Source organism: Amblyomma mixtum, chromosome 3 (genome assembly GCF_055824585.1).
Source record: "Amblyomma mixtum isolate Tamu chromosome 3, ASM5582458v1, whole genome shotgun sequence".
Taxonomy (NCBI): domain Eukaryota; kingdom Metazoa; phylum Arthropoda; class Arachnida; order Ixodida; family Ixodidae; genus Amblyomma; species Amblyomma mixtum.
The window spans coordinates 58,710,213-58,770,387 of record NC_143014.1 but is presented as its reverse complement, the minus strand read 5'-3'; the positions used below and the strand labels follow the sequence as shown (position 1 = coordinate 58,770,387).

Here is a 60,175-nt window from a genome sequence, read left to right as displayed (position 1 = left end):
ACAGCCGTGTGGCTAACGTTGTCAAAGGCCCCTTTGATGTCGAGGGCCATAACCACGTTCTCGCCTACGCTCGCCACGTTCTCGCCTACGCCTACGTTCAAAAGAAAAAAAAAAAACTACGAAAATTTTGGTGTCACTACGCCTTTAAGGTTGTAGTTATCGCGTGCCTTCTGCCATACTTTTCACATTGCATTACGGGTTGCAGGATTCCGGAAGTCAGCTTCTCTGCAAAGCGATCAATGATTTCTCTACACAACCCCAAGGAGGAGTACACACCCGCTTGTTTCTCTGACGGCACCCCATTAAAGGAGCTGTGAAAAAGGGCCCCAACAAAGATGTGATATGCCTAGGATGCTAAAGGACGCAGCGTCACAAATATCCTCCAGCAAAATTTTTTTTTATGCGTTTTGTGGAAGCTGAGTTATTTGTAATCAAAATTTGAATATCCGCGTCTTCGCGTCCTCTCGTCACTTTTTGCGCGCTGAAACGCCGGTCCGCCGGCTCCACGCACTCGGCCCCTCTGCCGGCCGCCGACACGTGCGGGAATTCCCCAGGGGGCGGAGCCAGCGCCTCCTAAACTGGTTTGGAGTTGACGAAGCTGGCACGGCGAACCAATGCTAGCAGTCCGCTGCTGACGTAACGACGCGCGGATTCGGGCGAAAGCTCGGCACCGCTGGCCGCCCCGAGGCGCGGAAGCGGGAGTTCTTGAAATTGTATTGCAAATTATCGGCTCGCTTTTGAGGTCTTGTACGCAGCATGAACGCTCGGTGGCCTGTACTCCACATAATGCAAGCATTTTATAGCCAACTTCAAACGCCCTTTTCAGGGACCCTTTAATTCGCAACGATTTTTTTTAAATTTCTGTCATCGTTGTCAATTGCTAGTCCTACGCGACGCATCAAGGACACAAAAAATTAAAAATGACTACCGCCTCTCCTCATTACCCCCCCCCCCCCTTCCGGAAATTTAGACACTGCCCTTAATTTCAATTCCTATGGAAACCCCTGATATCACAAACTCCACCGTGGCGGCACGGCTCGTCCGGCAGGCCCATCCTCTGGCCGCTTCTTGTCGCCCACATCCGGCACATCGAGGGGACACGTGGCTCTTTCACCGTCAGCAGCTACATCGTGGCCTTCAAAAGGGCGCCGGAAAAGTAGAACTAATAGAGACTTTTAGAAGAGGGTGATTCTATCGGTTAGGGGCACAGTTGAATAGCGGGGGGCCTGTGCGTGGGCTCTTCCCTCCATTTATTGTCCTGCTCATGCGCACTGGCCCCCCGCTAATCCCCTATGCCCCCAACCTATAGCGTCATCTTATTACGTAAGCTGAAAAATAAAGTTCGTTCTTTCTCTCTCTTTATTGCAAGCCTTATGCCCTGCATGCCCATGACGAGCAGCAGCTGGCACAGCTGAGCATCTCCCCTCTCGACTGGCATGCGCAACGTGTTCCACCTGCCAAGCAGTAACTCGGCAGAGCCAAAGTCCGCTGTATTATGCAGGATTCACACGAGGGAGAAATCCACCCCTCTCGAACGAGTTGTGTACACGTCACCAAAACCTGACGCCTTCGGGTGCCGGCGCGGGTGCGCCAGGCTGCACCGCCTTAGCGGATGTGAGGTGCTTTGCTGCCGGAAAAGTAGAACTAACAGAGGCCTTTAGAAGAGGGTGATTCCATCGGTTAGGGGCACAGTTGAATAGCGGGGGGCCTGTGTGTGGGCTCTTCCCTCCATTTATTGTCCTGCTCATGCGCACTGGCCCCCCGCTAATCCCCTATGCCCCCAACCTATAGCGTCATCCTATTCTAAAAGTCCCTAATGGATCAGATGGTCTGTAAACAGGACCACGAAGCCATAAACGCGAAAACTAGACTGCAAAGTAGGAGAGCGGCACACGTGCTCATTCATTCATTCATTCATTCATTCATTCATTCATTCATTCATCGACCTTTATTGAAAAGGATGGCCCAAGACCTAAGGAGCCAGCCTAAGTACTCCGAAATGAAGTCCGGCAGGGCACTGAGCTTGCGCTTGGCGTCGCCTCTGGGGTGCCGTGGGCCGCCCAGTGGCTCGCCATGCCGAGGTAGCTTCAGATGAGGTGACGGAAACTGGCGTTGCAGTCAGCAAGGCAAATTGGGGCAGCCGGTCCTGGTTCGCCGCCATCGACTAGGGATGTCCGGTGTGCACGCTATACCGGCTCTCGCCTTGTGGGCGAGTACCTGGGCCGAGCGAGGGAGGTCAGAAGGGATAGGAAGTGTAAATTCGGGGACAGGGCCTCGCAACAGATCCCTCCGCTCGTTTAATGCTGAGGTGGGAAAGCGGCCGCTGAAGCGCAGCTGGCGGAAGACCGCCGGCGCTGCTTTGACGTGAGCCCTTCCAACTCGGCACTTGCGATCCCCCTTCCACCAACGTTACTAGACTGTCATGTGGGCGCTGCCGAGAGATGGCGCCACGGTATGTCCTCGCGCCGCATGCGCAGAGTGGCTGCTTGGAAAAGTGCTCACCGTGGCTGGGATTAGTTTCATACATGCGCCGATTAACGCAGGATTTTAATCTGGGTGTGTTGGCCGAGGATACCATTGCAAGGGAAGACATATCCAGGGTCTTCAGAGGCTCGAGTGGTGCGTGACGAGGAATCAGCGGTTGGCAGCGATTATGTTTGGTTTGGATTATGGGGTTTAAAGGGCCTGTGACCACCCCCTTGTCGCAAACACTCTCTACCTCTCTTTCAGCGAGCCTCCTCTCCTTCCATTCCCTCCTCGAAATTTTTCTCTCCCGCTCCTCGTCGAGTAGGCTCGGCAAGGCAAAATCACCCCTTCGTTCTCCGATGTAAGCGGGAGGCGTAGTGTCTGTGGAGTGCGTCACATATCTACGTCATGGCCCCGCCTTCAATAGAATTCTTTTCTTGGTTTTTGCTGCTGGGTTTGTTGGAGGGGGGGGGGGGCGCTGCGGGTTTCCTAACACCCTCTCTGTTTTGCTCTTTGGGTCTCCTCGCGGTGTTTCGCCGCGTTTTTTTTTATTTGTCCTTCCTCTCCCCAGTCGCTGTTTTTTTTCTGTTTGAAGCTTTTTTTTTCACCTTCGCCACTCCATTCCCTGCCCTTCCTAGTTGGGGGTGCAACAAAACTGCTCGACCCCTGTTACCGGCCTGTATTCGTCCCTCGCTAGACTTGTTAGCGAGCGCATCCTTTCATACATCTGTTTGTCATTCCCAGTTAGCGAGCCACGTTTTCATTTTTTTAGGCCTTGCCACCGTTTCACGAGCGGAGGGGCGGAAGTCGGTTGTGTTCGAAACACACGGCGAAGTGCGGACCCGGCAACCGCCCGTTTGCTTTTCTTCATGTGTGTTTGTGTTGTGTGTGTTTGTGTCTTTTCTCCGTTCCGAAGCCCATGTCGTTCATTGGAGTCGAGGCGTACGCAAGATGCATGAAGGATAAGCGGTGTGTGTGCGGAGCGGTCAAGTGGGCGAGCGAGGGAAAGGCTCTGCTGCACTAGTAATTAAAACCTTGTTCTGGGGGGCTTGCATAGAAGAAAAAAAACTGAGAAGGGAGCGCGCACGCAGAGCGTCTCGTGACGTGATCACGGCGGGGGGAGGGGGGGGGCGAACCAACTCCCTCAGTTTTACTATTTTTTACTTTTTATGGCTAGGGTTCAAGGCTGTCGCCGCACGCTCCCTCCGCAGTTTCTTTTTTCTTTTGTTTCTTCATGCGGGTTTGTAGGCATGAGCCAGAACAGAAGGCGCTGCGGAAAGCGTTGTGCAGACGACGCGACGCCAAGGCTACGCCCAACCTTCTCCCGTCAGTCAGAACGATGCACCAATGGAGTGCCTTTAACGAAAGTAACCCCCCATGACGTCAACGGGGTTCAGAGTAGTGGGCCGGGCCCGTTTTTGAAGGAAGGAAAGAACGAGCGGGCTTTGATTTGAATTTTCGCAGCTTTTCGGGGCGCGCATGGCTCTAGTATTTTGCAGAGGTTATCTTCGATGCCTCATCTATGCAGGGGGCTTGTTTTTCAAAAATGTCCGGACCCTGGTCAGTGGCCCTTTAAAGGGCCCGTGCCCACCCCAGCGCAGCAGACACTCTCTACCTCTCTTTGAGCGAGCCTCCTCTCCTTCCATTCCCTCCTCGAAATTCTTCTCTCCCGCTCCTCGTCGAGTAGGCTCGGCAAGGCAAAATCACCCCTTCCTTCTCCGGTGTAAGCCGGAGGCGTGGTGTCTGTGGAGTGCGTCAAAGGGCGACGTCATGGCCCGCCTTCAATAGAATTCTTTTCTTGGTTTTTGCATTTTCTCCGCACACTGAACGATCGAGAGGCGCGATCGGCTCGACCACCTAGACTTGTTAGCGAGCGCATCCTTTCATACATCTGTTTGTCATTCCCAGTTAACGAGCCACCTTTTCATATTCTTTTAGGCCTCCCCACCGTTTCACGAGCGGAGGGGCGGAAGTCGGTTGTGTTCGAAACACACGGCGAAGCGCGGACCCGGCAACCGCCCGTTTGCTTTTCTCCATGCGTGTTTGTGTCTTTTCTCCGCTCCAAAGCATATGTCATTCATTGGAGTCAAGGCGTACGCAGGATGCACGAAAGATAAGCGGTGTGTGTGCGGAGCGGTCAAGTGGGCGAGCGAGGGAAAGGCTCTGCTGCACTAGTAATTAAAACCTTGTTTTGGGGGGCTTGCATAGAAGAAAAAAATCTGAGAAGGGAGCGCGTACGCAGAGCGTCTCGTGAGGTGATCACGGCGGGGGGAGGGGGGGGGCGAACCAACTCCCAACTCCCTCAGTTTTACTATTTTTTACTTTTTATGGCAAGGGTTCAAGGCTGTCGCCGCACGCTCCCTCCGCAGTTTTTTTTTTTTGTTCCTTCATGCGGGTTTGTAGGCATGAGCCAGAACAGAAGGCGCTGCGGAAAGCGTTGTGCAGACGACGCGACGCCAAGGCTACGCCCAACCTTCTCCCGTCAGTCAGAACGATGCACCAATGGAGTGCCTTTAGCGAAAGTAGCCCCCCTTGACGTCAGCGGGGTTCAGAGTAGTGGGCCGGGCCCGTTTTTGTTGAAGGAAAGAACGAGCGGGCTTTGATTTGAATTTTCGCAGCTTTTCGGGGCGCGCATGGCTCTAGTATTTTGCAGAGGTTATCTTCGATGCCTCATCTATGCAGTGGGCTTGTTTTTCAAAAATGTCCGGACCCTGGGCAGTAAGGTACGCCGTAGTGGAAGGCTCCGGATATTTTCGACGGGACTCAACCATTTCGCCTCCATAAAAACTCGAAACGCGACCGCCGCGGTCACGATTGAACCCGCGTCTTTCGGGTCAGTAACCAAGCACCATAACCACTGAGCCACCGCGGTGGCTGGTCTGGTGTCATTATGACGCTGGACTATACTGGAAAGTGAGCGGTGCACCGCGTCGAAGTTACAGGCTGTGGACCGTGCGTCTAGTGACTCTGCGGCCTTGAATCGCACATGCTTGCGGTCAGCTGTGCACGCGATTAACCCTGTAATACGCAGGAAATGCAAACACCGTACAAAAGTTGAGCTTCCAGAATTGCATCGTTAAGGGGCTTCTACATGACAGAATTACCTGTAAGAAAAATCAGGGACATTTATTAACAAAAGCGTGATAACCACACAATTAAAATGAGCAAACTTCTGAATGTTTAGAGAGTAAAATTGCGCGCACGCACTCAAACACGTGCAGTACATAAATTTGGAAAAATCACAATAAAATTTCGGTTTAAGGGTTATAATGAACTTATAACAGGCTTCCTACATCTCTCGTAGTCGTCACAAAATTTTATATGGTAAATACTGTGAATATCTTGCAGCATAACTTAAGAGCATGAGCGAAAACTATAGTTATATTATAGTCTGGACGTGATACGCCAGTCATTACAGGGTTATAACTCCACTCTGCCCGTATATTGAGTGCACCATTTTACAACTTCGCGAAAGCACACGCGCAGTACGCTTTGGGTATTGGCGGAAACTGAAAACGTTTGCGTTTCGCTTGGGGAAAAAGAATTTATTGACCAGAAGACAAGAGTGGCTGGAGCTTCAGTGGCGGACACCAATGGGAGTAACGGCGCTTTCCCCAGCGCGCGTGGCCGGGCTCGGCGTGGTGTGGCTCAGCGGGCGCCGCCCCTGCGGATGAGCGTGCGCACGGCGTTGATCTGGTCGGCCGAGAGGCCCAGCCGGCCGCTCTCGGCGTCGAAGGCAGCCAGGGTGCCGAAGCCGCCCACGTAGCCGTTGAGTCTCGTCGCCACGTGGCTCCGAGCCACGTCCTTCATGCCCGACTGGACCAGGCTCGTGTACAGCGCCGTCTTACGCTGCAGCCGGAACTTCTGGTGGGACCTGCGCGCAGCACGCGGTCCGCTGCACTTGCTGACCGACGACATTGCACATTGCCCCTACTACGGAAGTCGCCGTTCGAGGCGACCGAACAACACGGTGCTCGCACACTGCACAGCACCATGGCGCAGAATTGATTGTGAAACCCTTCGGAATGGGTACTTGTGACTTTTGTATCCATAAGAAGCCTCGTACAATCGCACTACGCCGTACATCCGCGGCCTGTTACGAATGTGCTGGACAGGACCCAGCCATACCGGCCGTATTGTCAGAAGTGCAGTATGCGCGAGCACAGGTAACCAATCCCTGCAGGAAAAAGGCGGTATCTTCAAGTATGTTGCCGAGATTGCGGGTGCATTTCAGTACTCTGAATAAGCAGATTCCATAAGGAACGTGAACTGTTGAAAGTATACTCTATTAGAGTCCGGGTTGCACCTACGAGTTATTTGCTTTTTATAATTATGCAGATCCGGAGCACTGTATGCAAGCGCCTGGACACCCTGCACACGTCATCTGCATGCAGTATAGGGTGTTCTTGGGGACTGTGTTTTTAACAAAATTTTGGCTGTGTTCGCGCGCCTATCCCTTCCGTTCTCTTCTACATCCCATACATTTTCTTTTTCGCTGGTTCCGGCCATCCAAGCTAATGTGCCTTCCCTCTCCCTGCTGTTTGCCTCCATGCGAAGGCCGGAACCGAAGGCCGGACTCCGGCCATCTTCTCAAGAGGTGTGCAAGTCGTTCTGACGATTTCCATCAAATGCGTATACCGAGACCAAACCAGGGCGCTGAGCCTCCTGTATTACCGTCCCCACGAATGGGAATTTAAATCTCTCATTCCTTCGCCTCAGTCGTATCGTCGCTGCATTTCTGGGCGCCTTTTGGTGTCAAGAACCTGCAGCCTGTCAATTTTACGACGAAGCGAGCGAACAAGCTTTGGCCCGAGCGCATCCTCGCCACATTCCGAATGCGCGGCGTCGTAAAAATAACAGGCGGTAGATTCTTGACATCAGAAGACGCTTTGGAATGTTGCGAGGCAAGAAAGGAGAGAGCCTTCTAGGCGCTGCGCAAGGACGCTAATATAGAGGCTCTACGCCGTGCATTGCTCGCACGTTTGATAAAAATTCTTGAAAGAGGCAGCCGCAAGTTCGCAGCTGTTGCCGGCTTTAGCAGGGTTCTCAGCTAAGAATCGTGCTTGAGCTGTGCGAGAATCTGCGACGTTTTGTGTCTGAGGGCCCCAGGAGTCAAGCGTGCGCAGCGGGAGCAGTGGCGAACACTCGTGCACGCTAGAGACACGGCAGCGGTCCGACTTACTCTTCAGCTGTATAGAACTGCTCCAGCTTGAGGATTTTGGTGACGATGGGATTTCGGAAGTTCTTGCGGTGCTCCTCGAGTGAATGCTTCGCCTCAGTTTCCTGAACATCGTCGTGGCAGAAAATGGCTGACATGTACTCCTTGGTGCCTCGCTGCCTGGTCGGATCGTGGTTTGCCCAGAACAGTTTGAGCAGCTCCTTGAAGTTGGTCTCCCGAGGATCGTACTCGACGCGCGTCACCTCGGTGTGATCACCCCTGCGAATGACACACAAGCGTAGGCGGAATTTCGTATATTCATATTTGGCTCGAATAGCGAATATTTCGGCCCTTTTGTTGCTTTTATTTTTTCGAGAACTCGGGGGGGGGGGTTATAATCGGGCGATAATTTTCTAGTTCAAAGGCGGGTTAAAATCGGGCTACTGAGGAAAATTTCTATCACCCAGGTTTTTATGGGTCCTTTCGGCCATAAAGGCAATTTGCAAAAAGTCTCGTTTTTTTTCGGGACACAGAATTCTCAATTTTTAAAATCAATATTTCACAATAAATATGGAAACGGCATGTTGCGCTGAGTAACTTGTTACCAAATCCATTTTTTCTCTTCATCTTGTACAGTTATTTCGTCGCGTACACAAGCAATCTTCTACGCAGAACTTCCGCGTGCTTCCAAGACTTGCCCGCCTTGTACATACGAAAACAGTCATTCAGCGTCACAGCCACATTTTTAAGCGCGCAGGAGCCATGGAACAGGACGTCGATCGTTAGCCTGGATAGCGCTTGATACAATGACGCCGAACTTGTGTTCTGGCATTTCACTTCTATAAATTTACAGACGAACTTGTCATCAAATTAAGCCACCAACAGGCGTTAAAATAGGTTTAAGGTCAAAAGATCAACGAAAAAATTGTCCTGGAATAAGCACAGGATATCCGTTAAATTTCGTCCGGTGTCTTCAGCTTTTTCACTGAAAAATACGTTCGCTGGAAGGCGGACGGATTTTCGGGTGGAAATCGGGCTCAACCTGACCTTGAAGAAATCTGTCGTTGTGCAATAATTAGGTAAAATCGGGTTTAACCAGAAAACGAAGGGCCCTACGTAATTTTAACTGATCTAGACAGGCATCAGTCGCGTTCTGCACCCTCTCCCCATTCTGGCATCTTTGTCTGCACACACGATTCCGACGTAAGAGGGAGGTCACTGGTTCGACCCCCCGTCAAGTTTTATGCATGGCGTCCACGTAACGAGAGCCAAGAGTTTAAAAAAATCGATACGTGTGTTGCGAAAATTAAACTGAACTCTAAGAGTACTGCTCACAGTCGTCTCGAGCAAGCGGTAGTAGTTTTACTTCATACTGCTTTAATTATTACAATTTTAACCCGCAGGGGATACGGGAAAAGTTTCTATTGAAAAGTTTTAGACCTAAAAAAAACCTCGATCAATTTGTTTTCTGAAAAGGTTGCTTTCTTTTGAACGTTGCTCATTTCCAGATTTCAGTGAAACGCGCGGAACTCCAGAGGCGCAAGCCCTACGTAATTCCAACCGATCCAAACAGGCATCAGTCACGTTCTTTAATGTGGCATCATGCATTCGACAACTCGCGCGGAACTCCAGAGGCGCAAGCCCTACGTAATTCCAACCGATCCAAACAGGCATCAGTCACGTTCTTTAATGTGGCATCATGCATTCGACAACTCGCGCGGAACTCCAGAGGCGCAAGCCCTACGTAATTCCAACCGATCCAAACAGGCATCAGTCACGTTCTTTAATGTGGCATCATGCATTCGACAACTCGCGCGGAACTCCAGAGGCGCAAGCCCTACGTAATTCCAACCGATCCAAACAGGCATCAGTCACGTTCTTTAATGTGGCATCATGCAATTCCCGCAAGAGTTTTTTTTTCCTCCATGCCTGAAACCCCCACCCCTCTCACCCCAATCCCCTCCTTCCGGAGTGATAGGCGAGGAGGCCCGGCATCCTCTCCATACGAACCAGCTCGTGGCGCATCGTGCGTGCTAAGGGCACATAAAAAGAGCGTTTCAAGGCGAAGGCTCTTCTGAAGGCATGCTCCTTCTACAGACATTCTAAATACCACGAGCTCAGCGAAGAGCACTTTCGCGACGTAGCTACCATTATCACTCTACGCCCACTTTGTGCGTGCCTGTGTGCGCGTGTGCGCACGCACGTGTGTTTTGCGGGTGCATTACAACTGTCTCGTTGGAAGTTTTTCGCGTATTTGTAGGCGTACAAAGGTAGATTAAGTTTAACAGATCAACTAGGTGATTAAGTAAAAATGCTCTTCCTTGCTCTTGGAAACCGCCAACGATGATGATTGTTTCATTTGTATTTTTTTTTATTCCTCGCTCACGTTTCGTGGGTCTCTGTGTATCGATGCGCTAAACGTGAAATGAGACAGCGCCATTGTATAGCCATCAGGCCATTGTATCACACTGCTTCGTCCATAGCCTGCAGCTGCTATCGTGCGTACAATCCCAGAATGGTGGCTACAGATCGGATATCCCTGAGTGAAGTAGTACGTCCGGTGATGAATGATAGTGCGGTCATTGCCTGCATGCAGCGCAGAAAGACTGATGATTACAAAGGTTTCGAGTATTTGCGCGGCAATTTCCCCCAGGTTCAACCATGCAGATGAAATATGAACCCCTTTGTACTGCTGTATGATTTTCAAAAAAAAAAAAAAATCTCTCTGCGTCCCAATGCAGAACTCACGCGCGCGAGGCATGAAGGAAGCAGCGCGATCGTTCTGCGAGTTTGCAGCACTCCATGGTGTTCCACATGACGACGACGCGCATGGCATTCTTAGAAATACCCGGAGAAGTCAGAAGGGGTTCCTGGCACATCTGCGTGGTCCAGACCAAGTAAATGATGATGATGATTTGATTTTAATGGCGCGAGGGAAGCGGGGCCAAAGAGCGCAGTGTCTGACATGTTTTTTAGCCGGCAAGATGTTGGGTCAAAAACCTCACTTTCCCAAGCATATCACCCGAGCTCAAGCCGAGCACCAAGCCAGGGGAAAGCTTGTACCCATTCGACAACCGGTGGGTACCCGACGGCACTGGAGATCGAACCCTGCACCTTCCGCATACGAGGCGTGAAGTTGTCACACAGGTGTTTGAAACCAGCGTGCTTGCAACATTCCAAACAGCCCATGTTTTTTGTTCCATGCGTGCACAATAGGATGGCTATCGCTGCCACTGTAAGTATTGTATGCCTATTAACGTCTTTCAGGACCAATGCCAGACTTCTTGGGCGTGTGTTGTACGCATACAGCTAGATGCTCACAGCACATTAAGGATCACTGCCGATGTTTATTCCTCTGCGGGCGAAACAGCACGGGGGTAGAGCGAACCTCGCTGTAAGCGTTTGGTTTGAACCTGCGAGCTCAGGTTGGTCAGCCAGGCGCTCTTTATTATTCTGAACACAGAGCAGAGTGCGAGCGAAACCTCCGTGAAAACTACTGAGTATTTCCCCAGGTGTGAAATAACCTTTCGATGCGTTTAGTACGTGTCGGCAGGGCTCTAAAATAAGTCAGTTTGTTACTCGGCCTGCCCAAACACATGCACGCACGCGCGCGGGTCAACAGAAACCCGTAAGTGCCGTGACGAACACATAGTACATACATCCGTGTACGAAAAGGCACTCAATTTACGAAAGCTATTTGGTTTTTCACGGTGGCCGTGAGGTGGAAACACTTTTATCACTTTCACTTTTAGCGAAGCATGTTGGTTTAAATGCCGTTAGAGCAGAATAAAGTTTGCATACCGAAAATGCCTCGAAAAAGCTGAATTTTCTCGGAGCACAGGCGTGCACCCCACAATTGGGAGCTGCAGTCAGAACCTGCGTCGGCGACCACTTAAGTTCCCCTTTTAGCTGCCGGTGGCATATGTCTAAATGTGAGAGAAAATCCACTCCTACAACGACTGCTATATGAGGTACTTTTCCAGGGAATAATGGCTGTGCATAACAGAAAACGAAAACTCTGTGACGAAGCCGAGTGGTATTATGGTGATTACCCGCCATAGTGGCAGAGACAGGGAAATGGTTTATCGAGGACGCGGCCAAAATTGTGAAGAAATCGGCGTATACGTCGACTTAGAAAGCTAGACAGAGGTGACTGACACTTTGTCTTTGAGACAAACACCGATGGCGCAGTGGCAAAGGGTACCTCGCTTCTGGTTTTCAGAACCGTGGGCTCGATTCCTGAGACCGATTACAGCATTTCAACTGGATGAAGACATTCTGAAGTATCGCATAGCCTCCTAAAGGTTCAGAATCTCTCCGCGTACGAAACTGTAAAACGCCGTGCCAGGAAAAAAAAAATCTGCATGAACGCTTACTCGTCCTCCTCTTCTTCCGCGGGGGTCCTGCATTGTGGCAGACAACAGAGAAACACATTACCGGTCTCAGTAATACCACGACAGCACTAGCCACATATTACTACGCCGCAGCCACATGTTCAGAGAAGAAGAGGAGGACTAAAGTAGCTGTGCCTCGTGTAGCACATCAAGCAAGGTGGCTGTTGGTAAATGCAGCGCAGTTACTGGCTGGTACGGTTGAGATTTATACCGCAGCTTGTCTCAAACACGCAAACACAGCAGCAGCTTGGCACAGTCGAAAGGTTTCACTTGCTAGCTATATCTCACTAGCTTTCTCGAGTGACCGCCTCTTTATCAGCTGCGAACGCAAATATGTAGGCCTACTTCAAATTGCTTCGTATTTAACTAAAGAAAGCCCCTCCAGAATTGTGTGCGACATCTGTGTGCATAATGGACGTTCCTGACGAATGGAGTGAATAGACTAAGTTTTTGTATAAAAACTTAGCCTACATTCATTCACGCTTCGTGTGACGCATGAGGTATGACACCATCCAGGGTTTCTCCAGAAATTGAAATTAGGGGGGTCTAAATATCTAAGAGGGGGGGTAGGAGAGAGGGAGTGTAGAGGAGGAGCGATAGTCATGCATTTTTAATTTTTCATTTGTGTCATTGCTGTCTCAGTTAGGACTAGCAACGTTTATGACTCCAACACAGGTGAAATTGCGAGCAATTACGCCACTTTAGACACGGACTGAAGTCGTATTTATGAACGGGCAAAACTAAATAACAAGAACTACATAAAACGTGTCGAGAAACTACGCTGCAGTTCAGGTTATAAGCGTTTTAATGAAACCTAGCTGTTCAACCCCACTCGAGTAACGCAGACATAGAAAAAGCTGTAAAACACGCGCACCTGTGGACTAGGCATAACAGATCAACTCAATAATTAAACAAACTTCAGGAAGTCGAACCCATGCTCAGCACTGTACACATGAGCAGTAGGTGTATAACGAAGCTTTGATATCAGCCTCGACGATTCGCATGACACTGACATATCTAGATATTAATTTACGGCGGCTACAGACAACAAATTGTTACACAGATACAGGTACTTTGCGCATCCGGACCATTCACTCAACAACTAAACTAGTAAAAGAAATATAAACCAAGACGCCAGCATCTATGTACTTCGTATACTAATAAAAAAAATTACACCGCCACAAATATACGTGCGCATTCTCAGCCACATTCCGAACAGTTACATCCGCCATGGAGTTGCATGGGAAAAGATTGTTACGAACTAAGGGAGCGCCTTCAGAAAACAAGAAGGCGTGTACACCCCCCTCCCCCCCCCCCCATCACTAATTTGCTGCATGGTGCCTATATGACCACGCGCAGGTCGCTTTCCTCGTCATATTGTCACCGGTGGCGGACATCGGAAGATAGCTATGTCTTGTTAACTAGCAAGTTGGCTATCTAAAACGTAATAGTTAAATTTTTAGCTATTAGGTTTAGGCGCCTGACTGTACACAGACTTCTAGCTCGTTGTTAGAAATAGTCGTATCAGTTAAATAAAACTTGTTGCTGGTCTATACGGTCATACTTCAATAGGCAGTAGCGCCTTGTCCCGTGTTCCTTCCTTGCGCTCGTCTTGTGTTGCTTGAACTTATCACCTAGCAGTGTTAGTTTTTATAATTCCGAAAATGCAATCCTCGTAAGAGCATGCAGAGCAGGAAATTCTCGCTCTTCGAACGACAACGTCCCTGCAAAAAAAAAAAAAAGCGCGGAACACGCGCGCTGCCGGGTGATGTGCCCTTGTAGGAGTGGCTGCGTGTGCTTTTGCCAGCCGGCTGTGGTTTTCCACGCCCGGAGGGCCAACAGTCCTCACGATGAAGCGCCAACGATGATCGCAGTTTCGAAAATCGTAAAATTATGGTTACTGTAATGACGCGCTACAAAATCTCCAATTACAGTGAAGCGCCCCACTGTAATAGCCCGAAAGGTATACTATTAGATCTTAGTTAACCAGCTAATCGTCTCCGCTATTCCTGACGTCCTTCACCGATGACAATACGCGATGCCCACAGAAACGCTTTTTCAAATAATAATAATAATAATAATAATAATAATAATAATAATAATAATAATACATTTTCATTATTACTAACAGCTTTCAGTCAAACATCCTGTATAATGTTCTCTCCCATGAAGGGTTCCCAAGGTAACGGATTTGCTTGTTGTTCCTATTGTATCCTCGCAGCCATAGATTCCTCGCGGGCGAGGGGAAATTAGTTCTCACTAAAGCCCCTCAAACGAGGGGCTTTAGTTGTCACTTCTTCGAAGGTGCCAGGGAGTGCAAAGAGAGTCTGAATGCAGCGAACTCGTTGGCCTGGGAACTCTTAAGGGCGGTACATGCCACCTAGGCGTTGGGCACAGAGCAGAACACACGAGCCCACTCACAGTGAGCGGTAGGTGGTGGACTCTTTCTTGGAGGCTGAGGCGAACCCGACGGTAGTCCGCAGCACCCCCTTGGCGGCGCCGAACATCGCCTCGGGTGCCCAGAAGCAGCCCATGCCGAATGTGGCCTTCTCGAACGGCACATCGGGCTCGTACAGACGCTTCGACGATGGTTGAATCTGCGGCAGCGGACGTCGCAGTCGAGAAGTAAACGAGTTGGACAACATTTGTTTGATCGTCAGTTTTTAAAGACAGCACCCCACACAGGCATCCTGTAAATCACTGAACAGGCTTATCTGTAGTCATTGAAAACGAACTAGAGAAATGAATTTTAAGCGCCCAGAAGGCGATAAGGTTGAATTACCTACCAAATCCAGCTACCTGAAGTTCAGGCCATTGGCAGTTTACGTAAATAGCTTTACACGCATGCCGTTATTTGCAGTAAGTTAAAGGACGATCAATGGGAATGGAATAACTGCTCGAGTAATCTTGTGTGCAAAGAAATTATGACGTCACTGCGTTCAATACAGAGATAGAGACACACTGATGAGCGATAAACTGGGCGTTTTCGCACAGTTACATCAAACTGAAGTATTTTTCGTGGGAGTTGACGAGGAGGAGCTGTGGGAGGGTTAGGCTATTAGTGACACAGCGGTCGACTCGGTTATTAGCACAAGCTTCCATGGCATACCCGTCGCCAGTCGGTGCACCGTCGCGTGTTACGCCCAAATAGCCGTTAGCAAATGTAAAGCCCCTCTACAACCAGCCCCACTTCCGGCAACCACATTAAGGTGCACTTGTGTATGAACAATCTTGCTGACTGTTTATTCTTCACGAGGTAATCTACCTCCTAAATATGACAAACAGCAAACAACACGAACAACGTTTTCATGCAGGCTATAAATGCAGTTCAAAACGGAAGAAAGGGTGTTTAGCTTACGGGTGCGCAGTAATTATTTATGCCATTGGTACCACTTGATTGTTTTAGTGCATAGAATAGCTGCCGATGAAAAACCGAGCCACCTTTCGTCAAAGATGGCGTTTGTTTCTGGGCGTCTTTTTCCTGCCTACGTGTCGCCGGTATTTTTTCCTTTTGTAAACATTGCTACAGCTCAAGAACGCAGTGGCAGGTGCCCCTCGAAGGAGGCTCTCCGGCCAATGACGCTGGCGTCTACTCCCTTGCACCTGCCACGACCGCTAGCAGGCGCAAAGCGACTGACCGGGACGGCATGACGATAGGCCTCCTCTGAGCGGCATTTGCTGCTGCGTACGGGAAAGGGCAGGGGCAGTACGTACCGTTGCAGCAAGCAGATCGCTCCCGACATTCAGCACAGTAATTGATACGTTGTCAACTATTAAGCTGCATCATTTTTGTCTTTCTCGCGATCTGTTCGTGAACGCCTTATCGGTTCATATCGTCAAGCGGTAGCGTTTTATTTTCATTAATGCAACATATAGAAGACGTCCGTTGTACCTAGCGGTTATTAAAGGGCGTGCTCGTGTACATGCTCCGGAGAGCGAAGTAATTTCGTCTATAATTCACCGGTCATTAATATTGATCGCATAGGAGCTACAGCGTCGTTAACAGCAACAACAAAAATTGCTGCTTTAATTGAAACGCCGTACGTATTTTGTACAAATCGCATGATACTCCAGAGTTTACACCCTGCATGCCCAGCTTTCTTGGACATCAGGAACTAATGTCATCGGTTGGCCACCAATAGCGAACACCGCGCACCTCAATGGTGATATTTTAAACGTGACATTTTTAGAAAACTAGGGAGTCTGGGGAGTTTCTGCTCGAACATGACGATTATAATGGCTGGCCCTCCTCCTCGCTGCGAAATGTGGCCCATAAAATGCTTCCTGCGATCACACAAAATGTTCCCTACTGCCATAGAAAATCATTGGGATGTGCCGAAAATTATAAATTCCTGCGGTGATTTTGAGTTCAGAGCCATTTTGAGCGTAGTGGCAGCCGTGCAAGCTAGAAGCGTTTGTACAGAGTTTTGTTTTCACGTTATCAAGCAATAGACCGCTCGGAACGGTGCTCTGTAAGATGCAGGTCGAAGCTCATAAGTTTAGTACGAAATTTTACAATCTGATCAGGCTTTGCGCTAAGTGACACTAACAAGTCGTTAGCTGAAGTTGATTTCATTAAATCCACAAAAAATAAAGAGAAACTGCGGTCTGCGTGCATCATGTACTTGCTATTGTTCTGACGTCCCTATATACTGCGGTCTGCACGAAATGGAAGTAATTATTAAAATTAAGTTTGACTAAGTTTTGCGGCAGCTGTTAAATCAGAACAATTTTTAGGCGCTAAAATATGCGTGAAATGCGACTGCCGTGCCGTGACAAGAAGGAACTAAATCACTGCGCCTCTAGGAAACAAAAACAAACTGATATATCTTAGGGAAGTCGCTAAAGATGGTAACCGGTATTACTTACTGCCCCCGAGCCGCTCCCCATTTTCGGTACCGCGGAAATCGCCGCTCAGATTATGACATCACCGATCAGATCACTTGTTGCTTCCGTGACAAGGCGTCGTAATGTTACCTGCATGCTAAAACATTTTTTTTTGCGTAAGTACTCGTTACCAGTAAGCACATCTAACAGCAATCTATACGAAAAGTTGATCTGCTTCGGCTTTTGTTTTCCAATGCATGAGAAAGCATTACAAGTCCCATTACGAGAAAAGCCGCGCACGCGCGCGTGCGTGGGTGCGTGCGTGTATGTGTGCGTGTGTGTAGATGGTACAGAGAATCAATCCAAGCGATGTCAAGAAAAATATGGTTACGTCATCAAGCGGCCGTATGACGCACGCTGAAAGCCGAGCACCGCCACTTTAGACAATCCTGTACTATCAGGAAGAAATGAAACGCGAACAAGACAACACAGCCACGAAGAGCAAAGTGAGGAGCTTTTATCCACGGAAAGTTCAATACTTACCGATGGCAATTTCACTTCGAAAGCGCAAGGTCCCTTTTTCGGAAGTGCTATCAACCTTGCCTGCAAATACTCCCTAGGAGCTAATATGCTGCTGTTTTTGTGTTGCCACCTCAGATTTCTTGTTCGCGTTTCATTCGTTGCTGGTAGTACATGTCCTACCTCCATGTGCATGGCGCCAGTTGTCCGAACATTCGTATCGAAACTGTGATGCAACCGTTCGTCGTACAGCATTTCGAGTGGTGTCATATGCGCGTGGACACCACCCGGAAAGCTGTACGACTCTGTGGTTTTCATAAATTCGTAAAAAATAACTTTAATGCATGTGCAATTATTACGCGTAAACAATGCACCCAGAGACGACAATGCTTTCGCATATCCACACGTAAGCAGCCTTAAGTGTCTCTGCCGAATTTTGTATGCCTTCTCCTTCTAGGTTCTGCGCCCGGGTGCGTTAGCGCTATATTTTGTGCGTCTGCAATGTCGGCGCAAACTTTTTCATACAGGCTCATGTAATGTTAACTTTCTCACGTGGGCCATGTGGGCTAAGCTTTATTTTCAAATTCTATCCTACCATAGAGCATAAATAAGAGAGGCAGGCTGGGTCGGCTCCATATTTCCTTGTAGCGTGAGTGCGTGCCTCGACGAAGGACTATCCAGCCATAGCATCTATCTAGGCATCCATTTTTATGGCTAAGTAGAACACAAGCTCCCCTCTTGGGAGGTATGTGGAAAAAGCTAGCGATGTGGACGAGGGCAGGCGATGCTGATTGGAACCCGGGGTCGTTTCAGATATGCCACACCTCTTGCATCTGTTGCAACTATTATTCTGAATAATTATTATTCTGCCTTAAGCACCCTGCCTAAAAATGTTTGCTTTGAGGTGACCCTTTTTTATGCGTTAATTCTGTGTCTTTGAATGAGAAAAAAAATTTCTGGCACCCGCAAAAAACTTTCCCTGGCTCAAAACTATAGTTTTGTAACGTCGGCCGTCATTTCATCATCATTGTTTTCCCCAAAACTCACATATTTTACCGGCTAGTGTTTTGCGGAAGCTTCATATTGTCCTATTGTCTATTCAATTGGCCAGGTATGTTCTGTCATACCTTTCCCTCTCTCTCTGATAGAGATACGGTTCGCATCGGTTTTTGCGATAATAATCGGTGGGAAGTTGTGTGTGCACCCAGCGTCGGTGTCAATCGATGCAGTGTCCTTTTGTTGTTGCAAAAATGTTTTATCACACGCAGGTTCGGGGCCGTACTGGTTAAACAAGGGAAAACAGCGCAAATACACAGGCGCGGGTTTCGTGACGGGAACGTAGAGCTCGGTATCGTACACAAAAGAAATTGTGGAAGTCATAACGTAATTACTTGGGGTTTTTCATTTGATCGTTTGTTTGGCTGGGCGATGACCCGAGTCGCTGAGCACGCTTGGTATTGCCACCTCCGGTGTTTTATACTCCATTGTGTTAGGGGAGGATGAAAGGAGAGAGGGGAGCGCCACGCACACGCCGTCGCTCCCTCTGCTTGGTATTCAAAGCGCGCTATCAACACGTCACCGTTTAAAGTCACCGAGGAGGCATTGTTCCCGGGAGAGAAGCCGAACAAAAGCCAATACAGCTGCGATATTCTGCGTCCGACGCCCGCGCAAAACGGAACAGCTTGGCCGCGCGGCTATCTTCCTCAGCTGGGGGCCGCGCGCATTCGGCGTATAATCAGTGCTGGTCGCGATCGCGCTGAGGGGGCCAGCGAGATTAGATCAGCCCCCATCAGCAACCACGTTTCTTTTGTTCGCGATGCGGACGACGCGGGGCTTTTCGCGCGCGTTGCGTTGGGCAAAGCAGACGCGAAGGTGACAGCTCGAGTGCTCTGCTCGCAAACAGCTGCATGCCGACGACTCGAGAGCAGAAGGTCAGAAGGTGCGTACACATGCAACTCTGTCTCCCGGCGCGTGGCACCAGGCAGTATACGGGCGGCCAACTGCTAGGCTGCTGAATGCGCGCCTTCCCGCGACAGTCCACGTTGAACGTGCGTTACACTGAGCGTAGAAACGCCGTACATGCAGGGACGAGCCAGCGTCGCGAATATTCGGCGACCCGCCCAGTGCCGCTCAGTAGCCGGCTCTGACATCAGTTGTTTTGACTTCGAATCGACGTGGAAGTGTTGTCTAGAGATCATATGTATGTACCGTAGCGGAAAACAATTAACCCCGAGAGCACCAGGTGCAGGTCAAGGAATTACGAAATACTCGTCCGTATGCTGCTATCCTCGGCCACAGAGACTGCCGAAGAGTGTCTAAGAACAGTTACCTCGGCAGTTCTTGCCGCCTGTTTGCTGAACGCTGTATTCTTCCCGCAGTCAGAGCCAACAGCATGGATGAGCTCAAAACTAAACTGTGTATTGAAACCCCCGAGAGGGGTCATTAAGCTATACTCATCCAAACAGCAGTTTGCTTATTATTGAACCTGACAGATTATGACGCTGCACTTATAAGTTCAAAAGTTCAAACTGAATGCAGCCACAGGTTTAGTTCCTTGACTAAATGAGTGGAGAAAAACGAAAGTATAGACAGAAGCGTTCATTTCCTGCGCACGTTCTACCGTCATGTGCAAGTCCTTCGCTTTACTTCAGCCCCCTTGCGCTATACGGCTGTCATTAGAGCGTTAAGAAATCTCTCCTTGCATATGAGGTGTGCCCGTCTGCAGTCAGCCATTCAATGACATAGCAACTATAAAAAGTCGTACAGTAAGCGGGGAAGACACCTTAATTCTCTTCATATCTTACTCATTCAAGCCTCTCACCCAATGTTGTGGAATTTTAGTCGATGGTGCCGTGCTGCATCCTACTAAAAATATAGCTGAGCACAGAGTCCTTGAGGTGTGGTATGCTCAGAGCCCTTCGTTTTCGGGTGCAAGCCGGTTTTACCGTATTCTTGTACCCAGGAGAGATGCGTCTTCGTTTTCTAGCGAATGCATCTTCTAGAGAACGTAGTTTTCCGATGTACAAAGGTAAAGTTAAGAAAATTAGCGGATATCTAGCGCTTATTCAAGAGGCGTGTTTTCAGTTAACTGATCATTTAAACCTCTTTTGCAGCTTAATATTTATGACGCGGCCTAATTTGAGAATAAGTTCAAAAAGCACGTTTTAGAAACGAGACGTCAGGACACTGGTAATGACCAGACGTTTTACTGGTATCATTGTATCAAGCTTTGCCCGCGCTGACGACTACCTGCCTGCTCAGTGATTCCATTGCATTTAAAATGGCCGCTTTGTAGTAATCAGCCTTTTGCTTCGAAAAAAAAGTTATCCGAAAAGAAACCGAGTTATGGAAGCTTTTGCTGAATAATCTATTTGAGCCCGATTTTTGCCCCCTCCGAATCGTGGAAAAAAAAAAAAAACATTAGAAAAACACTTTCCACTCTGCATCACGTCAGTGATCTTTCGTAAGAGTCATCGTAACCAGCTGAGTTAAAGGGGAGGAGAAATGTTTCATACTGAGCGTTTCTTGTGTATCTTGCGTCACACGCATCGCCCCGAGGAAACGCGACACAAAACAAGAGACATAAATGCCTTCGTTTTGTTCCATTAACACGTTCACTGCGACAGCGATTTTCGCGACCGTAATCCCTGTGCTTCGTGGCCACCGTTGGGCCACTCTTAAATTTTCAGGGGTGCGACGTGACCCACCAATGAGCCTCCGGCGAAGTCAACTTTCCAAGAGATGGCAATAGCAACCTGCTATGTGTGTTTTTCGCTGGCTCTTTGAAAAATCTGAGCTCTCCCACGGTTTCATAGCGCCACTCAGTATTCGTGCCGTACAGCAGGAATACACGGCGTGACCCACGACGCAGTGAGCGTGTTAAAGTTCGCCAGACAACCTAAGCATCTGCAGCGGCGCTGATGTCAGACGCTAACGGTAGTAATCCGCTTCGGGTGCACGGGAAGCCTGGCGCTGCTAATGCACGCAAAAGGCGCTCTCTCATGCTTTCCTCGGTATCCGTACACTGACGCACTTTTCGGCGTCATCGAACTCGCGTGCTGCATGACGGCCATCGACGTCCGGGAGGCACGAATCGCTGCACGGTTGAGCGACTGGGAGAAATTTCGTTTTAGAGCGAAAGCTATGCTCTTCGCACAGCTCCCAAGGTCAAGTTTGGTGCGCGTTTGACCTTGAGCCGGCGGAGCGGAGGTGTGGCAAGTGACGTCATACCACATGATTCGATATGGAGAGGCGCCACAGCTGCGCTCGCTCCGAGCATCGCCGGTCGCTCAGTCTTGTCATGGATGAGGCGCGCGCCGGACTGACTCAAGCGCCAAACCATGCTTACCAGAGCTTTCGCTCGTATCACTAGGTTTAACAAGCACTAACCCTCAATAGTTTTTTTACGATAAGGCCTCAAAACGCAAGGTTGACGCGGTAACGGTGCGGCAGGAGTCCCTACTTATCTCTTTATAGCTCCAATGTTTTAGGGGAATCCCCCAAGGTGTAGTATCGGCTTTATTTGACAAGCTTTTCCGCGGCTCTATTGAGAAAAGAAGAGGAACGATAAAGCCTCAAAGCGCAAGGTCGACGCGGTAACAGTGCGGCAGGAGTCCCTACTTATCTCTTTATAGCTCCAATGTTTTAGGGGAATCCCCCAAGGTGTAGTATCGGCTTTATTTGACAAGCTTTTCCGCGGCTCTATTGAGAAAAGAAGAGGAACGATAAAGCCTCAAAGCGCAAGGTCGACGCGGTAACAGTGCGGCAGGAGTCCCTACTTATCTCTTTATAGCTCCAATGTTTTAGGGGAATCCCCCAAGGTGTAGTATCGGCTTTATTTGACAAGCTTTTCCGCGGCTCTATTGAGAAAAGAAGAGGAACGATAAAGCCTCAAAGCGCAAGGTCGACGCGGTAACAGTGCGGCAGGAGTCCCTACTTATCTCTTTATAGCTCCAATGTTTTAGGGGAATCCCCCAAGGTGTAGTATCGGCTTTATTTGACAAGCTTTTCCGCGGCTCTATTGAGAAAAGAAGAGGAACGATAAAGCCTCAAAGCGCAAGGTCGACGCGGTAACAGTGCGGCAGGAGTCCCTACTTATCTCTTTATAGCTCCAATGTTTTAGGGGAATCCCCCAAGGTGTAGTATCGGCTTTATTTGACAAGCTTTTCCGCGGCTCTATTGAGAAAAGAAGAGGAACGATAAAGCCTCAAAGCGCAAGGTCGACGCGGTAACAGTGCGGCAGGAGTCCCTACTTATCTCTTTATAGCTCCAATGTTTTAGGGGAATCCCCCAAGGTGTAGTATCGGCTTTATTTGACAAGCTTTTCCGCGGCTCTATTGAGAAAAGAAGAGGAACGATAAAGCCTCAAAGCGCAAGGTCGACGCGGTAACAGTGCGGCAGGAGTCCCTACTTATCTCTTTATAGCTCCAATGTTTTAGGGGAATCCCCCAAGGTGTAGTATCGGCTTTATTTGACAAGCTTTTCCGCGGCTCTATTGAGAAAAGAAGAGGAACGATAAAGCCTCAAAGCGCAAGGTCGACGCGGTAACAGTGCGGCAGGAGTCCCTACTTATCTCTTTATAGCTCCAATGTTTTAGGGGAATCCCCCAAGGTGTAGTATCGGCTTTATTTGACAAGCTTTTCCGCGGCTCTATTGAGAAAAGAAGAGGAACGATAAAGCCTCAAAGCGCAAGGTCGACGCGGTAACAGTGCGGCAGGAGTCCCTACTTATCTCTTTATAGCTCCAATGTTTTAGGGGAATCCCCCAAGGTGTAGTATCGGCTTTATTTGACAAGCTTTTCCGCGGCTCTATTGAGAAAAGAAGAGGAACGATAAAGCCTCAAAGCGCAAGGTCGACGCGGTAACAGTGCGGCAGGAGTCCCTACTTATCTCTTTATAGCTCCAATGTTTTAGGGGAATCCCCCAAGGTGTAGTATCGGCTTTATTTGACAAGCTTTTCCGCGGCTCTATTGAGAAAAGAAGAGGAACGATAAAGCCTCAAAGCGCAAGGTCGACGCGGTAACAGTGCGGCAGGAGTCCCTACTTATCTCTTTATAGCTCCAATGTTTTAGGGGAATCCCCCAAGGTGTAGTATCGGCTTTATTTGACAAGCTTTTCCGCGGCTCTATTGAGAAAAGAAGAGGAACGATAAAGCCTCAAAGCGCAAGGTCGACGCGGTAACAGTGCGGCAGGAGTCCCTACTTATCTCTTTATAGCTCCAATGTTTTAGGGGAATCCCCCAAGGTGTAGTATCGGCTTTATTTGACAAGCTTTTCCGCGGCTCTATTGAGAAAAGAAGAGGAACGATAAAGCCTCAAAGCGCAAGGTCGACGCGGTAACAGTGCGGCAGGAGTCCCTACTTATCTCTTTATAGCTCCAATGTTTTAGGGGAATCCCCCAAGGTGTAGTATCGGCTTTATTTGACAAGCTTTTCCGCGGCTCTATTGAGAAAAGAAGAGGAACGATAAAGCCTCGAAGCGCAAGGTCGACGCGGTAACAGTGCGGCAGGAGTCCCTACTTATCTCTTTATAGCTCCAATGTTTTAGGGGAATCCCCCAAGGTGTAGTATCGGCTTTATTTGACAAGCTTTTCCGCGGCTCTATTGAGAAAAGAAGAGGAACGATAAAGCCTCAAAGCGCAAGGTCGACGCGGTAACAGTGCGGCAGGAGTCCCTACTTATCTCTTTATAGCTCCAATGTTTTAGGGGAATCCCCCAAGGTGTAGTATCGGCTTTATTTGACAAGCTATTCCGCGGCTCTATTGAGAAAAGAAGAGGAACGATAAAGCCTCAAAGCGCAAGGTCGACGCGGTAACAGTGCGGCAGGAGTCCCTACTTATCTTTTTATAGGTCCAATGTTTTAGCGGAGTCCCTCAAGGTGTAATATCGGCTTTATTTGACAATCTTCTCCGCGGCTCTCTTGAAAAAAGAAGAGGAGCATGAAGCCTTCCCGCGATAACGGTGGTAGGAAATGACGTTCAGTGTCAAGGCTCGAAGGCGGCCTTTCTATATGAAGACCAGTCACAGGAAGGCCATTTTTTGAGGAACTACTGTTCGTAAACTTCTATGCAACCTTCAGTGCACTGCAGTCTCGTTCCTCGCGTCACAGTCGCGTGCATTTTTCTTTTCTGTACCTAGGGTTCTCAATATATAATTCAAATGAATTTTTTTTCTCCTCTGTTTCAGAGACGTGAAGACTTCCGCTTGGCGCAATCTCCCCTCTGTCGCTTTCCATGGGTTCTCACGCAGCCTCCAGCTCAGGTAATAAGCAAGAGGAACGTATAGACGGACGAAGTCACTGTTCGCTGCAGGAAGACTGGCTCGTATGTTTAAATATAACCCGACGCAAGTATAAGTTGTCTAAGGAAGTAATTCCTCATTGAAATCCACCCAAGCACAGCCATACGGCTGTTCTTCACGCACAGCAGGCGCTGTAGTAACGCATTACCGAATATCGTAATCGTGCTGCGGGTTTATTGTTATTTCAGCTAGTGCCACATCGAGAACTGTGGGGGAGTTCCGGGCGCACGCGGATTAATCCTTCGTATCTGTCATGACTTTTGTATACGCCTCTGTGATAGCCTTTCGCCTATATCCTAGCATATGCGCAAATATCAAACTGCCCCAGTCATCGCAGAAATAGCAAAATACACGTGAAACAGGATGCCTCGTAAGCAACAGTAGCAGTTTTCCCTCAAGTTTTATTGACAAATAATACATTTTAATTCAAGCTACAGGTATACAAATATACGAAATGTTTTTTTTTTTTTTTCAACTAAGAGCGCTTAGAGCGACACCATTAATGGGTTTTGGAGCTGAAGCTTTGTGACACTACCTAACGCGCGGAGGCTGGACCGAGAGATTTGCGTGGCGTTGCACGAGCGCGTTAACGGAAACAGGCCTTCAACAAGCCTTCATGTATTATTAGTACGTGTCTTCAAGGTGACAAACAGGTTTCGACGAACATGTTGTTACTATTACTTTTCAGCCCGCAGAGTGCGGCCCTGAAATAACTTATCTTCCGGCATTGCCACTTGGCACCATTTTACCGCACCTTTTCGCTGACTGTTACCTGGTCATGGCAAAGCTTGATGTTAGCGTGTAATCGCAAGACGCTTTTCACGGAGTTATTTCAGAACAAATCTTACGTGTGCGTCAATTCCTCACTGCTTGCGACTGCACTCGTGCTAAGGTCGATTGGCCTCGGCGTGACGAGCGACAACACTCCACTCAGCTGCAATGGCCTTGGCCCATCACATCCAGTGCATCGAGAGACGTTTGAAATGGACGGCTCTTCGCATTAGTTTCGTTTGTTGCATATTTCTTGGGAATGGCTGCACAGAATCGTCGTCATGGCGGCGTTGAAGACTTTATGCAAGGAGAAAAGTCTTGTATAGCCACCCGGCGTTTCAGTTGGTCTCTTCCCAAACAAGGCCGAATCAAGCTTGCGTTATGAAATGCACACGGTACGTGTCCTCTTGCGGTCTGAGTGCGGTAGGAACAACGATGTAAGCCAGCGTTTCTTTTACTTCTTTTGTCTGGCGACCTTCGCAACCAGCACGTGCTCACGATATGGTATTGAACACTGAAACAAGTATTTAACTGCCAGTTTAGGTAAGGGTGCTGCGAATAACGCTTTATGACGGAGTGCGGTTTGGTCCAGGCACAATGCTTGTATGCGTGGCAGCTAGTGGGGGTCTCTCGCAACTAACACAAAGGCCTTGCAGGAACTTCGGCAGACAGATAATTTTTTTTTTTTCTCAGCGAAATAGATTAACCGCGCGTCCTATGTGCATGCACATTACCTCGCGCGTGAAGACAATATCCTTGACGAGAAGGTCCCTTCCTCTTTCTTCGGTTCCGTCTAGGTTTGCATCGTTTTGGTGCCATTGTTAGTCGAGACAGTAAGTAGTAATACGAACTTTTGAAGAAAAAATGAAAAAAAGGTAGACAAACTTTGTAATAGTTCGTGGTCACTATGCTTTTGCTAGAAGCACAGACATGTGATGAGCTTTGAAGAGGAATGACACATTAACAAAAAACAGGGCAAGTCCAGCTTTTCACTTTCCGTGCACTCAAGACACCCCGGAATCGACGGTGGTCAGAGTCAGGCGTGCATTATGCTACAAATATGGAGATGAACCTTGGGTATTTGAGGTGTACAACGCCAGTGTTTACCCGGAATACAGGTTGCAAAAGAAAAGACAGAACTCCTGGAGCGTAACGCATGGAGACAGCTTTCTTCCGCAGTCCTGGCTTCAGTTATTACGGGGCGTACGCGAAGCGGAACGTAAACAAGCGTCGCAATGAACAGATGCCTCCATTTGCACACCAAACAAACATGCCAGAAATGCACCATTGCAGTTTCCTCGTTCCGTGTATCAGCTGCACGAGTGCCTCCGATCCACAGCGCAACTTCTTCAGCTTTCTTAGCTTTTTAGTCCTCACGCCAGTATCATTTTTTTCCCGTCTGTAGCTCGAGTCTGGCCCTTTAAATTTCTTTTTAAGATTAAAGGTAACATTTCTGATCACTGATTCTCCTACAATCACGCGTAAAAAAGGGCCGAGCAAACGCGCGTGGAATGCTGCAGCGCAAGAGATTATCCCTGCCGGCTGCAGAAGATGAGATCAAATGCGTACGCACAGGTTTCGGTGCAGTTTTAGGGACACGTAGTGGTAGAAATGGACTTGCACAGCCGGTTCATGTGCTGCCATGGTATATGTAAATAACAGAATTATCCTGCTAAACCAGCATTTTGAATGAATGAAAGTTCATTAAAACAGACAAGGTACAAAAAGGTTTGTTAAAAGGCTGACAAAAAGGCAGATTCCTGACAAGTGTCAGTCCCCTTTCCCAGAACACAAAACCCCCAAGCATAGGGTGTAAGAAAAAAAAAAGCATGAATAGATTAACATGCCCTGATACAGAGGGTAAAAGTAATGCATATCACCAGGCGCTGAGAGCAGTACGTGATAAGAGCGTAAAAATGGTACAGGCACTCAAAGCGGAATGCAATAACAAAATCGTCTTTTCTAAAGTGACAACAAATACCCGTTAACCTTTTTTTTTGAAGATTACTATTGGCGATAATTTTACAACGTAAGTGACAGTAGGTTGATAATTAAAAAAAATCTATGACCCACGATTGCTTCTGGAAACCATAATTTGTGCGTATCTTGCCCTTGCAAGTTGTGTAGCGAGTATTGAAGTCGTGTTTTTCGGAAGGTACTTTCTAAAATAGCCTCTTTCGTTAAGCTTTATTTCTTGGAAGATAGTAATGGCTGTTTTTTTTTGTTTATAAGGTTTTCTATTGTTAATACATTGTTCTTCTTGAAAAGCTGAGTAGAGTGGCTTCTAAAGGGTGCGCTCTCTGAAATTTCCAAACTATAGATATTAGTTTTCGTCGCGGTTCCCTAAACAGACACAGTATTGAAGGCGTGAATGTACTAGACTATAATACAGTTGTTTTTTTCATTTGGGATGGTAATAGATCTCTTAATTTATTAAAAACGCCAATGCATCTCGCAATGCTAGTTGTCATGCTGTCGATATAGTTTGACCAATTTAAATTTTCTTCAAACAAGACGCCAAAAAACGTGCGGCATGCGGGGTGTTCGATGACTTCGTCACGGTATTTTAGCACTATGCTTTCTTCAATGCGCTTATTACGGAACCGAAAAATGTATTGTATTTTCTTAGTGTTTATTTCTAATTTATTTACTCTGAGCTAATCTCAAATGGCCGCCGCGGTGTCTCAGTGGTTATGGTGCTCGGCTGCTGACCCGGAAGACGCGGGTTCGATCCCGGTGCGGCGGTTGAATTTCTATGGAGGCGAAATTCTAAAGGCCCGTGTACTGTGCGATGTCAGTGCACGTTAAAGAACCCCAGGTGGTCGAAATTTCCGGAGCCCTTCACTACGGCGTCTTTGGGACGTTAAACCCCAATAAACCAATAAGCAAATAGAAATTTGTTTCCATCTGAAGAGCGCATAAGTTTTCATCAGAAAAAAATACATTAGTGTCATCAGCATATAAGATTATGTTCAGTGTTAGGGGCATGTCTGTGATGACATTTGTGTATAAAAGACAAAAAGAAGCGGACCGTGAATGGGCCCTTGTGGGACACCTAATTTTATTTCTCCTAGTACGGATCTCGAATGTCTGGGTACTGTGCCAGTTAGCTAAATAGCTTTCTAAGAGCTGTGCTTCTAAAGCCATACTCATTTAACTTTTACAACAAGTTATCATGTTTAATGGAGTCAAATGCCTATTTCAGATAGAGAAATATTCCAATTGCATACAGCTTATTATGAAAGTACTATTTTTACTTTATTGCGTAGCAGCGCCGTTTCCAAGGATAGTTGTTGTAGAAAACCGTACTGATTTTCTCTTATATAATTTTCAGCATAACAATTCAGACTACGTTGGTTAATCACATGTTGAACTAATTTTAAAAAATGGTGGGACTGAAATTCGTCTGTAGTTGTTAATGTCCTTTCTGTCACCCGCTTTAAAGATTACCGATACCGTTGCAATTTTTAATTAATCAGGAAAAACGCCGGTAGACAGTATCAGATTGCATATGTATGACAGAGGTTTACTAATGTGCACGACAACTGTTTTTATGGTTTCTGCTTTTATACCATCGGCACCACAAGCTGCTGAATTCTTTAACTTCCGCAATAAGTTACCTATTTCAGCCTTAGCTGTAGGTACGAGAAATAGACTTGCTTCACACTACAGTATATATATGACCTATATATAGGGTTGTAAGTATACGAAGCGTCTGAAGCTCCGCTCCTGAAGAAATGCTGATTAAACATACCTGCCAGCGAAGCGCCTGCATATGATATGCCTTTATCAATTACCTCAAAAATCGGGCTTTGTTCACTATGCGGGAGCAGTTCATTTAATATTTTCCAAGCTTTTTGGGGTCATTAAGAATATGAGTGAATTTATTCTCATAACTCTCGCATGCTAACTTCAAATCACGACTTAACTTTACCTTTTTAAATTTGATTAAGTACCCTGGTTGCCTTGTCTTTACAAAAGCAGTGAAAAGTTTATCTCGTCCCTTGATTCGTTTGAAAAGTGCGTTGACAACACATAGTTTCCGGCATTTCTTGCTTCTTTTGGTCTCAGGCTCTTAAAGGAAAAACTTTGTAACAAAGCTATTTGATCACGACAGCAAAACAGTAGAACGCCTTAAAAGGATCCGTCAAGTCGTACATCTCGGACCAGTTCGTTTTCCTTACCAATGTTTCAAGATCAGAAATCGTGTCCTTATTTACCACTCTATACTTCAATCGTGTGCCATGTAATCGGCGTACGATCACTTACTGCAGATATCAAGACGCCCGATTCTAAAGCAACCTTTTGCGCCGTGAAGTACAAAACAAGTAAGCTTTCAAATGCATTTGTCACCATAATCAGAGCATTGATGACATTTTTGTAGCCAAAGGAAACGAAAACATTCAAAAACGCTCGCGTGGTGCGTTCTAAAGAAAGCAGACTAATATTCTCTGTATATTGATATAGCTTTAGCAGTTGTATCGTGGAAGCAGTTAACAGGCTACTCAAACAGAGTATGCATTTTGTTTTTCATACATGTAAGCAATGACACCAGTGGCTGGTGCGCTAGTGAGTTGAATATGCGGTGTGTATTTTGAAAGCTTGTGAGTGCTATAGTTGCGAAATGACGCCGTAATACGCCACTTTAATTAATGTTAGGAGAAGGTAATTGGCTGCGATTTGGGCAAGTTGGTAGCGATTCGTATAGCTAAAACAACGCAGAGATGCAGTACGGAACAATGAGCTATCAGAACAGCTGTGACTCACAACTGTGTTTTTTATTATCTGAAGAAACTTCAATTATATAGCCTGCTTATTCTAAATAGCAAATTACTAAAGCACACCGAAAAAGAAAATATAGACAGGGTACTCATCACGCACATGAACCCGAAAAACTATTCTCCCCCCTTTGGTGCAGCGCGTGAGTGGTGTTGCATGGCTTTGCCGGATAAATAGTCTGTCTTTATCACAGAGTGTTACTGACGGATAACTTATTCAAACGTATTTGCTGTTGTGAATATTTATAAAATTTCACCTGTTAGCTGGTCTTTATGCTTGCCGAGAACGACGGTGTTAGAAAACTGAGGAGAGCAACCACCTTTTTGGCAATGAACTGCAAAATAAGACAATGAATGACTGAAACTGGAATTTATTGCTGAATAACAGAAATGACAGTTGCGAATCAGCGCGCTCTTTGTTTCATCCAGTGTCACTGCGCTGTTTAAGCATTGGATGCGGATCTTTTTCTGGCAGTATAATCGAGCAAACACGTATACAATAGCCTGCCCTGTCTTCTCTTGCTGACTTTCACGCTGTCTGCTAAAATAAACTAGCTTGATGCGCGGTCAGTTTGTGCTGGGTCTGGCGGACAAGTTCAATTTAACGCAGATGACGGGCAAAAAGCTGTTGTAGAATGTATAAAAGAGATAGATGAGCGCGCATGGGCACTCTATCGCTACACTTCGGTGAAATGTTCCTCTACAATGCCCCGCAGTGCTGGGTCCATAGAGCGCGCGCTGACATCACCAAAAACGCCGCGAAAAAGAGAAAGGAGGCACATAGAAGCCGTTCGCCTTTGACAGTGCGTGGCGAGGAAGATCATGGGCGCAAAAATCAAGAACGTTGGACTGCATTAGTCGATTCACTGTGACATGTGCGACGACATGTGGCGTATGTCACAGGGAATCAACGAGTCCTGTGCATGTTCCTAAGAGCACTCACTGGCCTTCATGTCAGCCACCTGCCCCGGAGGTAAAACTTAGACGTTAACCTGGGCAGCAGGTGCACTGCGGCCAATACGCGTAGGGGACACAACCGCAACTGACGGCGCATAACATGCAATAGTACGCACGTTGCGCGCTCAGTAGTTGCGTGGGGGAGGCGGCGACTTACGGAGGTGCGGAAGTTGACGATTCGGTCGTACCACTTGCACGTGCTCATGTAGAGCTCCGTGACTAGGGCCCCCAGCAACCCCATCGCTCCCGGCGTGAGGCTCGTCTCTGAGGTCTCGCTGTTAAACTTCCGTCGCACGTCGTCGCCGCCGCTGTCGTCGCTGCCACCGCCCGACCGACTGTGCCAGCCCCCCTCGACTTGCGCGACCACTTGTATTGTGTTGTTTCGCACCAGCCGAGCAGTGCGCGCGCGCGCCCATGCGTTTGACCTTGTCGAGCGACCCGGGCAGCCAGCGTTCACGCTTGGATCCGATGCGGGAAACGGGCTGTGGTTACAGTGCGCAAGGGCAGCTGGCGCTCAACGTGCTTAACATGCCACTGTTCAGCAAATTTCGTCGTTCGTTATAAAGGGGAACTGCCTATCACGTGCCTCTAGAGGCGTAGACACCTACCTGTACATTTGTCTTCTTTGCAAATACGGAAGATGCGTCTTAAGAAGCTACCCTTATTTCTCTTCAAGTACAGTGCCGTTTATGGCGGTGCACAAAAGCTTATGGCGTGCACAAAAAGGTGCACTGAAGAGGATTCTGAACTTGTCTTTTTGCCGCGGGAACTCGATCTACACGTTCCTAGCATTTTCAGAAACTGGAACTTATTGCCCTGTACGGCCGATTTCCTTAATTAAATCGAATTAACGTCCGGCTCCCGGCCCCTTTTTTTTTAATTCTCCCTCGTACGATGGGCGGAGTCGACCAACGCGTGAAGTTCCTTTCAGCCAGCTCCGTGGAGGCTTTGCTTTCGCTTTATTTTGTTTTTTAGGTTTCCATGAATAAATAGTTTCATTCGCAGATAATATAGCCGCAAAATAAGCCCGAAGAAATAAAAATACGCGCGGACTATTTGCTACTACGGACTACTACGTATTACTCCGCCAATGGCAGAGCGGCAAGCCGCCACGGGACTGGGTGAAAGGCACTCCACGCGTTGGTCGACTCCGCCCACCGTACGAGGGAGAATTAAAAAAAAAAGGGCGGCAGCCGGACGGTAATTCGATTTAATTCAGGAAATCGGTCATACAGGGCAATAAGTCGCAGTTTCTAAGAATGCTAGGAACGTGTAGATCGAGTTCCCGCGGGAAAAAGACAAGTTCAGATTCCTCTTCAGTGCACCTTTAAGAGTGAAACGCGATACGCGCTTTATACCATCCACATGACAGCATCACTCCGGACTGCTCCGAGCGGCCCCTGTGCACAATGGAAACTTTTGACTTCGTCCTCAAAGACGAAAGATGACGTCACACTCACTCACAGTGCTCCTGGTGGCCTCGGTGAGAAGTGGAAAGCTTCCGTTCTCTCAAGCTGTGCAAGGCCTCCGCCGCTGGTGCTCCGGGGCTTTTTCAAGCACTAACGACGCGACGGAGACGTGGCAGCCAGACTCTGGCGACGCCGACGACCATGGGCGTCCGGAGGGGGGGGGCAAGGGGGGGCGGCTGCACCCCCCTGGAAAATCACTCACTCTAACCGTGAGTGATGGCCGCACACCAGGGGCGGCGGTGCGCTCAGCAAAAAGAGTAAAAGCGGCCCCGCTTCCAGCTTTGGGTCACATCTGCGAAGTGCCGCGTCCGGGGACGCGTCGTTGCAGACATACAGCGGCACCGGCGAGCATGTGTTTCGAGGCGTCTTGAGATGGGTGCCTGTTTCTTTGATCTCTAGAGAGATAGCCACACGGAGGCAGACAGTGCACAATCCGGCCACCGATGAATTCTTCAGGAGGGAGGGACAAATCAGCCGTGTCCACCCCCGCTTTGTCGGGCTGCTCAAGGGCAAGCAGGCGATGAGTTGGCGCCGCCGCCGCTCGCTGTCTCCTCCGATCCACGGGAGAGCGCAGTTCGGTAGAAGCGCCGCTTTCAGAATCTTCGGCAAAGGGGATTAGCAGTTGCTTTTGTTCACGGCGACGCAGTCTCCAGAGGCGCCCCCACACCAGCGTTCCTTGCATCTTCTCCGGAAGCCAGCGCCTTTGGTCAAGGCAGCCCGATGGCGCCTGCCTGGCTCGCCTGGCTCGCCTGTCACCTCTGGCTGGGCCTCAAATCCCAACAGCGCCCATGTACTGTGCGATGTCAGTGCATGGTAAAGAGACCCAGGTGGTCGACATTATCCGGAACTCTGTACTACTCCGTCCCTCATAGCCTGAGTCGTTTTGGGGCTCTGAACCCCATAAAAACACACAAAACAAATTTTCCGACCGGAGTGGCGAGTGTCCCTTCCCCTCGGAAGTCGCGAGGCGTTCCTTTCACCCCCAAAGTGCTATTAGGAACGACGACAACAAGTCTCGCCGGGTGGCCGCCAGCACGCCTGTTTCTACTGTGTATGGCTGCTAGCGACTTGAGGGTGATTGCTTTCGGGCCTGCCGCCATGGACCACAAGCACCGAGAGGACCCAGGTGCCAGCTGACTTCAATTACGGAGTTTGCCCGGTTGGAGTGCAGGAACAAAACCAGACCCCCTTCACAAAGTGCCTGCACGTGTAGAACGCCGCCGCCGCCTCGGGGAAACGAACGTTATCTTCCCCATTTGCCGTGACCGTGCCAGGGAACAAAGGGCCTCGTCTCCGGTTGCTCTTTGGCGTGCCCAAGCACCGCGACAAGCTGGCGGGCCTCATCTCCGACCCAAGCACGAGGAACCACTTTCGGCGTTTTCGTGACCTCGCGTCTGGCCTCGAGCGGCGGGTGGCATTTGATGATCAACAGATGTCGGTGACCCGCAGAAACCTTCGGCTGGCCGGAGGCCATCACCTACCGCCGTCAACGCTACCTCGACGACAACCTTCTTTCCCTCAGACTCCACATGTGAAGGGGGCGTGACCATGAGTGCAGTGTCGTGTGTGTGCGCACAGGTGAAAGCTCTAGGCCCCTCCCACTCCGGCAAGGGCGTCCTCAACCTAGGGACTTTAGGGAACAAGGATATAAAACTCGACAACGGATGCGGCAGAATCGTCTCACTTCTAACCACCAATGTAAAATGTAAATAAACCTATTCTCCTTTCGCCATCTACCTCTTCGCTCAGCGGCACTCCTGTCCTGAACCCTCAACTCCAACAGTGCGTATTCGGGGATACTGCGGCAAGTAGGCCCTTGCATGTGTGCGCGCCTCTGTGTTTGTGCTTCGGTATTTTTAGTGGCCGGTTGTCAACGAAGCTGAGAACAATCAAGACAGCGGACGAGAAAACGACGAGCGGCGAGTAGTGTGTGTGCAAATACTCGACTGTGCGGTTGCGCGAGCAAGATGGAGCGAGGTGTATGAAGCTGCGAGCGTGCATTTATCTTGTAAATAAGTTTTCGTTGTATATATAGTCATTTTTTGTTTTCAACGTACGCATTCAACCGTTTTTTCAATCAATGTGTATATATTTTTAACACTACCAACCCCGAAGAACTCCATAGCCAGCTTTGTCTCGCGCGGTTCCGAATGATGGACATTCGGCGCTTCTTCAAGCGTCAGCGGTTGTCTGACGAAGCGTTATCCAAATGCGCCCCTGCAGATTCTGGTGTGATATGTGACAACGGTGTAGCATTTGAACAGAGTGATGCAAGCTTTTATCACCGGACAGTAGCTGATGTCGTCGACTCCATGGAAGGGACTCTGTCAACAGTGAGTTCAGGTAATGCAGCAGGCCGAGATGATTCCATTTCTCCTTTCTTGGGATTTAAGTCCGGATTTGACCAGAGCGATGCAACCTTTCATCACCGGACAGTAGCCGACGTCGTCGTCTCCATGGAAGGAACTTCACCAGCGAGCTCCGGTCACGCAGTAAGCCGAGACGATTCCCTTTCTCCTTGCTTGGGATCGAAGTCCGGAGACAACATCAAGAAAACAAATAACTTGCCTCAAGAATATGACTTAGGAGAGTTTCTAGGCAAAGCTAAACTCACTGGCATACCGGACTTTTTGAAGTTACGTCTTCTTACTAAGCCATGGTCACCAAATGTTACATACGATTTTAAGAAGGATGTAACACCTGGAAAGGCCTTTTCGACATCAATGGCTGGGAGATTACGCCCCCTGGCTTGCGTACTCAGCGACAGCGAAAGGCGCTATTTGTCGTTTTTGCGTCATTTTTCCTCCACGTGTTCACCGGGGTACTCAAGGAAGTTTTATCGTGCGCGCTTTCAGTAACTACAGAAAAATGCACGAGGCGTGCAGGGATCACGTAAAATCCCAATGGCACCAGGAGGCAATGACGGCCTCACAGAACTTTATGGATGTGATGAAAGGCAAGCAGCTACCGGTTGTAGAGCAGCTGAACAGAGCACTCCACGCGCAAGTTGAAAGGAACCGTGAGAAACTATTTCCAATAGTTTCCACCATTGTCTTTTGCGCGACGCATGACTTGCCAATTCGCGGCAAGCAGTCCGATAGTGGAGTCTTCAATGATCTGCTTGACTTTCGTGTAGAAGCTGGAGATACTCTACTTCAGGAGCACTTCGCTTCTTCTGCTGGCAATGCCAAGTACACTTCTGTCCGCGTCCAGAACGAGATCATCACAATCTGTGGCGACATCCTGAAATAGCAGATAGTTACCGAAGCTAACAAAGCGTTTGCTTTTTCCGTTCTTGCTGACGAAACTGCAGATATTTCAGGAAAAGAGCAGATGTCTATAGGCGTTCGCTTTATTGACAAGGCGGGAGCCGAAGTGTGCGTTCGAGAGCTGTTTTTGGGATTTGTAGAGCTGGAGCAATTAAACTCCGCTTGCATCGCCGCGGCAATCTTGAAGTTTTTGACGAATGTCGGGCTGATTCTTTCGAACCTCGTTGGACAGGGGTACGATGGATGCTCTACAATGGCTGGAAAAGAAGCTGGAGTGAACAAAATTATACAAAAACAGTTCCCGAAGGCACTATTTTTCCACTGTGCAAGTCACAAACTAAATCTCGTCATCAACGATCTGAACGACGTCTCTGAAATTCGAAACACAATTGGCATAATCAAACAAACCATAAACTTCTTCCGCGAGAGCGTACTCCGGAGAAAATTGGTGCCGAACATTCCGATGCTGTGTGAGACAAGATGGTCTGCAAAATATAAGTCTATTAGGATCTTCTCTCAGCATTACGTGGCCATAGTCGAAGCACTCGAGGAGCTCGCGTCCACGGAATCATGCTCGAACGCTGCAACTAGACAACGAGCTCACATCCTCTACTGCGCAACAACAAGCTCATCTTTCATCGTCTGCTTGCATATTGTAGCGAAGTACAGCGCTCGGCTCGAACCAGTTACGAACATTCTGCAAGGTGTATCCATGGACTTCCATTCTGTGCATGACCACATCACTGAGCTGCAACGTATTTTTCGCGGCCACCGGACGAACGCTGTAGAGGAGTTCTCTAACATCATGAATGCAGCAAGGGAGGCAGCCAATCACTTAAATGTGGTGATATCTGTGCCAAGACAAGTCTCTCGTCAGGCCCACCGAGACAACTACGGGATTCAGTCGCCGGAGGAATACTACCGTGTGGCAATATATGTGCCGTACTTGGACTCCCTCATTGCTTCTTTAGCTCGGCGCTTTTCTGAAAGCAATGAGAGGAACTTCAAACTTCTCCAGCTGCATCCATCAAAAATGAAGCACTTGAGCCGTGTTGAGTTCGCTGTTCTCGCCGAAGAACTCCAGTGCTTTTACGGCATCGACAACTTCAAGGAAGAGGCCATCTCTTGGTACGAGATGTGGTGCAACAAAACTGGGGACCCATCAGAAATAACTTACTGCGAGCTTCTACATCAGGCCAAGACATTCTTCCCTGGTGTTGCAAAAGCCATTGAGGTGGCTCTGGCTTTGCCAGTTACTACCTGTACGGTCGAACGCTCCTTCAGTACAATGAGGAGAGTGAAAACGTGGCTACGCTCAACGATGACAAACGACAGACTGGACGGCCTTTGTATGATGAGTGTGCACCGAGAGCGTGTAATGAAGCACAGGAATGAATTTATCACCCGTGTCATCACGCAATTCGCCCAGAAAAATCCGAGGCGTCTACAGTTGCTGTTTACTGACTGACTGTCGTTGCGTGTTTGTGAACATATTGTGCTGTGTGCTGGTCATCAATCCGGGTGTGTCGAGAACCCGTATGCAGCAAGACTGAGCACTCTTCTCCACGAAGTGATAGTACCTTTTTGCATTTTTATTAATTTTAATTGTTTCTTCGTTGATAAACTCCAATGTATCTCTCCTAGCCACGCTTTAATTTGCTGTTTGTAATTTTTCTTTCATGTGTGTATTTTACTTATTTATTTTATTTATTTATAAATAAATAAATTTACTCCGCAAATAGTGCCTTTTTGCTACGAACATAACCCCCCCCCCCCCCCCCCCTCCGGCGCCAACAGCCAATGGGGCCCCCCCCTGCAAAAAATTCTGCGGACGCCCTTGCCGACGACGGTGACGTTTCCGCCTCTCTCGTGTTAAAAGGGGCTCTGAAGCACCTCTTGCCTTGCGAGCGATGCCGCCCAGAAAGAACATTTTCTTAACTCGCAGCAAGAGCGGAGAAATTGAAGGTACATAAAATGTAGGCGCCTTTCAAAGCGGGACCCCTCGCTTCGGACTGGATTCGTCGTTGTTACCGCCGTTTTCAGTACGTTCCTTGGCCATAAATAGGGCACTGGGCTTTCGCTTCGTGTCATCTCGCCTAAACAAAACGTATGAGCGATAAATTTGCTTTATTTTTAATTTAGAAGGACGATTCTGCTTCTTCTAGGCCTAAAGAAAAGCGATCGGTTTGTTGACAAAAATGGATCGCCTTCAAACGACCAGGTGGCGCTACTAGGCTGAGCTTATCGTTTCCTCTCCGTTTGCATGCGCTGAACTAAATGTGCGAATGTGACAAATGGCCAAACCTCTTTAGCGTACGTAAGCGTGCATACGCTTATGGTACGCAGAGAGCGTTGGTTTATACTCTTCTATATCTGCGTACGCCGCGAGCAGACGACGAGGTGTGGAAGAACACGTTTAAAGCGCTCTCCTGGTTGGCTGAGGAAAACCAATAACGTTGCAGACCGTTTACAGAAAGCAGTTCGCACGGTGTACAAGAGGTGGCGCCACTAGAACGACCGTCATTTCTGGCCTTCGGAGCCACCGTTAACAGCAGTGGTGTGCAGCGCGAACCACTGCTGCACAGCTGGTGCACGCATGTGAAGCATTTTTGAACCAATGTGTAGGGAAGTAAAGCTAATGTTCCTGTGGTCGACTGGGGGAAAAATTCACGACGCTCTTTACATATATAGGGCACTTCGGCACAGGCTGCGGTTTTCTGAGAGCTGTCTCGCAAGTTCATGCTTGCTTCTGCGAGTACAGAACGTCTATGAGATGCTGAACCCCCCCAAAAGAAAGAAAATTATCACAAACCTCAAGTACCAGCTTATTTCAGCGCTGGCAGTAGATACGGAAATGCGGGCATCAGACAGGTACGAAGAACAGTTCGTGGCTGTCAGAAGCCCGTGACTAAACAATCGTGACGATATATTGAGTTCCACATTTCATTTCGGGAGGGATAAGTACACCCCCAAAAGTCTTCCAGAAGCCAGGCTCCCGTCCTTTTACAACATCAACCCACATCCCCAACTTGCAACTGCGTGGTTGATTTCAATACGCCACCCCGCCAAGCTTTCGCACTTCCGTATTTCTTGACATCACCTGGAATTCAGAATCATGTATAAACTACCCATATTTAGGCAAACTGCACTTTTTCGTGCTCTAGCTTCTAGGCGGAAATCTCACAACTGCCCTTTTCTTTCGACTCTCCGTGACTATGACATTCTGCTGCTGAGCCAAGAACGCGAGATCAAATCCGGGCCACGGCAGCTTCTACTGAGGCGAAGTGCAAAAGGCGCCAGAGTGCTGTGCGGTGTCAGCTCACGTAAAAGAACCCGCAGGCTCCCAGGCGGTCTAAATTCATCCGGAGCCCTGCAATACGGTGTTTCTTAGCTCACATGTAGTTGCCGTTCATTAAAGCCCACATATACCAATCAGTATACCATGCCGTACCGTACCGTACACATTTTCTGTCGTCCAGTAACGCCACCAAGTCCTTTTTTCTGATTTTTGCTATTATGCTACTAAAAAAAACAGCCGTCTAAAAAGCAGAGTAAATGCAGAAGCCCACGGCGGCACTCCTATGTATTCGTCAATTCTGCTGAGTGCTATAGCTTAACTGTTGCGCGAGCCTTTCGAGTGCGAGACGTCGGCGACTCTTTCAAGCTTAGTTTCAGTTTGCTTAAAATTCGATGATGGCCTTCTGGGCAGAGCACTTTTTCAAAATGATAATTGCCGAGAAAGTGACTGCACAGCCTGGAGTGCGCTGAACCATGCCTCGTATACGTGTGCTTAAAAAAACGCAATGTCCTTTGCTGGGCGCCGTAATGGCTTCAGCCGACAGCAGACTGCTTCAGTAAGGACCTAACCGGCAATGCGATGCTACACAAGTGACGAGACATAACTATTTGGTAAACATGAGCTCCGGGCACTTACATTATTTCTCGGTTGCCCACACGCTCGCATTGGACAGGGAGGGCGCGTTACTGCAAATTGATCGCGAGTTTTAAGAAACGAAAGACAAGTGCGTACTTACGCTCATCGTGACGCTCGGGGTCTATCTTCGTCGTCGTACGAATACGTGGCGTCGGTTGTTGGATCTTTGTTGTCCTTTCTTCCAAGAGAACTCCCGCAATATTCTTTCTTTCTGGCTTGCGCACTCTGGAGATTTAAAATAGAATGAGATGGAAACAACTCTGTTGCAGATCGTTTCGCTTAAGTGGGACTATCATTCATGACTTAAGATTGGTTAACCGCAATTCAGGTTAATGGACGAAAAATAATTACCAGACAAGAGATGCCGTTCAATGAGGAAGTTGCAGAGCTCAAAAAGAAGATGCTAGTTCGCGAAAATACTGAATTATTTCGTATTTGGAAAGAACGGGCAGTCGAATGTTTTCAGGCTTGCATTGTAAAAAAAATTTACACCTTCAAGGGTGGTGCTATGTGCCCATAAATCCACCAGTAACTGAAACACCCGAACGATGCATATTGTAGTTACCGTTGCCGAACCAAACAACGATTGTTTTGAATGTGATGATATGGTGGTGTTTGTGCACCTCTCCAGTGCACGTAATTCATCGAAATAGGCAAAATTTTTTGGGCCACAGAGCCGAGGGTAGCCGCGTTTTGGAAATTGCAAAAAATTACGTGTATATTAATTACAGTGGGCTACACGCTTCTGAATAATTAAGGAGCCTAGCAGTAATAGTTAAAAAGCTAACTATTCAATATTATTTAACCAGCCGTCTAGTTAGCATGTCTGAGTTGTATTGTGATGTACGTGCTACACCGCTGACAATGCTATGCCGAAAAAAGTGCTCTTCTAACTCAAAGAGCCTATTTTAAAAAAATTGTGGAAAGTTTTAGGTGAAACACCCTGTATTAGCGCCACGCAAGGAGGTAAACGAGACAGTGGAGCGCGTATGATATTCAGTGCTAGTATATTCCGCTCCCCATACTGACGTGTCACATAAGTTACTCATACTTTTCTCTCAATTTTTACTTGTCAGAAACAATGGGTTTGGGCGGAAGAGAGGTAATTAGCACTTTGCTGAATAGCAACATTACTATCGGCTGGCAACGGCGTACATTTGTCTAGTTTGACCATGTGTTATTTGCGGCTACATTCAAGTGCTCGGTATAATGTGAATCCTGAAACGATTTCGCAGACAAAATTTGCCCCCTGTTCACTGCTGCGATGTGACGAATGCGCAGTAGCCTTCAAGTTTAACAGCAAAACAAAAAAGGATATATAAACGCCTTACATGCACCTTTCAAAACAGATTAACCTAGCGAGAAGATGCTCAAAAAACTTGATCATGCGTACAGACGGCACAAAATGGATCGTTCAAACTGCATGCTGTTTGGCAGCAGTCTTCAAGCCGACTCGTGTACCAGTACCTGTCGGATTCCAAACATAACTGACGGGAATATCAAATCGCTAGGGCGTCTGCATTCAATTGTATGGCCGGCAGTAACCTGGTCGTTTTGCTTTGGCATGGTACCTAACCGTCGTCGCTGCGTATGAGACGCAGCGCGGCAAACCTGAAGCGCCGAAGACCGACGGGGGATGTCATGACCCAGCATGGCATACTTGATATTTTCATTTATTTACTTATTTTCTCCTTTAACTTTTTTTTATTTACACCACAAAGAAGTCAGCAGGCTCAGGCAAAAAGCGAACTATTTTCGCTTGAATGACACCCGAGCCCCCCTGTACATGGCCATACAGTGAACACAGCTCATACACTTTTGAACAATGAATAATTATTGAACAATTATTTTATATGAACAATTATTGCCTTCACTGCAGCGTAGGACGATAGCGTGTTCACATTTATTTCGTAATAGGCATACAAGTAAGTAGGAGCCCGCTGAAACTTCGAAGAAAACAGCATTCATCAGGAATAAGTGTCGTACGCACTGCTGGCTAGCAGACGACGCGTGCGGGCATCCGCACTAAAGTCACTGGAACAGAGTTCCAGTGACTTTACACTATGGCTGTTGCGCCGCGAACCGATGCGGTGGCTCATTGGTTAGTGCTCGGCTGCTGACCCGAAGGACGCGGGTTCGATTTCGGCCGCGGCGGTCGCATTTCGATGGAGGCGAAATGCTATATACACGTGTATTGTCAACATTGTGCGGTGTCAGTGCACGTCAAAGAACCCCAGGTGGTCGAAATTTGTGGAGGCCTTCACTAAGGCGTCCCCATAGCCTGAGTCGCTTTGGGACGTTAAACCCCATAAACTAAACTAAACTAAACTAAACTAAACTAAACTAAACTAAACCAAGTTGCGCCGCGAGGTGGCGACTCTGCTCTACCTGGCGGCGCCCTATGCAAATATACCCCCCCCCCCCCCCCCCAAGCATTAATCGAATTGTCTCTTTTTAATGCGTTAGCAGTACTACTCCCATCTTCGCAAAATCTGTCCGATGGTGTCAGTTTGAGCCCAAGGGGTGGAATGTAGAAAGGAGTGTGATACAGAGTGGAGAGGAGGAGCTTGGGCAATCAGAATCAGCGGGAGGAGGTGCCGCGGCCAATCAGAGACGCGGAGAGGGTGAGAGGACACGCTCCACTACGCGCGTCAACGGCGCCCGCTTTTTCAATTCTCCTTCACACTGCAGCCGTATACGACCAATATACTGCGTTCTCCGGTCTCTGATGCCGTTGGACTGGTTTCCAGCGAACGATGCCAGTTTAAACCATCACCGATAGGGAGGGGACCAGCGATGGATTCTTCGGTCGGCGATACAGAATACCGCCGACCACGGCGGGTTGGCCTTCAGCGGCTTAGCAGGAACCGGCACCGGCTTACTGGGAATCGGCGCAACACGGATGTCACCGTGGAAGCAAAGCGTCAGAAGCGGCAAGCGGAGAGTGAAGACGACAGGCAGTATCGTATAGCAGCTGAAGCTGCGTACAGGAGACGCAATCGCCAGAAGTACTCTTATGCTGATGCATACGCCGCCGCATGAATCGCGCTGATCGCCTGCGATTTATTATTTCTTTTTCGCTGTGCGTGAAGGCAAGGGTCAATGCGCCGCGTTGAACGCGCGACGGTGCTCGTGGCGTTATCATACGTTGCGCTCAAGTTACGGGCGTCCGCATTCGCGCTGTCTCTCGAAAGCTCCGCACTTCATGCACATACAGAGCGCTGCTGCGCTGCGAAACAGCATTTTCTCAAACTGTGCCGTGAGATGCTTTACTTGACCCATCATAAGCAACTTCAGTTTGTAAAGCTTCGCCTCTCAGTGGTTAAAAAGTTCATTAAACGGCATCAGTTAGAGAATTACATAGAAAAAGGAGGCTTCAAACCTCGCAGTTAATGTCGCGTATACGGTTACTTAATCAAAGTAGTGATACTTTGTTTGGCCACTCGATTTCTCTTGCAGCCAGCCCCAAGGGACACTCATACACATGCGTACTCTCCTATTTTACTTGGACACGCGAAATTTACCGATAAAGAGCCGATTTCAGTTTGAAGCGATTCACGTTGCTACATGGGCCGCCTTTATTTGCTCTTTTCTCCTCTGGAGAGCACCGTCAGGCCTATGCTAACTTTTGTCTCTGTAGTCTCCCCGGCAGCTATGTTCAAAGTGGTATTTCATTATATTTTATTTTAAGAAAAGTTACATAGCCAACTGATGTGGCGGGTACTCAGAACTCGGGTAAAAGAATGTCGCGCTCAAGCCATATAATTGGGCCGTTTTGTTAGCACGAGATAGACATTACTTGCTCCAAGTAAGCTGGAGGAGATGAAGGAAAAAGGCTCCGGAACGCCTTGTCTCGCTTGACACGAACGGGCAACGCAGAAAACAATTAATCTAATTACAGAAAATGTGGGATGCAACGGGTGGCGCGAGGGAAACCGCTGTCGCCGATGAGTAGGAAGAGTGGCAATGTTATACGGCTGGCATACTGTGATTGCTGAATGGATTGAGTGGAGAGGGGTTGGGCGTGTCACACGGTTATTAATGGATTGGATCACCTCACGCGCCACCGCCAGGGGTTGACACTAATGCTAACGCATACTCTGCCGCATGAAGCATTTGTGGTCTGTGACTTTTTTTCAGGCGGTCACTTGGATGGATAGATGGATGGATGGCTGTTAGAAGCCATCCATCCATCCATCCATCCATCCATCCATCCATCCATCCATCCATCCATCCATCCATCCATCCATCCATCCATCCATCCATCCATCCATCCATCCATCCATCCATCCATCCATCCATCCATCCATCCATCCATCCATCCATCCATCCATCCATCCATCCATCCATCCATCCATCCATCCATCCATCCATCCATCCATCCATCCATCCATCCATCCATCCATCCATCCATCCATCCATCCATCCATCCATCCATCCATCCATCCATCCATCCATCCATCCATCCATCCATCCATCCATCCATCCATCCATCCATCCATCCATCCATCCATCCATCCATCCATCCATCCATCCATCCATCCATCCATCCATCCATCCATCCATCCATCCATCCATCCATCCATCCATCCATCCATCCATCCATCCATCCATCCATCCATCCATCCATCCATCCATCCATCCATCCATCCATCCATCCATCCATCCATCCATCCATCCATCCATCCATCCATCCATCCATCCATCCATCCATCCATCCATCCATCCATCCATCCATCCATCCATCCATCCATCCATCCATCCATCCATCCATCCATCCATCCATCCATCCATCCATCCATCCATCCATCCATCCATCCATCCATCCATCCATCCATCCATCCATCCATCCATCCATCCATCCATCCATCCATCCATCCATCCATCCATCCATCCATCCATCCATCCATCCATCCATCCATCCATCCATCCATCCATCCATCCATCCATCCATCCATCCATCCATCCATCCATCCATCCATCCATCCATCCATCCATCCATCCATCCATCCATCCATCCATCCATCCATCCATCCATCCATCCATCCATCCATCCATCCATCCATCCATCCATCCATCCATCCATCCATCCATCCATCCATCCATCCATCCATCCATCCATCCATCCATCCATCCATCCATCCATCCATCCATCCATCCATCCATCCATCCATCCATCCATCCATCCATCCATCCATCCATCCATCCATCCATCCATCCATCCATCCATCCATCCATCCATCCATCCATCCATCCATCCATCCATCCATCCATCCATCCATCCATCCATCCATCCATCCATCCATCCATCCATCCATCCATCCATCCATCCATCCATCCATCCATCCATCCATCCATCCATCCATCCATCCATCCATCCATCCATCCATCCATCCATCCATCCATCCATCCATCCATCCATCCATCCATCCATCCATCCATCCATCCATCCATCCATCCATCCATCCATCCATCCATCCATCCATCCATCCATCCATCCATCCATCCATCCATCCATCCATCCATCCATCCATCCATCCATCCATCCATCCATCCATCCATCCATCCATCCATCCATCCATCCATCCATCCATCCATCCATCCATCCATCCATCCATCCATCCATCCATCCATCCATCCATCCATCCATCCATCCATCCATCCATCCATCCATCCATCCATCCATCCATCCATCCATCCATCCATCCATCCATCCATCCATCCATCCATCCATCCATCCATCCATCCATCCATCCATCCATCCATCCATCCATCCATCCATCCATCCATCCATCCATCCATCCATCCATCCATCCATCCATCCATCCATCCATCCATCCATCCATCCATCCATCCATCCATCCATCCATCCATCCATCCATCCATCCATCCATCCATCCATCCATCCATCCATCCATCCATCCATCCATCCATCCATCCATCCATCCATCCATCCATCCATCCATCCATCCATCCATCCATCCATCCATCCATCCATCCATCCATCCATCCATCCATCCATCCATCCATCCATCCATCCATCCATCCATCCATCCATCCATCCATCCATCCATCCATCCATCCATCCATCCATCCATCCATCCATCCATCCATCCATCCATCCATCCATCCATCCATCCATCCATCCATCCATCCATCCATCCATCCATCCATCCATCCATCCATCCATCCATCCATCCATCCATCCATCCATCCATCCATCCATCCATCCATCCATCCATCCATCCATCCATCCATCCATCCATCCATCCATCCATCCATCCATCCATCCATCCATCCATCCATCCATCCATCCATCCATCCATCCATCCATCCATCCATCCATCCATCCATCCATCCATCCATCCATCCATCCATCCATCCATCCATCCATCCATCCATCCATCCATCCATCCATCCATCCATCCATCCATCCATCCATCCATCCATCCATCCATCCATCCATCCATCCATCCATCCATCCATCCATCCATCCATCCATCCATCCATCCATCCATCCATCCATCCATCCATCCATCCATCCATCCATCCATCCATCCATCCATCCATCCATCCATCCATCCATCCATCCATCCATCCATCCATCCATCCATCCATCCATCCATCCATCCATCCATCCATCCATCCATCCATCCATCCATCCATCCATCCATCCATCCATCCATCCATCCATCCATCCATCCATCCATCCATCCATCCATCCATCCATCCATCCATCCATCCATCCATCCATCCATCCATCCATCCATCCATCCATCCATCCATCCATCCATCCATCCATCCATCCATCCATCCATCCATCCATCCATCCATCCATCCATCCATCCATCCATCCATCCATCCATCCATCCATCCATCCATCCATCCATCCATCCATCCATCCATCCATCCATCCATCCATCCACCGGAGTGGTGGCAGGTTCCATCATGCTCTGCATTTTTTCTACTGTTTTCTGTAAACAATCTGTCAAACTTTAGGTTCGGTTTTATGGGGTTCAACGTCCCAAAGCGACTCAGGCTATGAGGGACGCCGTAGTGGAGGACTCCGGATAATTTCAACCAACTCGGGTTCTGTAACGTGCACTGACATCGCACAGTACAGGGGCCTCTAGCTAGCAATTCGCTTCCATTGAAATGCGACCGCCACGGCCGGGATCGAACCCGCGTCTTTCGGGCCAGCAGCCGAGCACCATAGCCACTGAGCCACCGCGGTGGCTTGTCAAACTTTAAGGTACTATCTGGAAATTCGCTCTTTTACAGCGAGAGGCAGCGATGGCGTTGACGCAGAGCATCTACCTCACGCGCAAGAGGACCGTCGTTCGAATCCCGGTGCGTGCAATTATCCACCGTATTAAAAAAAAAGAAATCGGCGTGTCGATGGAATTGAATAACCAGTCATGGGGTGCAGCCGATCTCGGTGAAGCCTACAACGCACTCCGTCACCAGAACAGGATTTAGCCACCCTGGTATAGTACTTGGTCACAACTTCCTATATAAAAATACACCAATTAACTCTCGGCCCTCAGTCCCCAGCGGTCGCAATACAACTGATCAAGGCGGCGGTCAGACCTATGACGCAGCGGAGGGTCTAAGAATATCTGGCTCCGGACAGACGGAAACTGAACCTGACAACGTTTAACTAGGCAACAAATGAGGATAGTTGGTGTTGCATTGTACCACGTCCAGTAGTTGTCTCGTTTTGTCCTTGTCACCACTCAGGTCATTCAAGCAACAGAGCAACGTTTAACCCTAGAACCTTATCCAGTGAGGCTAGGCTCGCAGTACTGTTCGAGGAATTAGCGGGAATTAAGTGGGATGCCATAGCGATTAGTGAGTTTAGGAGGACAGATGAGGCGTCATCATCATCAGCCTGACTACTCCCACTGCAGGACAAAGGCCTCTCAATCCCTCAATCTCAAGGCCTCTACAATCAACCCTGTCCGGCAAACTTCGTTATCTCATCCACCCACCTAACTTTCTGCGCCCCGTGCTACACTTGCCGAAGATCTATTGGAATCCGGTCCGTTACCCTTAACGACCATCGGTTGATATCTTGCCTTCACATTAAATGCCTTGCCCAAGCCCATTTACTCTTCTTTGTTTCGACTAGGATGTCATTAACACGCGTTTGTTTCCTGGTCCACTCTGCCCTCTTCCTTCTTTCAACGTTACACCTATCATTTTCCTTTGCAAGACTCGCTGCATTGCCCTGAATTTAAGTTCCACTCATTTCGTTGGCCTCCACGGTGGATCAGCAGTTAGGGCACTCGGCTACTCAGCCGGAGTTCCCGGGTTCGAACCGCCGCCGCGTTTCGATGGAGGCGAAATGCAAAAGGCGCCCGTGTGCTGTGCGATGTCAGTGCACGTTAAAGATCCCCAGGTGGTCGAAATTATTCTGTAGCCCTCCACTACAGCACCTCTTTCTTCCTTACCTTCTTCCACTCCCTCCTCTATTCCTTCCCTTACGGCGCTGTTAAGGTGTCCACCGAGATGTAAGACCGTCACTGTGCCATTTCCTCTCCTCCAAACCCAATTTTCCACCTTTCTGCCCCATAGGTGAGTATAGCGGTAAGAAAAAAATTCAGGGGGCACTTTGACTGTCTAAAGTGCTTAGAGGCGAGAGCGTTTTCTGCACCACTTTGACTGCCTCTGTGGCACTGGTGACGTCACCACTGGATGACGGCACACATAATTAAGTACTAATTACTAAGTAATGATAAATTACTAATTAATGGCTAATTACTGATTAATGACTAAATACGGATTAACTGCTAATTAATGACGCTTAAGCTTCTCCTTTAGGAGTGGAACGCGACAGCGTGTTGTAGCGCTGCCAGGGAGTCCACGGAATGCCACCACCCGTTCGGCGCGATGCCTTCCCTTTGAACGCAACGCTTTTTGAGGGAAGGAAATGGCACAGTAATTCTCTGTCGGTGGACACCTGAACCGCACCGTACAGGAAGGGAGGAAGTGGGAGTGAAATAAGAAAGAGAAAGAGGGGCCGTAATGAAGAAAATGAAAATTGTATTTGAGGAAAGGAAATTCCTCAGTAACTATCACACACATCTCGGTGGACAGCCGTCAAAAGCGTGACACCTCTGCTGACAAGCTTCTGCTGACAGCCTTCTGTAGGCAACGATGAGGTATTAAAGGCTTTCGCCTTAATACAACTGTTCTCTTGAGGGATATTGGTACTTCCAATCGTGACCTGAGAGAAGCTGCCGAATGCGCCCCACTCCATTCTTATTCCAGTTCTTTCTGTCTCGTGATACGCGTTGCGCAAATAAACGCGCGCCCTAGAATGCTTCTCCCAGCTAAATGAGCTCATTGTTCGAGCTCAAATTTCGGACAGAAATGGCATTTGGTCGAAAGAATTGTTTTATACTAGCTTGCTTACTTACTTATACTTACTTGCTTATACTTACTTGCTTGATTCGGTCAGAAGAAGTCTGATATTCGCATCGTCTGCGGCGACGACGAAGGAAATCGCATCGGTGGCGCCACCTCGTCTGTCGGCCGTAGAAATTCGTCAAGGGAGGGGGAGTCGGATTGTTTTGCAAAAGGTTTGAAGACGCTTTTCAGTTGCTTTATCGATGATCACAATAAACGTAGTTTGGCCAAAACTCCACTGAATTCAAAGTCTTTGGTGAAGGAGAGTCTTCAAACATCCCGCAAAACACCCTGCTGAATCTCTACGGTTGACAAACGAGATGGCGCCACCGATGTGATCGCTGACAGAACGGCTTGATTTCCTTCGTCGTCGACGCAGACGATCCGAATATGCGACTTTTTTTTTGACCGACACAGGCAAGTAATCCAAACAAATGTAGCATGAAACAATTCTGCCGACCAACTGCCATTTCTGTGCTAAATTTGAACTTGAACAATCCACCCGTTTAGCTGAGAGAAGCATTCTACTGCGCGCGTTTATTTCCGCAACGTCACGTATTCTCTTATCACTTCCAGCACCTCGCAATGAACAAGAACACAGAAGAACGCATTCCGTTGTGCGAAATCATGTACGAGATAAGATTTCAGAAGAGCGTGTTGTCGGGCTAGTTGGTTCTGCATAGTATATAAGTGAAATGCGCAACAACTAAGACAGGACACAGAAAGAAACACATAGAGATAAGATTTACTTACTCGAAGAAATGATTTGGTGCACCAGTATAACGTGCCGCTCAAATGCGGTAGGAGGTACTACATCGAAAAAACCGGAGAATGCAACAACACTAGATTGGGGGAACACGCCAACACATGTGACCAGATAAAATACCTCGACAATTTGGCTCCCCACTGTACCACTGTCATCACTGCAAAGAGTGCACCCACCATCCCAGGTCACACAAAAACAAAAAACCTAGAAAGGATGCAGACCTCATCTGGACTACGCGGCAGTCGTCGGTCCGCGAAAAAAAAAAAAAAAAAGTTATCGAAGCATTCAAGGACAGAACCACCGTAACAGAAAATTGCATCATCACACCGTCAGTAGCCCTCGAAGGTAGCGAATAGAACGGTTGGAGTTAGATCGTTTCATGTTCCACTCTTTCCTGCCATTCTGCGTTTGAATAAAAGCTCCATGCCTTATCATATGTAATGAAATCAGTTGAAAGTAGTCGCTTCGTCTGTCTGCCGTTATTGCTTGTTCCGTGTTTTCTGTGATGATGAGCACGTCCATGGATGAGTACATGAGAAGCAAGACCTTGATGAGAAGCAGCGCACTTCGAACAAAAACCGAAACTAGAGATCGCTCGGATAACAATAACTGCAGAATGCGCAAAAAAAAAAATTCTTTACATGTCTGTCAATTTAAAACAATTTTTAGTATCAAATAAAGGCAGTATAGATTTACTTGCGATGAATTTGATAATACGAAGCCATGCATATTTCACACTGCACGCTGCGCGTTTGTAGCTGCGATCGAATGCCAGCCCAGGCCGGTCCGTGCGGCAGTCATGTGCGCGCGAGCGTAGTTTGTCGAGTAGTGGAAAGGTGATAGCGGCGATAAGGAGTCTGTTAGTTCTGCATTGAAGTTGTTGACATGTTGTCCGTGGCTTCGCTTTGTGCGCAACAGCGGATACTGGCATCTTGCTCTCAAGCCCTGCGCTCCAGTTGCTCTTGTAGTGCCTTTGTATTCAGATCAACGAGCTCGAAACACATAGGAAAGCCTCTGTTATTGCATGTTCCAGCTCCGTTCTCTAGCGCCCTGTCCGCACTCCACAGGTGTTCAGCCCGTAAGTCCGTTGTGTTTATGCGTAAGTTTACAGTTCAGTTTATCCATGCGCTCACTGCGCACTTTTTATGCAGTGTCGCAAGGTGACACGGGCCAAAAGTCGGCGCCGGTGTCGAGAAGAGAGAAGTGGAAGCATGCGATCAAGGAGTACGGCAGCGCAATGGTGGCGTTCCATGTCGTATTGTCAATCACATCCTTTGGCATCTGCTACGTATTGGTTTCAAGGTAAGGTCCAACGCTGTGCAGCTTCTGTGTGTTTATTGACGTGGACACATTAGCGAGAGTTAAGGTGCGAGTGTAAAATCGGTCGTTACGTTAGACGAAAAAGCATGAGCTGTTTTGTAGTTTGTAGCACTTCACTTTGCTGTGCTTCAGACGCATGCCTGTTCCATTTCAGTGGCATCGACATGACGGCAATTGCAGAGAGGCTGGGCTTCAACATGGACTCCCAATGGGTTAACTCGAAGGTGGCTGGTGGCAGTGGTACACTTGTAATTGCGTACGCCGTGCACAAACTGTTTACCCCAGTGCGCATGGGCATCACTTTAACTGCTGCTCCTATTCTTGTCCGGTGGTTGCGGCGTAATGGCATTTTCGGCTTCAGATATTAAGTAAATGTCATGTTGTAGTATTGGTTGCATCATACTTCTCTAGTTTAGTCTCAGGCAGCCTGCTATTAAAGTCTGAATTAGTTGATGAGCCTGAACCATTCTTGTTAAACTACTGTACCTGGAAGTGCCCATTTTAATAGAACAAGTTTAAACTGAAGGGCAGTTGATTCCTGCAGCATGCAAAACTGGTGGCATCTGTATGGTGCATGTCATTGATGCAACATGTTTTCTTATGTATTCACAATTCTTATAAAGTTCATGTGTGTGTCTACAATTTTTCATTCTATGCTGCAACATGCCTTTCCTGGCCTACATTTGCTGGGTTGCTGGTCAAAATCTGGTATGTGCATGTCCTGTGGAAGTATGTCAGCACAGTTAGCTCAAGCTTTGGTTAAGAAACAAGATGGTGGTAAGTATAAACTTAACAGAGGATGAAGTGATGGTGTTAAATGAAACTAATGCTTATAAATGTTAATCACATGCATTTTCATACTGTGCAGACTGACATCATGAAAGCAAATGTCCATTATTAAGCATTATGTTTAACAGACTATTGGGTTACCAAAGTGACAGAGGCAAAATTCACGTGCACAGACTGTCCACAGGCTTTGACAGCTTTTGTATCATACATGAGCCTTCAGACTGTGAACCTGAAAGTTTGGTAGCAATGGCACCAGCAGATTGAAGCCAATGGCACTTTCACTGAAAAAGTGTGAAAGCGTGGTTTATTATCACAATTGGTTTCCCAGGTTCATGAGCAAGGTGGGGAGTCCCTCTCTCCTCACTTTTCATGCTGCATCAGGCAAGCTGTTAGGAAGTTGTTGGCTGGTTCGTCACTGTCTACGACTCAAAACGGCCAACTACACACACTGACCTTACCTTATCGCTTACCTCCTGCCTTCATCTCCACTGTGAGATTTCCTTCATGAAGCAGATGGTGGCATTCACTAACACAGCAACCTCGGATACATCTGTACTCTGTACTGTTTCATATGCCATTTATAAGCCCACACTCGTACTGTCAACCCCCTACTGCTACCACTTGGGAAATTCTTCCCAATTTTCACACCATGTTCTCATTCCATGCACTCAAATAACCCTCACATTGGCATACACAGTCTACACACACTCCGTGAATGCCATCTGCTACCTTCAAAACCACACACTCCCTAAAGACATCCATAGTGACCTCTCTGAAGCCCTTCATACCCTCTCTCACGCCACAGTCTCACTTAGATGGATCCCTGGCTATGCTTGGACCGCAGGCAATGACCTGGCCTACCAGCTTGCCTGTGACACTCTCATTCACATACCTGCAGTCCCTTGGTCAAGCTGTCCGACCTATGAGAAGGTTCGGTAATAAACGCATTAGCTGGGCCGTACCTCCTTTCTGACATTCCTTATGCTCAACCCTATACTTAGCAGTGCCCAGACTGACATCCTCCTCAACTTTCACACCAACATCCATCACACCCCAGCCTGCCTGCACTTTTTCCACCTGCAGTACGACTCCTGCTCCCACAGTTGCCCCTCGCTGCATGCCAATCTGGAGCACCATTTCAGTGCACAGTGGCCCTCCAAACACCCCACTCCCCTCACATGCACGCACACACACCTGGAGTACCTGCCTGGCATTGGACCATTTTGATGACCATAGGGACCTGTTGCTTTATGTCCACAATCTTGAGTGCCTAACCTGTCTCTTGTAAAAAAAGTGGCTATCTTTCCAGCTGTCTTGGCTGGTCAAAGTACTGCTTTTTCAGTCCTCACACTGTGTTCCCTGGCATAGAGCTGGCACTGTAACCTGTTGTGTAATAGGTAATGCGCGAGTTAAATTTAGCACTTCGCCCTGCTGTAAGCATGCAATGAGTAGTAGTAGACAGATTGTGTCTTTCTGGGCGATGCCCATCCTGATTTGGGTTTTATTGCTTTCCCTATGGGCATTACTGTGTTCTGAATTATGTCTCAGAATGACTCAAGGATTTCGTGAACTTCATTCTTGAAACCTGTGTATATTGGGTGATAAAGCTTGCAGTGTATTCTTACGTCTTGTAGCTTTTTGCATTTGTCAAGCTTGATACATTGGCAGAAGAGACATTCCCATTTGTGGGCATCTTTGCCAAACTGCAGAACACAAGATTTGCTGTAAGTGCAAAATATTAATAATAACTGTTCATGAGGAAAGGTGCAGCAACTGTCTCACTCTTGGTCACTTGAACCGTGCTGGGAAGGAAAGGAGGGAGTGAAAGGTGGAAAAGAGAGGAGGTAATGAAGGGCTCCAGATTAATTCCAACCACCTGGGGTCTTTTTTATTTGTGTAGTACAGTTTGCAATGGTTTGGGTGGAATATCTTCACTACACCATTATCAGCTAGAGTGAAGAGTGAAGGTTTCTTTTCTGGCAGAAGTGTACCCTATTGTTCACTGCGGGATAAAGCAGCAAGTCCAGCGCTTCATGCACTTCCCCATTTTCTCTCATTGCCATGTGCAAAGCTCCTGGATGATCGCGCAAACAAAGCACAGCAAACAGTCACAGAGAATTACTCATAGTGAGCATTACTGAGCCAAATTAGCGCTCTCTAGTCTAAACTTAGTGGAATGTTCATTGAAAAAAAAAGCGCTTTCTTAAGCTTTACAGGTGTAGTACCAGCAGAGCAGCATTCCAGATGCAACAAATGTGCACACCTACCACTACCATTAATGGCTGTTGCACCTGTCACGTACACTACTGTGGTGCTTCCATCGTCCCCTTCAGAAACCATAATGAATGTTAGTGGTGTTCAGCACTGCAACAATGGCCATAGCGCTGGAAAAAGACCATGGTAGTCCGAATTCAGGAAGCATGTACCCCTGTGCCATTGGTGCAGTGTTTTGCCTTGTTTCTGTGCCTCGGAATCGAGAGTCTGCCTCATCAACATTTTGCGAAGAACAAAATGAAACCACCGAAACCAGAAGCTGTTTAGCCGCATCGACGTGGCTGGGCAAGTATATGAATGGTAAACATTTGTGTTGTACTTCAAGTTAACCAACCTTAAGCCTTTCACTGCTGCACCTGAGATAACTTCAAGTATGCTTGTTCTGTGTTTTAGCTAATTGCTGAATTAACTGGTGTTAAAGACAGGTGGCTCTACCTGTACAGAGGTTGGCTAAATATAAAGGACTTGCATGTTAATTTTTGTCTTTCATCACAGCACATTTCAGCACGTGCGACTTTTAGTACATGTTTCATCACAGTTTTCGGCAAGGAATCCCCTATGCTCCTTCTCTTTATCCCAAATGTGCGACTATAAACATGGCAGATAAGTGGTAATCGATTGGTTGTCAAGACCCTAGCCATGCTTGACATTACCTGCGGACTGCTGAAATGCAATTTCTCGAGCATTGAAAAAATTTTGGGAAACTATTGGGGGGGATGGTTGGTGGATGTGTTTGCGTAGTTTATATTTATTAACATGCTTTATGAGGCTTTATGTTCTTACTGGGTGCAGACTCGTCAGGAGTGTGTTTTCTCTAATGAATAATATATGGTCACCTGTCACACTTAATGACAAGTGAGGAATACTCTGACATTTCAGTACAAGTAAAATTGCAACGTGGTCAATTTTAGCCACTAATATCTTGGCTAGAAAGGAATTATTCTGATGTGCACAAAAAGATCTAATTAAAAAAATTATAACACTATAAGAATTATAAAAATTACAACATCTGGTGTGACGTTTCAAAGAAATAAAGAAATCCGGCTCGCTGTATGACATATGTCTGTCATACAGACATATGGAAATGAAAATTTCTGGTTCGGAAATTTTGGGTGAAGTGGCAAGTGAAAACTGCCACTTCACTTCCTGCCACCTATTTTTCAATTTTGAATCACGACAGCAGTTGTCAAATGGGAGCAGCTCTGTAGACACAGTAAAGCTTGCTGCAGGGCTGATTGGTGCTGCATGCTCAGAAAATTTTACAAGCAACAGAAAGAAAAAGATGACTGCCCCACGGTCATACCTTGTCCTTTGGTTCTGTCCCTGTTGCCCTAGGAAATTTTTCTAGGACTCACGCATGGGCTCCATCACAGTGCTCTCAGACATATGCAGCATACCAGCAAAATAGAATGGTTTGTTGTGGTTCCCTTGTGTTAACATCAAGGTCATTTGACTGCGAGAGCCCTGTACAGTTTGCCAGAACGAAGACTCAATTTTGGTTGTGGCAATTGCATGTAGTGGCTACGGCTGTATCGTTAATTAATTTCAGGCATATCGCAAAAGCTAGAGTCTGCAGAGTGTTTTGAAATTTCAGCATGGAATTAAATTGCAACAAGTCAAGCTGGCGGTATTTTGCAAATTAATTCCGAACATATGCATAATATGTCCCAGATAACTTATTAAAAAACGGTCAGTTTGAAACTGAGTAACAGGGGCTCATATGCACATTAAAAGGAAATACCACTAAATACAGCCAAGAGCAAGATTTGCACAAATGAACACTGCAACAGAAGATAGTGGGTAGTTTACTCTAATCAAAGTAATATGTTTGCTTCTCACAAATGTTTTCCAGTTAGGGCATGAAACCCGTGTTATCAGGTATGTAATTCCAGCATACAACTTTACAAGGACAAAAAGCATTCGCGGCTGATGTGTGGCTGTTCATGTGTGGCACGAATGTGGTTCAGGTGAAGGTTGCAGTGTAACAATGAGCGATAAAAAAAAAGTCTAGCAAGCAAAGACACAAGATGACGTGGTGTGAGTATGATGAAAGTGAACAGTTGCTCAAATTTTTCGCACGAATGTTGTGAGAATACTGGCATAACATTGATGTCAGCCAGTGGAGGGGTATACAAGACTGATCAAATTTATATGATTGTCTGAAATTGCAGCTCTCAGCTTGCTATGCGTGTCCTACGGCCCTTTTATGATGTTACCCTATTTATCTTGCCATCGCTGGGATTTTCTGTAGCATCTGCAAGTACACACGCTTACACTACTACATTAACACACACCGCCGGCTTTTCTCGTAATGGGGCTAGTAAGGCCTTAAAACAGCTTTTATCAAGCTATACACCCATCTCCTGCAAATTGCTGAAGTATATTATTTACAGGCACATCATGCATCTTTCTTGAGCATAGTAACTTATCAAACATGCAGCGTGGATTGAGGAAAGGATTCAGCGCATTAGTCTAACTAAACGAGTTTCCTCACAACATCTGTTCTCAACTGGATGCTGGAGAGAAGGTTAAACCCCATTTCTTGATTTTACAAAAGCATTCGACACTGTACTTCATTCTAAACTTATAGGTAAACTGCATATTCCGAATTTTCGCCATCGTCTGCCTCGTCTTTGTGAAACTGGGTACCCCTTGTGAATGCCGTGACACAGACTCATTCAAATTTTTCCACTGCTATGTCCACTCCATTTTTCAACCTATAATAAATACACAGTTTTTGCTAAGTCTTGTGCAATAAGAATCAATAATGTACTTAACATCACACCTCTTTATCCACACATTAACATATTTAAATATACAGTCGAACCTCATAATGAAACGGTTTACAATGAAATAATGGACATAACAAAGGAATCATGATTCCCCTTAGAAGCTCAGTCAATACGGGCTATAACGAAGCTGCGGCTATAACGAAGCCATTGCTGGGCTTTTTCAACTTCTTTATAATGAGGTTCAACTGTAATTTCTATCCCTGCTCCATTAAACTATGAAATAGACTTCCTGGTGTGACTCTCGCTACCATTAAATCAGTGAGCGTTTTTCCAGCAGCACATCCCTGTAGTGGCTGCCAGTCGCAACTACAAATTTGCCCACCGAAAAAGGAATGCGATGATGGGAAGTGGCCGTTGTAAATCCCTTCACGATAACATCTTGGGTTTACTTTTGGGAATAGCTAGGAGCAGTGCTGGATTTGCTCAGCCAGAGTAGGTGTGCGTGACCAATCTGCAGACATGCCTGTAGGGCAGAACGCAGCCAATGCTACTCAAGGAACCTTGAGAACCAGTCAGAGCGTTCTCACTTGAGGCCAGAGCGTGCGAAGATCACATAACCATCCATGTGGCATAGGAGGTGTTAGCACTGCACTGAATTATTGTCCCACAGCCCATCGCGTTATTGATCAAAAGAACACCGCTCGTGGAAGAACGCATGCGCAAGAAACTCGTATGCCATTTTACAAGTCACGCCCTGCGAAATGGCAGACGAGAAGGTTATGTGCATGCACAGAACGCTATTGGAAAAAGGCCCATTCTTACTGGAAATTGAAAAAAAAAGACCAATGTGCAGACATTTTCCCTCCATTGTGCATGCTATGTAGAATACTAGCCATCTTTCTTGTATTTCAGTAATCTTGCTTGCATGCTGTGTTTTATTCTTTTCTGCCAATATTTCGGCCAGCATTCTAGAATTTGGTTTTTTTTCACTATTCTTTGCAGGCTCTCTATATAGAGTTTCTGCTAAATTTCTTGCACACATGCTGTTGTGTGTTGTGAATTGTCTACTTTTGTTCCCAGCATTTTTGGACTGCTTATTGTCCTCATTCCTGCCATAGCCTCAAATCAGGCTTCAGTATTTGTAAACAAACAAACAAACAAACAAACAAACAAACAAACAAACAAACAAACAAACAAACAAATTTCGTGGACGTCCCAAAACAACTCAGGCTATGAGGGACGCCGTAGTTTAAGGCTCCGGAAATTTTGACCACCTGGGGATTCTTTAACGTGCACAGACATCGCACAGCACACGGAATTTTGCCTCCATCGAAATTCGACTGCTGCAGCCGGGACTGAACCCGCATCTTTTGGGTCAGCAGCCGAGCGCCGTAACCACTGAGCCACTGCGGTGGCAAAAAACAAATTGATTGGGCAAATAGTTTCATTAGCATCATCCACATTATGTCAAGTGTAATCCAAGATATTTGTAAAATGAGGTGGTTTCTCTTAAAATGAAGTTTATTGTGTAGTGAATGTAGTACAGAAGACTGTATTGCTTCACAGACACACTTCCAATCTATTTTTCTCCAATCTGTCACCTATCTAGCAGAGCGATCTACCATACTAAGACAATGGAGCAGTCCACTCCACGAAGGCATTGAATGAATTCTACACCCTGAATTAGTCACACAAAAGCAGAAGTGCACTTTCTTGTCTATATGAAGAACCGGAATGCATGAAATCTAAACCGTAAGTAAACTATGAAGTGCTAGCACATCTTTGCATAAACACGGGCTAGGTTAACTTCTGCAACATGACTCTAAACAAAGCTGCCTTGCAGGCCAAATTTCGGGCCATTGCTTTCTAAAAATAGCCCAAAGCCTGTATGCACAACAGAAATTTGTTAGAAACTAAAGTTTTCTGCCAGCTGACCATGTTTGCTCTAAGATATCTTGCAGAAGACTCTAGAGGCACTCCTGGTGTCGAGGCTGGCGTCCTGCGCTGGTTGCGACACCAGGAGTTCATCGTGAGTTGGTGCCCGCATGCAGTGTGGCACGGTTGCAACTTGGAGAGGGTGTCTGTTACTTTTGCCCTATATAGTACATGATCTTGAATTCAGCTGCATGTACACAGATACGCAATCACGCCATGACCGTGAGGCCCAAAAGACGAAGCAAAACTCGGAGGGTCCAAAACACTGCATTATAATTAGATTTTTTCATGCTTCAGAGCTGTCCAAAAATGTGTAAACGTTTAAACTTGCCTGCTATGTGCCTACAGAGACAAAACTACACCAAGGAGAGTAGGCAGCACATCTCAATAACTTACAAAAAGGTTAAGAAAAAGGAATATGTGCGCGGCACACCTTTGTTTTTGACAAACATGGCATCCATGAAAGAAATGTATGGAAAAAAAAATTTTAACACAAGAGCTCCGAGCCATTGTCTAAGCGGATGGATAACCTTAACACCTTCTCTGTTGGACAATAAAGTTATTTCAATCAATCACTGAAACACACAAAAGGGCAAGAAGTAACATTGTCTCTGCAGATTTAAGAATTTTGGAAGATGTTTACTTGTTCTTTTAGTCAAAAGCTGGAATGTTAAAAGCGCTGATGGCGACACAGGGTATGTCCTCAGATTAATACAGTCTGGCTTATTTCAACATTTATGAGTCATGAACATCAAGTTTTGTACCTGAAATAACTGCGAGTAATTAAATATGATTAAATTTTATACTTGTGCAAATTGTACCAATGGTAGCGAGTATTATAGATAAAGCAAGTCAGCTAGTGTTATAAATAAAGGCATGCTATCATGCCCTCAAAACACACGACAGTCGTATTCAGTAAAAGTTGGGTCGCAGTTGAGCTTTCTGGCCATTATTTACATCTGTAATTGCTTAGAGATGTCTTCTAGCAGTGCATAGTCTATAAGAAAATGTTACGTGCTTGTAGCCTTGCACAGCCCAGGCTTGTTTTCAGTGGACAAAAAAAATCTCATTGCAAAAATTTTTCCATTCCAGTAGCAAAATTTGCTCACT

The 60,175-nt window shown here is 47.5% G+C and overlaps 2 protein-coding genes across 6 annotated transcripts; one reads left to right on the top strand and one right to left on the bottom strand.

The window, feature by feature from the left end:
- Positions 1-5,990: 5,990 nt before the first annotated feature.
- On the bottom strand, positions 5,991-40,071 carry LOC149350321 (peptide methionine sulfoxide reductase-like). 4 transcript variants are annotated; one of them, XM_089579330.1, is made up of 5 exons: positions 39,939-40,071; positions 14,440-14,615; positions 12,001-12,027; positions 7,649-7,903; positions 5,991-6,340 (listed from the first exon to the last, which is right to left on the bottom strand). In XM_089579330.1, exons 1-5 carry the CDS (start codon positions 39,942-39,944, stop codon positions 6,115-6,117), a joined length of 690 nt encoding a protein of 229 aa, XP_089435456.1. In that variant the 5' UTR covers positions 39,945-40,071; the 3' UTR covers positions 5,991-6,114. The 4 variants fall into 4 exon arrangements, with proteins under 4 accessions (XP_089435456.1, XP_089435453.1, XP_089435455.1 ...); XM_089579327.1 differs by lacking the exon at positions 39,939-40,071 and adding an exon at positions 31,324-31,731; XM_089579329.1 differs by lacking the exon at positions 39,939-40,071 and adding an exon at positions 16,888-16,926.
- LOC149350320 (mitochondrial inner membrane scaffold 2-like) lies at positions 19,165-53,742 on the top strand. Of its 2 annotated transcripts, XM_089579333.1 has the most exons (4): positions 19,165-19,303; positions 24,547-24,621; positions 51,167-51,317; positions 51,490-53,742. In XM_089579333.1, the coding sequence occupies exons 2-4, from the start codon at positions 24,594-24,596 to the stop codon at positions 51,701-51,703; spliced, it is 393 nt and encodes a 130-aa protein (XP_089435459.1). In that variant the 5' UTR covers positions 19,165-19,303; positions 24,547-24,593; the 3' UTR covers positions 51,704-53,742. The 2 variants fall into 2 exon arrangements, with proteins under 2 accessions (XP_089435459.1, XP_089435458.1); XM_089579332.1 differs by lacking the exons at positions 19,165-19,303; positions 24,547-24,621 and adding an exon at positions 50,764-51,093.
- Positions 53,743-60,175: the final 6,433 nt, after the last annotated feature.

Excerpts from the sequence above, each read along its gene's own strand:
- LOC149350321 (XM_089579327.1), bottom strand. The coding sequence starts at position 31,407 with ATGGGGTTGCTGGGGGCCCTAGTCACGGAGCTCTACATGAGCACGTGC. Across the intron at positions 12,028-14,439 it reads TCCACCACCTACCGCTCACT|GACCCCCGCGGAAGAAGAGG; the intron begins GTGAGTGGGCTC and ends GCCACAATGCAG. Across the intron at positions 7,904-12,000 it reads GCGGAAGAAGAGGAGGACGA|GGGTGATCACACCGAGGTGA; the intron begins GTAAGCGTTCAT and ends TGTCATTCGCAG.
- LOC149350320 (XM_089579332.1), top strand. The coding sequence starts at position 50,901 with ATGTTGTCCGTGGCTTCGCTTTGTGCGCAACAGCGGATACTGGCATCT. Across the intron at positions 51,094-51,166 it reads ACTCCACAGGTGTTCAGCCC|TGTCGCAAGGTGACACGGGC; the intron begins GTAAGTCCGTTG and ends CTTTTTATGCAG. Across the intron at positions 51,318-51,489 it reads TGCTACGTATTGGTTTCAAG|TGGCATCGACATGACGGCAA; the intron begins GTAAGGTCCAAC and ends GTTCCATTTCAG.